General features: G+C 41.6%; 7 protein-coding genes across 12 annotated transcripts in view; 3 read left to right on the top strand and 4 right to left on the bottom strand.

The window, feature by feature from the left end:
• Positions 1-4888, bottom strand: part of LOC116254339 (uncharacterized) — an 8441-nt gene extending 3553 nt beyond the window's left edge. Inside the window, exons 1-9 of one of the 3 annotated variants that reach the window (XM_031629702.2) lie at positions 4584-4888; positions 3319-3565; positions 3040-3222; positions 2834-2945; positions 2727-2760; positions 2139-2176; positions 2013-2047; positions 1786-1938; positions 1-668 (exon numbers count right to left, since the gene is read on the bottom strand). The exon at positions 1-668 is cut by the window's left edge and continues 1944 nt beyond it. In XM_031629702.2, the coding sequence (XP_031485562.1) occupies positions 1-668; positions 1786-1938; positions 2013-2047; positions 2139-2176; positions 2727-2760; positions 2834-2945; positions 3040-3222; positions 3319-3389 (1294 nt within the window). In that variant the 5' untranslated portion in view covers positions 3390-3565; positions 4584-4888. The other 2 variants (XM_031629703.2, XM_031629704.2) reach the window with 2 other exon arrangements.
• A 7388-nt stretch (positions 4889-12276) lies between these two features.
• LOC116255178 (mediator of RNA polymerase II transcription subunit 33A-like) lies at positions 12277-39043 on the bottom strand. 4 transcript variants are annotated; one of them, XM_050078015.1, is made up of 13 exons: positions 38187-39043; positions 37990-38100; positions 37323-37655; positions 34737-35041; positions 34493-34584; positions 34022-34409; positions 25839-26049; positions 25582-25696; positions 18191-18352; positions 16577-17240; positions 14842-15048; positions 13306-13757; positions 12277-13227 (listed from the first exon to the last, which is right to left on the bottom strand). In XM_050078015.1, exons 1-13 carry the CDS (start codon positions 38456-38458, stop codon positions 12658-12660), a joined length of 3882 nt encoding a protein of 1293 aa, XP_049933972.1. In that variant the 5' UTR covers positions 38459-39043; the 3' UTR covers positions 12277-12657. The 4 variants fall into 4 exon arrangements, with proteins under 4 accessions (XP_049933972.1, XP_031486817.1, XP_031486819.1 ...); XM_031630957.2 differs by having other exon boundaries at positions 12277-13757; positions 38187-39033; XM_031630959.2 differs by lacking the exon at positions 37323-37655 and having other exon boundaries at positions 12277-13757; positions 38187-39030.
• A 2076-nt stretch (positions 39044-41119) lies between these two features.
• Positions 41120-42301, top strand: LOC116254616 (uncharacterized). The gene has a single exon (XM_031630115.2). It carries the CDS (start codon positions 41254-41256, stop codon positions 41875-41877), a length of 624 nt encoding a protein of 207 aa, XP_031485975.1. The 5' UTR covers positions 41120-41253; the 3' UTR covers positions 41878-42301.
• Positions 42302-45399: 3098 nt separating this feature from the next.
• Positions 45400-48898, top strand: LOC116254955 (uncharacterized). Its single transcript, XM_031630634.2, has 3 exons — positions 45400-45789; positions 46281-46519; positions 48534-48898. The coding sequence occupies exons 1-3, from the start codon at positions 45520-45522 to the stop codon at positions 48715-48717; spliced, it is 693 nt and encodes a 230-aa protein (XP_031486494.1). The 5' UTR covers positions 45400-45519; the 3' UTR covers positions 48718-48898.
• A 3321-nt stretch (positions 48899-52219) lies between these two features.
• On the top strand, positions 52220-57093 carry LOC116254953 (UDP-rhamnose/UDP-galactose transporter 6-like). Its single transcript, XM_031630632.2, has 6 exons — positions 52220-52568; positions 52724-53180; positions 54575-54759; positions 54851-55051; positions 55820-55981; positions 56403-57093. The coding sequence occupies exons 2-6, from the start codon at positions 53051-53053 to the stop codon at positions 56721-56723; spliced, it is 999 nt and encodes a 332-aa protein (XP_031486492.1). The 5' UTR covers positions 52220-52568; positions 52724-53050; the 3' UTR covers positions 56724-57093.
• A 418-nt stretch (positions 57094-57511) lies between these two features.
• On the bottom strand, positions 57512-59466 carry LOC116254954 (uncharacterized). Its single transcript, XM_031630633.2, has one exon. It carries the CDS (start codon positions 58531-58533, stop codon positions 57757-57759), a length of 777 nt encoding a protein of 258 aa, XP_031486493.1. The 5' UTR covers positions 58534-59466; the 3' UTR covers positions 57512-57756.
• A 992-nt stretch (positions 59467-60458) lies between these two features.
• On the bottom strand, positions 60459-61548 carry LOC116254956 (probable calcium-binding protein CML43). The gene has a single exon (XM_031630635.2). The coding sequence runs from the start codon at positions 61406-61408 to the stop codon at positions 60827-60829; it is 582 nt and encodes a 193-aa protein (XP_031486495.1). The 5' UTR covers positions 61409-61548; the 3' UTR covers positions 60459-60826.
• Between the last annotated feature and the right edge of the window lie 8906 nt (positions 61549-70454).

The following is a 70454-nucleotide window of genomic DNA, read 5'->3' as shown; positions in this document are numbered from 1 at the left end:
CATCGTCCATACCTGCACTCCATCTCCTCAGGACCGACTTCCTTGTGTTGATAAAAGAAGCACTCGTCTCAGCAGAAGCCCTTCTTTTTTGGAAGTCAGAACTCAAGTCTCTCTGTTTGCTTTCAAAGAGGTTTATTGCATCCTGAACACTGAAGCTTCTGACAGAATTTTCAGGCTTCTTAGGCCTATCTGTTGGTTCTTCGTCCTCACTGTCACTTTCCTTATTATTATTTGGTAGCTTTTCCCTTGCAGGATAGAAACCAAGATTTTTAATAGTGAGTGCTGTTGATCTTCGTGAACCAGATCTACCGATTTGGATCCTTCGCATTGGGGATGCTGACCTCCTTGGTGATGCAGATCTTATCATCGGTCGACTTCTTTCAGCAGGTGTCCGACTCTCATCACTTGAATCAGATGATTCCTCACTGTCAGTTAGCATCTTCCTTTCAGCTTGAGCAATTTTTGAAGGAGAGATGGTATTTCTAGAATACAGTTCTTTGTCAGTGCTACTAGATGCTGAAAGAGAAGCAGCTGCAAAGTCCATCAAGCTGGTTCCATTACCAGCTCCAGAGATTTGATCCATGTGCAGAGAGGTTGAGTGCTTCCTGTCTAGCGCATCAAGCACTTGACTATGCTGGCTTAGAGCAAAGTACTTCAAAAACAAGTTCCTGGATATTCCACATAGAAAGTTTTGATCAATGAACGGACTTCTTATTAGTCCTGATGACTTAAACATGCAGACATTCTAAAGAAAACATTTAAAAAAGTTGAAAATTGAAGTACCAACTTCTGCACTTTTTTTGCCTTAGTAGCAAGATTAAAGAAGATGCAGAAACTTGCTCATGCATGCAAATATAGACAATTTCCTTGAGTTTGTTTGTTTTGCCAATAAGACCATGTACATGTGTGCATGCAATATTTCTATTTGTCTGTATGAGATACAAAAAAGGTAGACAAAGGATGAATATTGATAATGATAATTGAGAGGAGGAAAAAAGAAAAGGGCATTTATAGCAATAAAAGAAAAAAAAGGAGTATTTACAGTTTTCACTGAGTTTACTGTCTAAGTTGCCAAAATCAGAAATAGAACACAAGTCATTCTAAAAAATGTATCAGGATTTGTCAAGACTAGTTGGGGCTAGTCAGTCCAATTAAATTGATATAGATAAAAGGATATATATATTTATATGGGAATAAACACAGATTGTATACAAAGAATGGACATATATATTTATTGGTCAAGAATTAGTCAGCTGAACAACTACTAGCTTGACCATGACTAGTCTGACCAACTAGTCACTGGCTTGAAACACAGGTCAGTAAATAACCGACTAGTTGAGATTTTCACAACTAGGGCTACTAGATATCATATTGCAAAATAGATGAGGCAGGCGTCTCAAAGCCTCATAGAAAAGTAAGTGCTCCCTGCTGTTCCAGGATGAACCATGCCTACCTCACCCAATGCATGGAGGAAAGCAATATTGTTTGGTTGCCATCAAACAAGGACAAAACCTTGGCATCGCATACGATTAGAAAAATAACATGCAAGTTGTAATATATGTGTGACAATCAGAATAAATGATACAGATTTAATTTTCACATTCTACTCTAGAATTTTTGTTACCATGAGCAAATCAACACATGGATACATATAATATAACTATTGGCCTTTACATGGTCATGCACATAGGTCCATAAGAGAGAAAACCTGCCATGCATGAACTAGATAAACTGATAAAGACAAAAGATAGATAGAGGAAAAAGCAAAGAGTTCAAGATAGTTACTTTAAATCTGTTGATGCAAAATTCTGTGTAAACTCCAGTAAATCAGTGAGCTCTTGAAATGAGCAAGGGCCATCTGCAGCTTGATCGAGCGTGCTAGTTAACTCCTCTCTCAGTGCTGCTAATCTTACATCCATTGCACGCAACAGTTCATTCCTAGCATATTTTTATTTTATGTAAGCAGAGGAGACAAGAGAACATTTTGATACACTTCAGTCGAAAACACTTACTTTGATGCATCACAGGAGGCCGCCAGGACATTTAACTGAAAAAACGTCATGCAAATGTCAGTTATTCAGGTAATCCCAAAGGCCAACTGAATGAAGACATTATGTGAATAAGATAATGAAATCTACCTTCTCTGTTTCTTTCATTCCTTCCATGTAGTTTCTATCTGACAGTACAAGGAAAGAGTATTAAAATTTAGTCTAAATAAAAGGTGCTCAGCAAAACAAAGGCAAACAGGAGAGACTGTACTAATTGCTTGTAAGACACAGCTTACAAAACAACTATAGGAAACTAGCTCCCAACCATATGAATCACAGAACATGAGCTAGCAAGTTTAGCCATGTTGGCTGATATACGAAACGGTTTGGTGCCATAAACTTTGTTTGTAGCCACTTCCTTGCATGTAACAAAAGATTACTTTTCCATTAACTAGAGGAGGGACACATAACTGAACTAGCAATAAGACCGTGAAAAGGCTTGAGATGGTCTGTGAGTCTATACAGTATAGACTCTATCCGTACATTATGGAAAACAAAGCAGCAACATTTAACTAAAGTTTTCCTCTCAATCAAATGAAATGGATCAAAGCAGAAGAAAGGTGCTTCTATACTTCCAAGTAATTTCTCACATTGTTAACTCCAGAATTTCGCATTACCCTCATGAAACGGATTATACAAACAAAAAAGGAAGCTGTAGTAGCAAGAAAAGAAAAGTACCTGCAGATCCTGTCAAGGCATGGTCCCCATCACCCTAACACAGTAAATTCTCTGATCATCAAAAATGTCTTAGACAGGAAATCCAAAACTATATAAGCAACTCTTACCTCGGAGTATAGGGCAAGATGAAACCTCCTAGCTTGCTCCAACTGGGACATCTCATGCTCAAGCTCGACTGCACGTTTTAATGATTCAGATGCACCAACAATATGAAAAAACCTACAGAAATGTAATTTAGTTGGTCAAAGAGGTAATGAAGGCCGTATTGGTCAACAGGTTTAAATAAGTTTCCAATTAAGAGAATCACTCGAACCTGTCCAAAGTTCGTTTAGTAAACCAGCGGGCTCTGCTAGGGCTTTCAGCTGGTTGCAGTTTAAAAGTCCCATTTGACTGATCAAAATATTCCTTCGCAGATGGTATATATGAAATAATCTGCTCCAGATACCCTAAATCCACTCTCTCGTCTTTTCCTTGGTAAGAAATGAATAACTCATACCTGCCAATTCAAGAACATGGAGGGAGAGCATTTTACAGCCAGACTAAAATTTGATATTTGACGCTTAGAAAGAAAGCAAATGATAAAGATACAAACCCCTTTTTATCTGGCGAAAGCTTAAATTCAGCATAATCCAACGGCCCATCAACAAAGCTCAATCCTTCCATTGTAAAACTGTTTAACCAAACAGTTATCTCGAGTTCCGAGAGTAACTCGTCTCACGGTCTCAACTCACAAAAACATGATATCTTCCTTTATCAGGCAACCAACATCAGAGACGTGCTCTTCATACAAGATAGTGAATATCACCACTGCAGCAAACTGGCTGATGGGCACCAAAGTCCTAGAACATGTTAAAGTGAATTTCAGATTAAAACACCAGAGGCCATTGCAAAAGTGAAAAACAGTTACACAAAGATCTATATCCTAAATCCTCATCTCATTGAGCGCCATAATGTTTTTGCTTTCAGAGAACACAGTAAGATTTTGACTTTTTAACCCTAATCGTTGCTTAGGACAAGAGAAGGAAATTTCTCTGTCTGGACCACTAGAAAATCGATTCCACACTGCCATACAGAAGACCACTTAGCAAAAAAAAAATCGAAATGATTTCCCAGCTAAGGGAATTATTTTGTGTCAAGCTGATAACGCCTAGACAGAAAAAAGTGCGTGCTGGCAACAGTCTCGCTTCTGCGTCAGTCAACACGCGCAAGGAATCCCAAAACTGAACACAAATGTTCAGAAAGCCAAGGGACAGGTGTATCCCAACTAAGTGACAAAGAATAATTCCCTCCTGCAGCTCAAATCAAAGAGATTAGATGCTTGAAATTCATCGTGTTTGAAGGAAAAAAGAGGATACATTTACAAATTCCACAAGAAGAAGGAAAAGACATGGCGAGGTTGAAGCAGTGTCCGGAACCCCCAATGTGACGAAGTGAGCACAACATCCTTCTGAATAAATATTTTCGATAGTCCCGCTGGAAGATTATAGAAGAAGGTAAAGAAGAAGGAGGATGGCGCTCACATTGCTCTCTAAACTTTCAACCCAAAAGAGAGCTCCTACTCAGAGCACGGGTTCAAGGCCCAAATAGCAAATCTTTAGCTAAAAAACAGCAGAAACCGACACCGTCCCAAGAATCAGGAAAAAAGAGGTTGGTAATCTTCTAAAAAAATTTCCTGCAGAAAGCTTTAAGAAAATACCCAAGAACGCATCACCACATTTGTCCGATCGACCAAACAAGCAGCGAGGTTACAGTTAAACGAGGGAAACCACAAGTGCGTCATCATCAAAATCCCACCCGAAGCCCCAGAAACGCCCGCATTTCGCACGCAAAGGCTAGCAGAGAAGAAGGACAAGATACCTCAGCACGAAAGATTCCCCATTTTATCCTTTGCCCAAATCTCCCTCATCTTTCCCCTCCAATGAGATGGCTGCACACACGCACGCAGAATGACGGAGAGAGATAAAGAGTATAGAAGCAGTAGAGGAAGCGGAAGCGGATGAAGAGGTGCGGAGAGAGGGAAGGTGGGTGTGGTGGACCAAAGGAAAAAGAAAGGAACTGATGGTAAAAATGAAAAGCAAAGATCATACAATAAAAAGAGGAAAGAAAAACGAAAGCTGCAAAGCAGAGAGAGAGAGAGAGAGAGTGAGAGAGAGACCCTCAGACACACTCGCCTTCGCTACTACTAGTGCTCAATTTATCCGGAGTTCCCAACCAGCCCCTACCTTTCCTCCTGATATTACAATGATGCTCTCCCTTCTCCCATGTGCATGTTCCTCCCATGGAAATATCGACTCTGCCCTGACTGGAAACCAATGGTCCAGCTCACCGCCGGATCCCGGCGTGGGCATTTCGGTCCATCGGCTTGAAGCACACCAGGCAAAAGGTGGGCAGAGTCTCCGGGGAAGGGGAAGAAGTGTGACTGGTGGGCCACTGGTGACGGTAAAAGACTGGAAAAAAGTAAAAGGAGAGAGAGGGAAAGACGAACAGCTGGGGGCTGAAGCTTTCGATTTTAAGACAAGAAGAAGAGGCCGCGCGCCAGCGGCATCTGCCGAGAGGGCGGCCTCTCTCTCTCTCTCTCTCTCTCTTTCTTTGGGATAGGACAGACGGGTTGATCTTCTCTACCCACTTCACAGCTCGGCTTCTGAGCTAGAGATGCCTCGTTCAGGCACGCCCTTGTCCTGCTCTCTCCGTGTCCCCGGAATCTCCGCAGATTTCCATTTTCTCTTCGAATACCAAGAAGTCCAGCTCTCTCTCTCCTTGCGTACTTGCTCATAGCATCTGTCCAGTAAAATTTTTCCTTGGCATTTTTTGTTAAGTGTGTCAACCACCATTGCTGCTTCCTTCTTGAAAAAGTCACTGCCGATGAACCTTTTCCGTTCTTCTAGTTTTACCGTCGAGCTTTTAGCTGGTTCGAAACGGCCGACCTTTTACTTATCAACCACCATGGAATTAAAATTTAACTTGCGTAATCTTAGCACTTATGGCATGCTATCATCAAGGTACGTGAAGTAGGGACATCCCCAATCATGCATCTGCCTTCTTTTTCCTTTCTCTCTTGCTTTTCTCCCCTGTGCTTTTGAGTTGTAGGAGGCGGGAATGTTTGGTGGGAGATCAATCTCTCTAAGTTGAAGGCCAAAGAGATGCGCTCAGACTCGGACCACTTTTCGTCATCATCATCAGCAGCTTATGTTAACAAATGAATGCGGTTCCTTCCATTAGTGGAATAAAATATTTTCACGAATCTCCATTTGTGTGATGGATTGATGATTGTCTGTGGACCTGCGTCTCTAAAAATGACAAAAACGCAAGACCTGTTCTGATCCATAGCTCCCAAAGAGTAAAGTGGCCTTGAATTCAAAGCCAGACTGGGAAGAACAAATTGATATGGGATCATGGATGTTTCAGTTGCTTCTAAAAAAAATGGGATTTTTTCCTCTCTTTTTTAGCTTTTATAATCTGTAAATCGTATTGGAGTTATGTAGACTCGCAGGAATGACACCAATTTAGCTGGCCGGACCTTTGGTGTGAGGTTTCCTCCAGGTGCCTTGCTTTCTGGTTTTACGCCAGAAAAGCTTAAAGGCCATCACCATCCTGGGGTCAATATTTGGAGATTTACTGACAGAACTATTTATTGGTACAGCCAGATCTCCAGTAATGCCCACCTTTACCCAAATTTCTGATGCTGGCCAGCCTTCTCCTTGTCATGCTCAGATCTCAGAATGACCTTCAAAAATGAATTCAGTTCTTTCCTTTTTTTTTTTTTTATCTGATAACAACTTCTTTAAGAGGTTTGAAATTTGGAACATGTATTTACAGCGTGGCAGGTTCCATTTGCTAATCTGACTCTGCGGTCCAACCAGAGAATTAATTGGACGCGCCCTTCATTCATGGCGTCCGAAAGAGTCGGTGAGGGACACCCGTTCCCGGACAAGGATTAGGTTCATGTCAAGAAATTTCTCCAAAAGTTCTTGCCTTGCCTTATAAATATTATGCGTCTGAGCAGTTTCGTGTGACGGATCTGAACCGAGTTGTACACATGCTACCCATTACGAAAATTATGTGTCGGGTTGTCTTGGTTTATCCTTTTCAATTTGTCCTCAATATTTTAATCCTCCCCCGAGAAGAAAGAAAAACTGACAGTAAACAAAAAAAAAAAAAGGGACAGTAAGAACCGCACTAGGCCTAGCATTCGTTTCTAACATTGGATCCGTAGAAACCCTAAGACTTTGGTTCTAAAACTCAAAGGGCCGGCGGGTTTAGTCATGATGATGTCCCAAATCTGCGCTAAGATATGAGAATCCATGGTATCTGAGACATCATCCCCAAGATTCATAACATGGGTATTTTGTCAGAAAAAATCTTTGTCTTTGTCTGCGCAGAAAGGTTTGGAGAAAGAAGAAAGAGAATGCGCGACATGCATGTGCAGGGAGAAGATCGGGTCGTTATCGGAATAAATTTACCCCTCCCTTGGTTTTCCGGCAGCCCCTAGTCCCTCTCTCTATCCCCCCAAACGGATACGTTCTTCAGCCTCCGTCAATTTTCTACCACGTATCTTGCCAACGTCCAAGAACTCTGCTACGGACGAAGATATTTCCTTTCACTCCCTCACAATGTCAAAATCAATGTGACGTGATAGCAAACCAAAAACCCAAAAGCCGTCGGTTCCTCTCTCTCTCTATCTCTTTCTCGGTGATAGACTTACATCATCCCTTATTTCTCAGTCCTCTTTCTACTGCCCTCCTTTTTAACGGGACCTTCTTTCTTCGCAGGAGGAAAAAGTGGGCAGCAACAGGTAAACAAAAAAAAAAAAAAAAAAAAAACAGCTCAATCCACTAGTTCTTCAGTTTGGGACTGCACCAAGTAAACCTGTCCACTTCAGTTGCTCTCCTGGACTGGCCCCTTTTTTTGTGGGCAACAAGCTAAAAGGCGCTATATAAAGCTTGGACGAGAAGGGAATGGAGGATTAAATAGCTAATACCATTCCCTTGATCCCTCCCTTGCGTTAACGACACCTGGAGCCCCTGGCTTCACTTCTTAATTGATTAGCTCGGTCTTCGCTTCGCTTTGCGCAAATCATGCCGCAAATGAGCATTTCCTTTCACCTTTCTTTGCAAGTTCAGCAAATGCCATTCATTTGAAAGACCTCCGCAAATTTGTCTGCTACTTGTATAATTACTGCAATATGATATATATTTATGTATAGTGGTTTGGCAGTAACAGGCTCAGCTGCTGCCTGACAAGAATTAAATGGTTTCACAAGCTGAATTGGAAAATGAAGTCCACATTTCCCTCGTGGAGGAATTTGCCTTGGCGGAGCTACAGAGTAGCCATTGTTGACATGGAAGAACGCAAAAGAGTTGGCCCTGAGCCACTGGTGAAGCGAGCACGGCTTTCGAGGATTTCCTGGATGGGTCTTCCTACTGTTGACCTGTTTACAGTATTCTTCCAGGTCGTACTTGGGAGTTGATGGAGATGAAGTTGCTCTAAAGTTCATGAACTAGGCTTCGTTGGCAGATCAGCATATAGCTTTTTATTTTCGTCCATGTTACTCCATACCAAAATCCTGAGCTTAGCAAACCGAGGGTTTTAGCCTGATTTCTAGCAAAAAAAAAAAAAACTCTTCAATTTCAATTTTGTGAGGACAAAATCGAATCTATGGTAAGGGAAAAGGGGATTTATGTATGTATCGTTTATGTTGATCTTGGATCATTAGGATCTAAAACCTACGGATTTAAGTTCGTACCATTTTTGCTGTGCATCTAAAATTGGAGCTTTAACCAGCCTATAAGAGAGTAGATTGAAGATCTCATGTATGGATCTTGGGCTAGGGTACTTAAGGTTCTTAGATTAATAAGCTATAATTAGTTTGTGCCGATTTCTTGATCCATGCATTTAACATCACAGGCGATCAAAAGCTTCATGATATGTGAATCTCATAATCAAATTAATGCCCTGGCAAGACGATTATATTTCGTTTTTAAATTTGATTAAAGAAGACATCTCTTTCCGTATATACAAATCAGGCTAAAAGATAAAAACGTAGCCAACCTTCTAGCCTACGCATAGAGGAAAAGATGTACGACCCCGTAAAGGGCACGTCCAAGGAGAAGGTGCTTTTCTATTTTCCCATTTTATCTGTATGAGCGGACTCATTTACATTTACTGACACTCTCTTTTGGTGTTATATAGGGAAATATTTTAGGGTGTTTTCGTCTCTTTGGACATCTAAATGCTCTGGGCCCGAACACAAATGACCTGCTTCACCATGTGAAGGGGTTGTAGTGGAGAAGACCGGTCCTGTTCATGTGCACACCATAATAAATGCCAGTGCTGGGAGAAAACAAAAAGGGATGCAACAACTAATCCTCATATATATATATATATATATATATATATATAAACCCATTACGCCAAGCAAAAATGCTAAGTGGGAACGGGGAAAAGGGTTGGGAAGTGGACTTTTGGCGACCCACATGGTCTGGTAGAGAGACCCCACATGAGCAGGTAGCATCTCACCCCCTTGCATTTCTAGAAAAAGCATATGTTACACCTAAAATTGTTAAAAATTGGAATCAGTTAACGCAGGAGTTCATTGGCCGTCCTGCTGCTAATCAGTTGAAGTCGATATTTTTTATCCCCGATCTCTAGAACATGGGCTACTGGTTGTCTAGAGGAGAATGTTGCAGGTGAGCTAAGGACATGGCAGTGAAGTGACTTTATAATGCTCATTAAAGGTATACACCTGCTTCCCTTTAACCCCAAGGCCACAGATCACATGGTTTGTTTGACCAGCGGCGAGCTGGACCATGTTCCACGGCAGGACCCCTAGCTGGAGCTCTTTGTCTTCGCCATTAATGGGTCAACCTCCGACCTTGATCCCACAAAGTAAGTTCTAGCTCAGCTTGAGAGAGCATAATCAGTACCATTGTCTCCCTTACTGAGGAAGAGGTTAGATGTTTTATCTTTTACCGGACAAAATGATCATACCCACGTTCTGCTTTGTGAGGGTGAGTCACGGATTTGGTCTGTTTAAATTGATGGTATCCTAGAAAGAGATAACGAACGGACGAAACTTTTCATGATCGATATTTTATATGTTATGATCTTGATTCACCTCGTACTGTTAGTGAAGGGGGAAAACTTTGTGGTTTTGCTTCAAGGGGTCATGGCCAACCTGCTGCGGTTCGGACTGCCATGATACGGCACTGATCACATACTGTGGTAAACGAAGGCATCTGCACTGCCGCTTCCGTTTTAAATTGCTTCTGCAGAAAGCTGACAAACTACGAAAGCTTTCTCTCCCTAATAATACAAATGACGGACAGGAACTGGTAAGATTATATATGCTCTATAACCTTTTTGCAGAGTAACGTAAAAGTTCCTTTATGTGTCTGTTTTTAATAATGTATATTTAGATGAAAGGGAAAGAGTCATATGTAGTAATGATGGGAAGTGGTGTCCAAGCTAAGGTTGGAACCACCGGTGGTTGTTGCTTGGGAAAGCGTAGCTTTACCCTCAAGTCTAAGTTGCCAGCAGATTCTCTTGCAGAATTTTCATATGGTCACTGACACATCAAGTGTAAGGTTGCAGTTACAGGTGGCAAATGGAACCAACATGGGGTGCAGCAGTGGATCAAGATCTGTGCTCTTAATCAGGGAATCCATGCATGCCCCCCTCCACCTTCCTCACCTAAAATGTGCAACTGAGAGAATATTCTAATATAGAAAAATATATATAGCAAAAGAACAGGAAGGAGGAGAAGAAGCGAAGCAATCTAGTTCCTGGGATAGCTAAAGTAGGAGTAATTCGATGACCCCATGTGCAATGTTAGTGAAACGGTCAATGGAGCCAGACAAGTTCAGCTTCTGTGTAAGCAACTTCGTCTCTCCCTCCTGAAGTTTAATCATAAAGGTTCTCTCTCCCTCTCTCTGCTCTTGGGTTCTGCAAAATGACACGAATTGGCGACATCCACAAGTCGGTTTGCAGCAGTAAATTACTGATTGGTAAGAGGGACCTCTATTTAAGCGGTCCCTCCTAATGTGGTAGACTCGCCACAGGTAGTCCAGTTTATAATTGCATCATGCCAAACACTGTGATTGCTCGGCGGCCCTGTGCTGCCACGCTTGCCGTTACTCTTTCTAAGAGGAGAACAGAAAAGCCGAGAAAACGTTCTGCAAATAATCAACATGTTTGCTGTCGAGGTGGCGGTATTAAATATATCAGGGGCTTAATGTCCGTTTGCTACCGTTTGTTGCATATCGGCTCTAGAGAACCCACACATCGAGATTATCTGAACGCATTCCTAACTTGGCTATCACAGCATAAGCAAAAACAACGTGAAAGGACCATCACTGGAACATTAGGAATAGCAAAGTGAAGTAATGAGAATAATAAGAGCTGAAGGTCATAAAGAGGAATCATATGTTCTCAAGAGGACAGAGATGCATCAGAAATTTTCTTGGTGGTGTATGCGTGTGATTATTTGCTATTTACACGATCATATGTTATATACGTGCATCGGCTTTAACAAATAAGGGAACTTAAATGAGAAGAAAGAGAAAATGTAAAGAGTTCAGACAAAAAGTTCAAGCTGTCAAAGTAGTAATTTTCTTTTGTTTCATAGTTCGATCCATATTCACATCAATTAATCCCCGAATAAACCCGAGAAAGTTTGGAGAGGAAAGCATGCATTTCTGTTTAAACACCCCCCACAACCCCCAAATTCCTATATATGAGAAATTGGTAAGTACCAAACCCTTAAGGTAAGAAGCAAAGACCAGACCTCTTAATTTTGTGTCAAGAAATTGTAAATAAAATGCGAATATCCTAATATGTTCATAAATAATAATTCAATATAAATCGTGCTTTAATTCAAGTTATTTTTGTAAAAAAAAAAAAGATTTTTCTACCATCAAAAGCTTAATGTTGTGAGAACTGTTCATGTTCTGATTATTAAGAAAACACGAATAAAGTCAAGAAATGATTACCTCAGTTATGCTTTTCATAAAAATACATTTTAATAATTATTTTTAATAGGTCTGATTTTTGTCCCTTACCTAAGTGGTTTGACATTACACACACACACAAAACACACACCTTTGAGGATTGGACGACAAAAAGTTATACTGTTTGCTAAGACCTTAAATTAAGCAAATATGCGTCACTTAACTGCATATACAACCGCACATAGTATAAACATTCATATAACCAATTTCCTGAAGGGATTGAGCATTTGGATCACGTTTAACATGTAAGAATTATTACTTTCAAGTGTCAAGTCGCCTCCAATATCATATTCAAGTTATACCTGGTGTCACGAAGCAACGGAAAAAACATTGAACAATTTGTGCTTATCCACCCACAAATATCCCGCCAAAGTCATGCATGAAGCCAAGGGGCTGCTACTACTTTGATGCCTATTAGTAGTCGTGATGAACTCACTAAATTGGTTTCATCGAAAAATAAGGCGCTTAGAAAACTAGTTAGGAACTTGTGTCATACTCAAGGAGGTCATGGCCAACCGGCCTAGGCGTGCAGAGCTCTGTGCATATTCAATAGAACAATGTGTATTCATTCTAATTTTCGTAACTCATTTGTTTACCTAACCTATTAGTGTTTTTGACAGCAAGACATTGAACCTAAGGAAGAATATACAAATCGCGTGCCCAGCACCAGGTACTAGGGTTCTGTCTCATATTTCTTCACATTGGATTTATCAGTATGATCATGAACTGTACACAATCTGTTAACTCGATTTTCTATGCCCAAAGCAATTTTCCCTTGAAAAATACCAACATGTCCCTAACATTATTATCTCCTCTTCAATGACCTACAGTAACGCCTCAAAGCTGCAGAATGTCTTCTCCAGATTAGTCTCCCTGGTTTCGCAAAAATGGGCAAGTTCTGCTAACAAACTAGTTCCAACAGCTACTTACATAAATAGGTTTGCTGCACATCCCATGGTCGCAGGTCCCCCTCTTTCAAGCAGTGAGAGTGCTAGCTCAGATTCATGCCACCCCCTCAACCCAATGGCCAGTTTCTTGAGTGTGTTCGGTTTAACTTCAGCTACCCAAGTTGGCACTAAGGTAACCACCAAGCCAACAAAGCACGATACATAAGCCTTCCATGTAGCAATATCACAGCCCAGCGAGATTTTGCCTTCAATTGCATCCCCCAGGAAGTCCACATGTCGCCCAAATGCCTGAGACATCTTTGGACAGAGAGACTTTGCAATCCCTACCCCCCAAATGAATGAACCAGATAGGATTACCAAGTATGCCATTACATATCCTTCCAAAATTGAAGAAACTGGACCAATGCTCTTGGTTTTCTTCTCATTGGCAGACAGCAGCCATGTAGGCAAAGTTTCCTGATACAATACTTTCACGAGATGGCCTCCTCCAGAAACGCACAATAGGCTTGCACCAAGCGTTGCTATTTCTTTAACTTTTGCTGCTGCAGCTGCCAGAGACACCCTACTGCACTTAAGCCTCCTGGCCATCTGGGTACATGAACTGCTCGTTATGGTCCATCCAACAGCCAACTCGCGGGAGAATTCAATCACTAGCCTGAGTATTACCTCAGACAGAAACACTTTATCATGGATGGCCGTGCAAGTCCGGAGATAAAAGAAACCTGGAGCCACTGCTCGGCCAGAATCAACAGCTTGTGCACCAATACAGTTACCAAGCAATGCACTGACACCTCCAAAGGCAGTTAGTTTCGATTGGCAACTGGATCCAAGGAAAGCTGAAAAGCAGCTCCTTAAAAGCTGAGTGACAGCCTCTTTATCCTGCCCAAAAATAGAACGGCAACAAGAGAAGACAATAAAGTCATGCCAACGACGAACCTTTTGTGCCCATAGTGCTCCAACTATATGCATGCTAGGCCAAGGACATCCAGAGGCAGCACTGTCCATAGCAGATCCAGCCACACCATGGACAAATTCCAAACTTTTGTCAAGCTTAAATGTTATCGTCAAACTGACCAGAGCTGCCATGGGTAATGGAAGCATAGCTTGTATGGTCCCATCTAGCAAAAACCATTTGGACATGAAAGAAATAAACAACAATTAATGCCTTAAATAGCACAAAAGTAGAAAAAGTATGCTTTGAATTTTGAAATAAATGGTACTGTGTGCATCTAGTTCTGTTTGTGTGTGTGCACTATCCAAAGAGAGAGAAAGAGAGAGAGAGAAGCTCCACAACAGTGACAAATTATATCAGCAATTTCCTATAATCTCAAGCTTTGAAAAGTTCAACAGTCAAAAATTAGCTCCCAAAATGAACCCTGTAGCACTACTTCAAACAGAAGATCAAACCTGACGGCACTAATCTATTTATTGAAGGGATTGTAACAGAAGTTGGCCTTGTGTGAAGCATGGATCAAAAATCAAGAGGATGCCTATCAAAGGACCAATATATTCAATCTCGGGACCAATATATTCAACCTCCTTTATCAAATAAAATCCGTCTACTCAGTTTTATGTCGATCACGGCAGCCATTATGGGCTTCAATTTAAAAGAGGAAGAAAAGAAATTATTGCTGCAGCAAAGAACATATGCTCAATATGACACATCTTTTGCTCTAATCAGCAGAAACGGATGAGTAGGATGACTTTACCACATTACCAGTAAAGCACATGATAAATTTCAACAAAGAAATTGATCGCCTCTAGGGCTATCAAGGAGCTGGCGACAGGGAGAAAGGGGCGAAAGAGAGCGAGAGAGAGAGAGATTAGGAGGGAGAACAAAACACCATAATCATGCATTAGGAATAATCCCGCCCAAATAAGAGCTTACACCATAAAACTAAGCAGGTCCGTACTACGGTCCCGATCCAACCCAATAAAACGTAAAACTCAAACATAATGAAAACAATGCTTAATAAAGAACTAAAACAGAGCATAACTAAAACAGAGCATAACAGAAATAAACAGAGGAAAAAAGCGAAGTACAAGAATGTCACATCTAGTGGAAGCCCTATATCTTTATTTCTTGAAGATATAATACCCTGGTAGTGAATAACCACCTTAAAACACTTTCCCACCGATCACCAATTACTTCAGGCACAAGACGACAAAGTAAAAATTATAAAATAAGAACCATCAGAAAACCTGTGTAAGGGCTGGGGACGTTGACACCAGTTGGAGCAAGAATCTCCTTCATTTCAGCCTCAATAGAAGGAAGGTTTGCTGCAGGACTAGGCCAATCTGTTCCATTCATCAAAACAGGCTTCCAGATACCACGAGTTATTTCTGCAGAAAAATAGCTGATTATGGTGGCCAGACTAGCAGGGAGAAAGTCGATAAGGTCCTTCAGGCCTGAAAAAAAAAAAAAAAGAATTATAGAACACCAAGCAATAGCTTTTTTAAGTGGCACTATATAGATGTGTAACTAATGGAACGAGTGTTGTACGTATCGTACGATACGGGGCTGTATCGTACGATACGTACCATATTGTTTTAAATTTACGATACAATACACCACCTGTATCGCAAACATGTGGTGTACCGTATGTGTATTGCATGTATTGTGCGATACACAACCTGTATCATACGATACATGGCAATACACCTCTTATCGCACATACATGTCTATTTTGAAAAATATGGGGTTAAAACCACCCTTTTTCAAACTAATTTTTAAAACTTACTTCCCTCTTCATTTCTGAACATATGTAATAGTTGAAGGGGGAGAGTGGCAATTTTCAAAAGGAATAATCAGTTTCACCATAAAATCGTCAATTTGAGGGCAGATTTACGCATGGATGATTGATTCTTGTTTAGATAAAGAGGATTTATATCTTCTACGAAAGATGAAAATGAGAATGAGATGATAAAGATTATGAATGAAGCTGTTTTCATTTGTTATTTGCATTAACATTGAACAATTTTGTCTTGTGATGTGATATATAGTGTACGTAAAACTTGGCTTTTGATGTGTTACGGATCTTATGACTTACTTATGAGTTATTATGTAGATCTTACGTTTCTTGATGTCTTAGTTCATGTTGTGTTGCTATATGATATTATGACCACTTATTAATGTTTGTGAAGTAACTTCATACCTATAATAAGCCTGTCATTATGTATAACATGTTTTTTCCTTAAAAAAACATAATTTTTATTTTTCTTGATTTATCTGTTTTTTCTCTTTTTTTTTTTAAATGAATTAAAAAAATAAATTTGTGATACACATACAATACATTACAATGCTTTACGATATGGCGTATCTATTGGCCTGATCGATACGGCTTACGATACACTTTTTACAACATTGAATGGAACTGTCCAATAGGAAAATAAAGCAGAAGATGCCTTCAGGAGCATGGGAGTCCAGACATTATGTCTACCTGAGATTCATACATGATAATCTGTATTCATTGTTATGACCAGGTAATGATAAGTAGAGCAGATAGAGTAATGCCATCACATTTTCTAGAACAAACATAATCTGCTAAAAATAATAAAAAGGAAAAGAGAATTTTGCAAGTGGAATAACAAGATCTTGAGAAAAGGTTACTCTAAAAAAGCCCAAAAATCCACCATCGCTTTCAAGTTTCAACAAAGGACTGTACAATATCCAACCACCAACTTACACTACTTTAAGAAATTTATCCCTCTTCATATTTGAGGTTCCATTTAAAAACGAAAATTGAATCAATAATGCATCTAGATTAAGGAAACAAGCCAGTCAATGCATGTGAATGGCTTAGAGAGAAACTTGCACGTACACAATTTTTGTTGTCGCACATGAACAACTGCCAGAACATGCTGAAATAAATTATAGTTTACCTATATATGCCTAGAGGCAACAGAAGATGGTAGTCCAGCAAATTTTAAAACTAACCTGTTGTCATGTCTCGAGAAGAAAGCCTTCCATGAGCACATGCAGTTAAAATGGCATCAAGAACAAGAGGAATGGCTTCTAGCATGTCCCAAGCAGGAATCACGGGTCTCTGGTTGACATCATCACTCGTATTCCCTGATGAGCTACTCAGGCTCCCGCTTGAAGGAGTGCCGGGAACAGAAGTTGATGTTCCACTTTTGTTCATTTTTCGAAAAATCATATTCAGAATCTTGTTAGCAACCTGATGAACTGGGTTTCTATTAGAGAGTCCAGAAAGTGTGGAAGCTATGCAGGCCTGATTCTGGCAGTACCAAGATTTTAGCTTGGGAAACAAGTCAACGTAAATTGGTCGAGCCAAACCTGATGAATTCTGTTTACTCACAAATGTATTACCTCTAGATGTGCATGAAGTGAGACGACTATGGTGTAACAACAACAAGTATTCCAAAGTCATTTCTGAAACAAGGGGAGAACCATGCCCCATTGCATAGTGTTCGTGAGGAGGCCTATAGAACTTCCACAAACGAAGTAGAAAAAGAAACGCACACGAGAAAATGGCATATGATGATGTTTCATCTCCACTACTTAACTTATAATGTGAAGAGGGCACCAGAGAACCAAACACTTCACAGATTGGCAATAAAGAAGCAGCAACTTCTGGTAACTGCAAAAAGGCACCAAGCACTTATCAGTGAAAAAATGAAGCAGCAATATGGTAGCTCTAGGACGAATTTTTTGATATTTAAAGTTAGCTGCATAGGACACTCTGTGAAGGTTATAGAGCTCATTCTGGTATAGATATATCACAAATAGCGTGCCCTAGCATGTGCACTATATGTCGATGCAAGATGCTACAGAAGGCAATCCTTAATTGACACAGTCCAAATTGTGTTGGGCTGTTATTTGCACAATTTAAACCTTTTCTATTTCTTACTTTCCACAATATCACTCTTCAAATTGTTTCCCTTTATGTGCTTTTCCTTTTAAAAGTTAAAACTAGACTTTGTTATTTAATGAACAATAATTAGGAACAGTTCTTTAAGAATTGCTTTCACAAAACCCCTAGTTGCTCAGATTGAAATGTTACACATTTACACACACACACGCATGCCTCAAGAACAGATACACACACAAAAAGACTAAATAGAAACGAAGAACGAAGAAGAATGTCTAGAAGCTATTAAGTAATGTAAAAGGTGGTACAGAATTATACACAAAAAGATATTTGCAATGCTTTTGCCCTCAGCAGCACCAAGAAGGCCGAAATTTATATACGCACTTGATAAAATGCACATGCAACCATTTGGAAGAAAACAAACAAACAAGCAAAGAAGATAAGAGGAGAAGAGAACGAAATGACTAGAGGGACAAGTACAGAATCCTGACATTCAAAATACAGTGTTGAGATGCTTATTTTACCATTCTACGTTTGTGTAAAACTCAAATTCACAAAAAAATAACCATAACAAAAGAAGATGAAATTGAGTCTGTTGGCATCCATCGTAACAGTAAAAATTGAAATAGGAAAACAGCCCTACAAGAGATTAACCTTTTAAAGGAAAAGAAAACAACAAAACCATAAAATATAAAGTTATACTGTTATGGAAATCTTACCATGCCATATAATGAAAGAATATGAACTGTATCTATAGATGACAATCCAAAAAGAACAGCACTAAGCACAGAAGAATAAGCAACCAAGTGGCTGCCAGATCCAGAAAAGTTTGGTGGTTCAGGAGGTGACAAAAGTTTCACAATGATTTGTACAGTGTGTTCCTGCAGAGAAGTATAAACTGTAAGAAAGCAAACAAAATAAATTATGACATGTGAAACTAACACATCAGGCAAGTCAAAAAGTTTGGCTCAGCTATTGCATAGAATGTAAACTAGGATATACATCTATAACCAGCAAATACTCTGGCAAACATGTCTGAAGTCTAAAATGTTCAAGGATGCAAGAAAAGAAAGCATGTAATAATATACACGTCCAAATAACTTTAAAACAATCAGGTGCAGACTTAGGAACAACGACAATGCAGTTTGAACTCGTATTTCATGCAAAATCAGTGGTCAATATTCTGCTGGTTCAGCTGATTTTCCAGGTCCAGCTGGTCTTCAAACTAGTGCAACTATCAAGAAGATGGAAGGACCAATTGAAGATATCAAAATTGTTTGTTAATCACAAGATGAGCTTTTTATGCTGCCCACCTTCTAGAAAAACAAGACCTCTGAAAATAATATGATAGCCATTCTCTGATTGAAAACCAGCCTCCTCTTCTTCAATGTCAGAGAACATTCAGGATGGAATACTCCTTCATTCTACAAATAAAGAAGCCAAATCCATATATGTTCACTTTCATAGGAATCATATGGTAAATACACCCAAAATTTAGATTATGTGATGGACTCTAAGAATGATTATTGCGTTGCACACCTGTTTTAGAGGTTTACTGTAATTAAGAGGTTCTACTAGCCCAAAATCATGTGATGACATATGATCCCTGACAGGGAGCTTATCTAATCCAAGTCATGATGTACATATGACAAATTTAGATTCTGAAATGGAATTTAAAAGTGACTTTCTTATGTAGGACAAACTGGTTTAGAGTTGTTACTGCAATTAAGAGGTTCAGGCAACCCATTGTCATGCACTGAAATTTACGCTGTGAATGGGAGTTGTATCCAGTCCATCGGCTGATTTAGTGATGGATGTCTTTGAAGATGATAATGTATGGGTACTAGGGCTGCACACGAGCCGAGTCGAGCTCGAGTTCAGCCAGCTCGAGCTCGGCTCGACTTATATTTAGTCAGCTTGAGCTCGACTCGAGCTCGTGTCGAGCTGGATGACTTTAACTCGAACTCGACTCAATAAATTGTTTTTAAGCTCGAGCTCGACTCGGCTCGACTCATTTATTCTTTTCTCCGCACGCGGCTCCTTCAACACCTGCCACACGCAGGGCAGGGCAGTGTTAATGGCAATGCATTAAATGCGGTGGGAGAAGGGAGAAAGCACGTGCGAGAGAAAAGAGAAAAAGGGAATGAAATAATGGCATTGGCATTAAATGCGGAGGAAGAAAAAGGTGTGCGGCGGGAGAAGAGAAAAGGTATGGGAGGGAAAACAAAAAGAGGAGGGAAGAAAAATGAGAGGGAAAAAAACACAAAAAACGAGACAAAATGAAATAATGAAGAAAACTTAAAAAAATTAAAATCGAGTCGAGTCGAGCTTGATTAACTCGAACTCGACTCGTTAACATATTCGAGTTTAACTTTAAGCTCGAACTCGACTCGTTTATAAACGAGTCGAGTTTTTTCAAGCGAGTTCGAGTCGAGCCCGAGTTGGCTCGACTCGTTGTGCAGCCCTAATGGGTACTGTAGAAACACACACCAAGATGGAGAGAAAGAGAAGGAACACACAATATACGTGGAAAACCTCAAAGAGAGGTGAAAAACCACGGAGAAGCTCTAACCTAGGTGCACAACCGCAACCCTAGGAGAGAGAAAATGTTATTCCACTTAATCAACAATTACACTATAAGTGGGATTAAATAAGAGGGAAAAACGCCTAGGGTACCGAGCCACTCTCGGTACCCGTGCCCACGGGACCGGGTCTGGATCCAGACCCGGTTCCCTACACATGATATGTTAACACTCCCCCTCAAGCTTGGCATACATGTCAAACATGCCTAGCTTGCTTACATTTTTCTCGAATTGAGATGTACATAAGGCTTTGGTTAGAACATCTGCAATTTGATCTTCAGACTTCATATAAGGTAGGATCAACTCCTTTGAATCTATGCATTCCCGTATGAAGTGGCGATCAATCTCCACATGTTTAGTTCTGTCATGCAAAACGGGATTATTCGCAAGATTAATTGCAGACTTGTTGTCGCAGTACATCCTCATCTTCTCTTCTGTTTCAACACCAATATCTGCTAGGAGAATCTTTAACCATAACATTTCTGTAACTCCCATAGCCACAGTATTCAGCCTCAGCACTGGATCTAGAGCAAACTTCCTGCCTCTTACTTCTCCATACAACCAGGTTACCTCCCAGAAAGATGCAGTACCCTGTGGTAGACCTCCTAGTATCAGTACATCCGGCCCAATCTGCGTCAGAGTATCCTTCAATATTAAGTTGGTCTTGCTGAGTATAGAGTAATCCTTTTCCTGGGTTATTCTTTAGGTACCCCAACACTCTTTCTGCACTCTTCCAGTGACAATCAGTAGGAGCATGCATAAACTGACTCAACACATTCACAGCATAAGTAATATCAGGGCGAGTAAGAGTAAGATAGATGAGCTTACCAACCAGCCTCTGATACCGCCCTTTTCCTTCTTCATCTAGGATGTTGCCAGTTTTGATGCTTATCTTTGTACCAGACTCCATTGGAGTTTGAAAGGGTCTGCATCCAAGTTTGCCTGTCTCCTTTAGAAGATCCAGAGTGTATTTCCTTTGGCTCATAACCAGCCCTGTCTCTGACCGAGCAATCTCTATCCCCAAAAAGTACCTTAGTTTACCCAAATCTTTAAGATCAAATTCAGCAGCTAACCTCTCCTTCATCTTCTTTTTCTCTTCTTCATCGTCACCTGTGACTATCATATCATCAACATACACAAGAAGAAGACTCACCAGGCCATCTCTCTGCTTAATGAATAGGGTGTGATCACCATTTCCCTGTTTGTATCCATTTGTCTTCATCACTATCCTCAGTCTTTCAAACCATGCTCTAGGAAACTGCTTTAATCCATACAAGGCTTTCTTAAGATGACAGCATTTTCCGCTTTGAACATATCCAGGAGGCATACTCATATAGACCTCTTCTTCTAGATTGCCATTCAAGAATGCGTTCTTAACATCAAGTTGATCCATGCTCCACCCCTTTTTCACGGCAAGTGCTAATATGACCCTCACAGTTTTCAGTTTGGCAACAGGGGCAAAGGTTTCAAGATAATCAATACCATATTTCTGGCTGAACCCCTTTGCAACAAGCCGAGCCTTATACCTTTCCACAGTACCATCTGGTTTGTACTTCACATTGAACACCCACTTTGAACCAACTAAATGAGTCCCTTTGGGAATATCCACAACTTCCCAAGTGTCATTCTTTGCCAAGGCATTCATCTCCTCTGTCATGGCCTGTAGCCATTTAGGATCCTCTCTAGCATCTTCCACACACTTGGGAATAACAGACTTAGACATGGATGTTATAAAGCATTTGTAATCCTTACTCAATTTCGCATAAGAGACAAATCTCTGAATAGGATGAGAAGTGCAAGACCTGGTGCCCTTGCGCAGGGCTATAGGAAGCTCTTCATTGATTAGACTTGGGTCATCCGGGGAGCTCACAGGATTGGGATTGGTTACATCAACATTTTCAATCACATCTGTCTTCTTCCTTCTGTACACCTGGCCAAACAAATGATCACGGGCTGTAGGCTGATTATCAACAAGACCCTCGTCCATGTGACGGTCTCTATCATCTCTGACTGTGTCTGCCACACTGTCACTGGCCTTGTAATCCAAGAAATCCGTAAACTGAATCAACTGATTTGAGGAATACTCTTCACTACTGTGTCCTAGATACTCCCCCTGAAGAGGATTCACATGAAAGTATGCCTCATGTTCATGGAAGGTGACGTCCCGGAAAACATAGACTTTAGAGGTGGTAGGATCAACACATTTGTATCCCTTCTGAGTGGAGGAATACCCCAGGAAGACAGCCTTGACAGACCGAGGATCAAGTTTCTTGAGGGTGGGACTATGGTCATGAACAAAACAGACACACCCGAACACCCGAGGAGTAAGAGGCCAGGGATTCTGAGAAGGCCAAAGCATAGAGTACGGGGAATGGCCCTGCAACACACGGGTAGGCATACGGTTGATAAGGTGGGCACTAGTGAGAAGCGCATCACCCCAGTAGCGCTTGGGAACCTGTCGATGGAACAGAAGAGCCCGGGTAACATCAAGCAAATGGCGATTCTTTCGTTCAGCCACGCCATTTTGGGGAGGTGTGTAACTACATGACGTTTCATGGACAATAACCTTGCTCTTCAAGAAATCATCTAGGGATTGAGAGACATACTCTCTAGCATTATCGGTGCGAAAAGCTTGGACAGACGTCTGAAACTGAGTCTCAACAAAGGCCACAAAATTTTTGACAATAACGGGAACTTCACTACGTTCTTTCAACAGATACACGAACGTACAACGGGAGTAATCATCAATAAGGGTCATAAAGTAATGAAAACCACGACAAGTGGGTACTCCCGAAGGACCCCAAACATCAGAATGAACCAAAGCAAATGGACGAGTGGTTTTATTGAATGAAATAGGGTACGAGGCCCTAACATGTTTAGCTAACTGACACACTTCACAGGTGAAGGAGTCCATGGAAACAGAATGAAACAAACTAGGAAACAACTTAATCAATGGAAACGGAAGATGACCAAGCCGCTCGTGCCATCGCATAATAGTAGATCTGTCTTCCATACCTGACAACTGTCCACTAGTGGCTGAAATAAGAGCGGACGCAACCTGCACAGGCAGTCTGTAGAGTCCATCAATAGCCGAACCAATCCCAATCTTCTGCCCCGTCACCAAGTCCTGCAGAAAACACCGATCAGCAGAAAAGATCAGATTACAGTTGAGCTCTTTAGTAATACTGCTGACAGATAACAAATTCACAGGAATATTGGGAACATGAAGAGCATTATGAAGACAGTATTTATTTAACAAGGACAAACTCCCTTTTCCAGCCACAGAGATAGAAGAACCATCAGCCATAGATACACGTTGCTGTCCCGAAGACAATTTGTATTCTTGGAACATCTTAGGGTCCCCTGTCATATGATGCGTAGCACCACTGTCAACAATCCAATCACCATGTGAGGAATTACCTTGGTCACTAGTGGCCACGAGAGCTTGGGCTAACTTAGCCCCCTCAGACGTGGAAGTATCCTCCTGAGTAGTAGACAGTCGGCTGATATACGCTTGCAGTTCTTTGATTTGATCGGAGGAAAGCTTAGATTTGGCAACATTTGAAGGACTACTCTGACTAGGCTCAGGCACAGAAGGACTCCGGCGGCTAGAAGGAGGACGACCCCGGACAAGCCGCCTCTCAGGATGAAGATCCCAACAAAAATCAACAGAATGTCCTGATTTGTTGCAATGGCTACACCGCCGAACAGGACGTTGTCCAATCCCAGAAGCACGACTAACAAAGGCTGAAGGAGAACTCCCCTGACTGGTGTCAATATGCATCACCTGTCGACGCTGTTCCTCAGATTCCACACGGGCATACACCTCTTCAATTCCGGGGACCTCGTCACAATTGAGAATTTGGCTCCTAATGGATTCAAATTCATCGCGTAAGCCTCCGAGGAAAAGAAACGTCCGATCCATCCACTCTTTGTCCCAGTACAAGGCATGATCAGACCCACAGTGCCAGTCATCATTCACATGGTAGTCAAGTTCCTCCCACTTAGTCTTTAGGGCTGCATAGAAAGCGGCTACAGACAAGTCACCCTGTTTAAGAGAGTATATGCTACGTTTGATTTGGTACGTACGCAATACTCTCTTCTTACGGCCATACATCCGTGCAAGCACAGTCCACATGTCGTAGGCAGTCGATTTACGCAAGATCAAAGGCTGAATATCTGCAGAAACAGAACTAATAATCCATACTTTAACCTGACTATCTTCCAACGTCCAAGTAGCCCATCGCGGATCGGTTTTTGAAGGTGCAGGCTTCTCCCCAGTGATGTAGGGCAGGCGACCACGACTGGTTATCCCAATTTCTAGGGCAGCCGACCAAGAGAGATAGTTATCCTTGTTCAGCCGGATGGAGGTGACTTGAACAGGCAAGATCTCGCTCTTGGTATTGCTGCCCGAGTCTAGGGCATCATCGATCTTGAGGGACATCTCCTCGGCCATCACAATCACCAAGGAGAAAGAATACCCAGCACCAGAGACGACAAACAAGAGGCAGCGGCGCTGGACGGCGGCGGTGCGGGAGAGAGCGACGGCGGTGGGCAGCGGTGGCGCGGGACGGCGGCGGCGCTGAAGTGGGCGACGGCGGCGCTGGACAGCGGCAACGCAGCAGAGAACAACCGCGCTGGACGATGGCGGCGCAGCTGGCAGCGCTGGACGGTGGCGGCGCAGCTGGCAGCGCTGGACGGCGGCGGCGCAGCAGCGGCAGAGAAAAAAACGGCGGAAACAGCAGCGGCAAAAAACGGCGGAAACACGACTATCACACCAACGATCTCTCACGCGTTGGCTCTGATACCATGTAGAAACACACACCAAGATGGAGAGAAAGAGAAGGAACACACAATATACGTGGAAAACCTCAAAGAGAGGTGAAAAACCACGGAGAAGCTCTAACCTAGGTGCACAACCGCAACCCTAGGAGAGAGAAAATGTTATTCCACTTAATCAACAATTACACTATAAGTGGGATTAAATAAGAGGGAAAAACGCCTAAGGTACCGAGCCACTCTCGGTACCCGTGCCCATGGGACCGGGTCTGGATCCAGACCCGGTTCCCTACACATGATATGTTAACAGGTACCATTGACCTTCAAGACAAATTTGTCCTCAAATGTACAGAAAAACACACTATACATTACCAAAGTCCAGAATCCTCACCAACATTAGGACCTTGCAATGGAATAGCAACACAAAAAAACAAAGAATCAAGTGTAAACAAAATCTTTTACCAAAGTCTTTAAGATTACAGAGGAAACAAATTGAAACCTAATGAAAAGGTAAAGCAATTTGTAGCAGAATTTCAAGAGGAAGACAAGACACAAGCTAACAGAAGAAAGAACGTAGCTGTCATTATATCAATAATTCACATGGTACTCAAGAATATTAGAGTGTGCGTTTCTAGGTTCTATAAAAAAAAGACAACAGCAGCAATTGTTATGGTCAATGACCAAGTAACAATATTAAGTGTTTCATATGAAATGTATATTGCTGAATAAACTGGTTCTGTTTTGATTACCTGGATATTCCATCCACGTATCAAAGATGCACCACATAAAATTTTAGCTGCAGCATATTTCTCATCTTCTACTCCATTCAAAGCAATATGATACAGTTTTTCAAGCTCTGATACACTTCATTTGAAAAGGAAAAAGTTAGAGTGTTGGACAACTTTAAATGGCCTCCATGCTTGAAAAGGGAGATAAGAAATTTGGTACAATTGCTAAAGCTTTCAATTGGTACCAATGCTTAAAATTTTTCAGTTATCTTTTATACCTTGAAGCAGGAGTTGAGCTGAGTGCCTGTCTAAGTGGAATGGTCAATGGAGCCCCTTCCATGAAGTTTAACCAAGGAGATCCTTGTGTTGCCATCGAGTCTTTTGAAGCATTTGGTGACATACTCACATAACCAGGCCAAAAGTAGGAAGATGTATCAATGAGCTTTCGTGCAATACATGCTTCAACTATGAGGTGCCGCATATTCCCAACTGTAAAGAAACAATCCATGTTATAGCAATACTATCAACACAAGGAATTTGACTCTTTCTCTCTCTCTCTCTCTCTCTCTCTCTCTCTATATATATATATATATATATATATATATATATATATATATATATATATATATATATATATATATATATATATATATATATATATACACACACACTCATAAGACTTACATACATAATAGATACACACACAAATATGCATATACTTCGTGAAGCTGTTAAATATTCTGATGCCTTTGTAACCACCTGATCTAGAAGATACTAGTAAGTGCAAATAGGCAATAATCAATGGTATTTTGAAGCTAAAACAAATAAAGCCTGTAAAGCTGCACATACACATTTGAACGTGTCCAGATGTGTGCACACACATGCATATGCACATGTTTATGCCCACCGGAATGCATCACACCCTTGATTACTATTTCATGGCACCATCTAGCATCATCTTGTCGCAACTGCCCACTCTACCAGTACAAATATTAGAACAGCAGAAGGTTTTAGTCAAAACAGAAAATTTTGGTAGGTCAAAATTTGTTTGTGGAATGGAACTATTTTTTCAGCCAGGAAAATGATCAAAAGCACATACAAGAAAAGGGTTTCAAAAACAGTTCCTAGAACAGCAAGGCAAAACTATTTCCATGAGCGGAAACCCAGAAAAATCATGCCAAATCCACCAACTTCCAACATCATGATTTCCGGAAATCATCAGTGCAAGAGCTATTTTAAACCCAAGCACCTCAATACAAGGCAAAGATGTGTTCTAATTCAAATTCAACCTCAGATTGATGGAGGTGATTAAGAATACCCATTACTATACTGACATTTTGGAAAATAAGAGGTTAATATTATCACACAATTTGAATACAATAACATTAGTTTTTCGTGTGCCACTCATCCCTCTAACACTTCCTACCTCATCTTCTTCATGTCACTTTCTTGAATTCTGTCTCTTTTTCTACTAACTCTTGGTTTCTGGCACTCAAGAAGTTGATTTTAGTCAGGAACATCATGCTTATCAAGATGGTCATTAAGCTTCAAAAAGAACCAGCCGAAAATAGGTGATTGCAATGGGTCACACTTGTCCATGAACCCATACAAACCCAAAAAGCCCATGATGACTGGGTTAAAGCCCGCCCCCTAGCCCATTTGTAGATGGGTAGAGCCAGGACCAGGTTTGGATTGCAGGCTGGGGCTTTTGTCCGGTACCTGTGTGGATATCCAATATGTACAAATTTTGATTAAAATTTAGATGGATGAAATCTGGATTACATCCATGTTTTAGATCCAAACTGTTATTAACTTTAACAAGATTTCATTTTCATAAAACACAAAGATGCTACAGATCCAGCACACATTTGTACCTGTCCACATTGTTCCGTCCACAAGAATAAACAGTCGGGTCGCATGCAGTTCATATTTACAAATACCATTCAAGAAAATATCATGTAGCATAAACAACACAGAGAACTGCTTAGCCATACACAAGCAGAATCTTGCTTGAACATATAATGCCATGAAACTACGACCTAATTATTTTGACCCTAACTGGGATCTGCAGGGCTTGCAAAGGCCTGGGAGCTGCCTCAGCCTGTTCCGTCCTATGATTGAACCAGGTCAGGCCCACATTTAGGATTTTTGTTGAATTTGAAACCCAAACCACACAATCCATTAAGGCACCGGCCCCCGAAAGCCTGACATGGACCCAATCCAGTGCCAGAGCTTAGTCTGAAGTTGAACACTTTAGACACTACTATAAACATTGATAAAGTTAAGAGAACTAATCTTTGATTAACTTCGAAAGAATCCCTAACTCCTCTTTATATAGACTAGAGGAGAGGGATAAGTTACAAGAAAGTCATTAAAAGAAACATTATTACACAAGTGCCCTTTCAAGCCTAATACTGAGTATAAACACGTCTTAACACTCCCCCTCAAGTTGGAGCGTATATGTCAAACAAGCTCAACTTGGAACAACAACTTTGGAATGGTCCTCTTGCAAGAGCTTTAGTAAAAATATCAGCAGTTTGCCCTGTAGTTGAAATATGGGAGGTGCTTACAAACCCCTTTTGAATCATGTCTCTGGTATAGTGACAATCTACTTCAACATGCTTGGTTCTCTCATGGAAAGCAGGATTATTAGCAATAAACAGAGCAGCTTTGTTATCACCTAACAATTGCATAGGAAGAGGCACTTCCACAGTAAGATCCAACATCAGAGATCTAACCCACATAACTTCAGCAGTAGCCTGAGCCATAGCTCTATACTCAGATTCTGCACTTGATCTGGCAACCACTGTCTGCTTCTTACTCTTCCATGTAACCAAGTTGGATCCAATAAACACACAAAACCCAGTAGTGGATTTTCTGTCAAGGTGACATCCCGCATAATCAGCATCAACATACACAGATATAGTGAGAGATGTACCATTTTGAAAGAAGAGTCCCATTCCTGGTGAATTTTTCAGATACCTGAGAATCATCATGGCAGCATCCCAATGGACTTTCTTGGGCTTATCCATAAATTGACTCACTCTGCTGACAGCATAGGCAATATCAGGTCGAGTAACAGTGATATATAGGAGCTTCCCAACAATCCCTCTATATTGTCTAGCATCAACATCTTCAGTATCATCATCATACAAGCGAGTATTGATGTCCATGGGTGTAGAGGCAGGTCGACATCCTAGCATACCTGTCTCTTGCAAGACATCAGTAACGTATTTCCTTTGGCACATGATAAGACCCTTCTGATTTCTGGCAAACTCAATACCTAGGAAATAGCGTAGCTCACCAAGATCCTTGGTGACAAAGTGTCGTCCAAGGACGCCCTTGATGTTGGAAATCCCCTGAATATCATCCCCTGTAACAATGATATCATCAACATAGACAAGAACTATCACTGTACCTGTAGAAGTTTTCTTGACAAAAAGGGAATGATCAGCCGAAGAACGTCTGAAGCCCTCATACTCAATATTCTCTGATAATTTTTGAAACCAAGCTCGAGGACTTTGTTTCAGACCATAAATTGCCTTTCTCAATCTACACACTTTCTGACACTCCCCCTCAGCAACAAACCCTGGTGGTTGCTGCATATACACTTCTTCATGTAGGTCACCATACAGAAAGGCATTTTTGACATCAAGCTGTGATAGAGACCAATTCTTGCTGACGGCAACAGCGAGAAGAACCCGTAAAGAAGCATGTCGTGCCACAGGAGAGAAGGTATCATAATAATCAACCCCATAAGTCTGAGTATAGCCTTTTGCAACCAAGCGAGCCTTATATCTCTCAATGCTGCCATCTGCTCTGTATTTAACAGTAAATACCCATCGACAACCAACAATAGCTGCATCAGATGAAGGAGTAACTAGTGTCCAGGTGCCTCTAGACTGAAGGGCATCCATCTCTTCTTGCATAGCTGCGGCCCATTTGGGATCAGAAAGAGCGTCCATAGGAGTCTGTGGAAGAGCTACAGCCGACAGTCCCTTGACAAACTGGCGGTAAGGAGGAGTGAGTCGAGCCATGGACAAATGACCAGAGAGAGGATGCATAGTGCAACTGCGTTTGCCTTTCCTTTGAGCAATAGGCATATCAAGTTCATTAATATGAGGACCAGTAGCATGCTCTGGAGAGTCCCCTGTGGCATCATCACATAAAGAATGGTCAGCAGGATTTGTGTGTTCAGGAAGTACCTTGGGCATGCTGGGTGAAGGCACAGGAGCACAGGGGGCAGGTTGAACAGGTTTAGTGCGACGTTGGTAGATAGCCCCAAAACGCGAAGCAACGGGTTGTGGATAACTCATGAGAGGTAAAGGAAGGTGGACTTCATCACTAAATTCAGGCACCCTTAATTGAGTTCCATTGGGAGAGAAATAAGAGGAGAGGTGGACTCAAAAAATGTAACATCAGCACTCACATAATATCGACGAGTAGAAGGATCATAACAACGATATCCCTTTTGAGTGCGGGAATAACCAACAAAGATCGTTTTGATAGCCCGAGGGGATAACTTATCTCGCCCAGGACCAAGTAACTGAACAAAGGCAACACATCCAAAAATACGAGGTGCAACAGAAAACAATTCTCTGTCAGGAAAAAGAACAGAGAAAGGAATAAGATCTCCCAACACGGATGACGGCATGCGATTAATAAGATAGCATGCTGTAAGAACAGCATCTCCCCAATAAGAATGGGGAACATGGCTGTGTATGATAATGGTTCTGGCGACATCAAGAATATGGCGGTGTTTTCTTTCAGCAACCCCGTTTTGTTGAGAGGTATAGGCACAAGAAGTTTGGTGAATGATACCCTTATCCCTGAAAAATTGTTCTAAAGAGGAAGCACAGAACTCAAGAGCATTGTCAGAGCGCACAATCTTGACACAAGTATCAAACTGAGTCAGAATTTCATTGATAAAATTTTTGATTACATGACCCGCTTCAGATTTGTGTTTCATAAGAAAAACCCAACTAACACGACTGTAATCATCAACAGCAACAAGATAATACCGATGACCCTGAAGGTCAGGAGTACGACTCGGGCCCCAAACATCAAAATGAAGTAACTCAAACACAGAGTGGCTACTTCTACTAGACCGCGGAGGAAAGGATGACCGATGGTGTTTGCCTAACTGACAAGACTCACATTGAAAAGACGACTTATGAGACAGCTGAGGGAGAACATGCAGCAGTTTCTGAAACGGGAGATGTCCAAAACGTAAATGCCAAGTATAAGCCGAGGATGAGGACGACCCCGACGAGGTAGATCCAGCAAAGGGAAAGGAGTGCACTAGCCTGTAGAGACCTCCCTGTTCACGGCCACTGCCAATCACCCTGCCCGTCAGTATATCTTGAAACACAAGAGAGGAAGAGTCAAATATAGCACGACAATTTAATTCTCTGGTAATCTGACTGATAGAAAGTAGGCTATGGGGGAATTCTGGTGCATGAAGAACGTGCTGCAGCGGCAATGATGAAGTAAGTTGGACCTCTCCATGTCCAACAACTGGTGAATCTTTTCCATCTGCTAGAATAACCGAACGACCCGGTGGAGTAGGGACGTAAGAGGTGAATTGCATCTTATCCCCACAGAGATGTGTCGATGCACCAGAATCAATAAGCCAATCTGTAGTGTCAGGAGGAGAGCAGACTGTACAAGCAGAATACATACCAGATGAAGAAGCACTCGCAGCGGTAGGAACAGTAGAAGTGGTCGGACCAGGGGATGGATGGGCGCTGTCGCCAATCAAGTGCCTCAACTGAGAGAGAATGTCATCTACATGCAACTCACTGGAGGATACCATGTGCTGAGGCTTAGGCTGCTCAGGAGAATCAGTAGATACAGTCTGATTTGCAAAAGCTGGACGACCATGTTTCTGCCAACACTTATCCACAGTATGACCAATGCGGTGACAAAACTGACATACAGGGCGCGAAGGGGTATTGCCACGGCCACGGCCCCCTCTTCCTCTGGCAAAAAAGGGTCCTCCTCTGCCACGAGTAGCAAGCATAGCAGAAGTGGTATCAGGAACAGTCGATGCAGAGATCGGAATTCTGCTGAGCCTACTGTAAGCCTCATCAATAGGAGGAATCGAGGGACTAGTAAGCATTTGATTCTTTGCGGATTCATAAACAGAGTCTAAACCAGAAAGAAAGACCCCTACCATAAGCATATCTCTGTATGCCTTTTGTTGTTCACACTTGCATGCGGGAAAGTAGCTATTCAGTCTCTCAAACATGGACTTGAGACTAGAATAATAAGTGTGAAGAGGTCTGCCATCTTGGCGCATCTGATGGATATCATGATGAAGCTGCATAATGCGCGTTTCATTTCTTGCCTGTGAATAAGTGGCAGCAAGGGAATCCCACATATCCTTTGCACTGTCCTTGTGCAAGACTTCATTTGCAATTTCTTGTGAGAGAGTACCAACAATCCATACCATAACCAATGAATTATCTTTAAACCAAGTAGTATATTTTCCTACCTTCTGTACGGGCTCGGGCTCCAATATGAGATGTTCCTTCTCATGGGCGATCAAAGTTCTTTTTACTTGCATGGCCCACATCTCGTAATTACCCCCATCCATTTTGGTGATAATGCTGGAAAATGGGGAACTCTTCATCTCTCCCGACGATACAAAGGAAGAGGTATTAGCGCCACTACTAATTTCAGACATCTTTCAACACAAAGGAGGAAACCGAGCCACGGAATAGGAAGTGCAGGCAAAAGAATACAATCACATATCAAAAGACAACATGCTGATCATGAAGCAATATGTAGTTAACGCAGGTAGCAATCCAGAAGTCCGATCGGCGAGAAGAGGCAACAGCAGAGCTGAACGAAGAGAGATACCAGAGACGACGGTGAGAAGAAAATCAGCGTGCAGAACCACGGGCAGAGCAACGGCGGAACAGCGGCGGAGCAGCGTGCAGCGGAGGAGCAGCGTGCAGAGCAGCGGCGGAGCAGCATGCAGCGGAAAGACGCAGAGAGGAAAAAATCAGCGTTGAGGCGGCGGCGAAGGCAGACGGGCGGCGGCGGCGCAGGCGGACGGGCGCAGGAGGACGGGCGCAGGGAGACGGGCGCAGGCAGACGGGCGCAAGAGGCACAGGCGGAGGCGGCGGCGCAGGCAGACGGGCGCAGGCGGACGGGCGCAGGAGGCACAGGCGGAGGCGGCGCAGGCAGACAATGGGTAGGGCGACGAGGGGCAGCAGGGATGGATCAGGCGGCAATGGACAGGCGGCAATGGACAGGGCGGCAATGGACAGGGCGGCAAAGGGCGAGGCGGCAATGGACAGGGCGGCAAAGGGCGGCGGCGGCGACTGACGCCGATGAGGCGGCGGCGGCGCCGCTCAGTCGGCGACAACTCGCTGAGGAGGAGACGGCTGGAGCTCTGATACCATGATAAAGTTAAGAGAACTAATCTTTGATTAACTTCGAAAGAATCCCTAACTCCTCTTTATATAGACTAGAGGAGAGGGATAAGTTACAAGAAAGTCATTAAAAGAAACATTATTACACAAGTGCCCTTTCAAGCCTAATACTGAGTATAAACACGTCTTAACAAACATGAATCATCCAACACTTTAGATACTGACACTACCTTGAGATTTTCAATTGTCTGCATCCTTTTTTTTTCTTTTTTGCTCCTTGTTTGATGGAAAATGAGATTCTTCCATTCCTATCAATGTAGAATAAAGAGAAGGCAAGATTGAGCAGACAAAGTGTTAACCCTAAGTCACGTGGGTACTTCAATAAGTCCACGTACACGTGTCGTCGTACTCTTACTCGAAGTGGGTACGTGGACACATTTAGGTACTCTTTAAATCGAAATTGATCCAAACTGCTTAATTGTACTTGATTTAGTCTTTTCCAACTTAGTTTTCATTTTGTTTTTAGAGTCATTTTTCATTAATATGCAGTGCTTTTATTTATATCACTTGTTTATTTAAATGTTGCTTTCATTTTTATTTTTGAAATGTTATTTTGCATATATATATATATATATATATATATATATATATATATATACTACTGTACCCCGATACCCACATTTTCTAAAGTTGTCATGTTTGTACCCATACCCCAAACCGTACTACCCATGTGACTTAGGTTAACCCCAATTCACTCATTGGGGAGATAATAAATGGAAGAAGGAAAAGTATGCATACCAGTTCCTTTCTTGTGTGTGTGTGTGTGTGTGTGTGTGTGTGTGTGTGTGTGTGTGTGTGTGTGCATATATATAGCAAGTAAAATGTGCCTAAGCATCTACATTTTAGTCTTTGCATGACAAGCAAATGAAAAATTTTTAGATGACTATATGCAGGAAAAAGTAACGGCATATAAAGGTGTTTTCCAGAAAGAAATCAGCATAGCATATCAAACTTTTAACCCAAATAAAACAAATATCCATTATATCCCTCACTTTTGCATGCAGGCTAAGAAAGGTCACCTGGCCTAATAGAAGTATCGACATGCTTAACGCTACTAAAGTTGTCATTCCCACCCTTCAAATTGGTAATAAAGTTCGAAGCTTTTGCGGCAGCATTATTAGCAGCAATGACCACAGACGGAGGAGGGGACAGAAGTGCTGAGAATTGTCCTAGTATCTGAAGAGCAGAAACTAGACCATGTCTAATTGAACTGTCTGTGTCCCTTTCCATGCCAATGATGCCATGCTGATGCGGAGACCCCAAACTACTCCTTGAATCATCATTGACATGCATATTTGATTCTGTTCCTTGTCCAACAACACGTGCAATGGCAAGAGGTGTGATGGACAGCAGAATACACAGTCTTGCATCAAGATGTGGCACTGGTCCTTCAAGAGGTTCACGCTCCTGAACAATAAAAACAAATCAGAATCACTAAACAGATCAAGAAGGCATCAAGTTTATATAAGGAAATGTATGTTTATCTCAACTCGCTGCACTAGACGAAGAGCTGAGATCCAGAGTGCTTGAAAGGTCTCTTGCCAGCTAGCATAATTCATCACTTTCAGCGTTCGAATAAGTTCTGCATTTTGTTTCCCATGAAAAAGAAACAAAAGTATACATATAGAAGACATCATGCATACAAGTAATAGAAATATATGAAATTGGAAAAGTAACTTAGCCTCTCAAGAAGACAAAGAAGCATTATATATTCACAAGGACATTGCTGCGCACCTGCAAGTACATCAATCGCTGATGTAGCGTGAAGTTTTTTCCCATCCATCACATTTTCCATATAAATGTCAAAAGCAATCCAGCATGCACCACGACCGACTCCAAAGCTGTGGCAAGACTTGTAACCGCAGGAGCCAACATCTATCAATACACCAATGGCCTGGCACCTGTTTAATTGATGCTCCTGAGCCAAAATTTTCTTTATGCTTGTATTTATTCTTGAAAGTTGCTGGCTTGCTGATGAAGTTAACTTATGAGATTCAGCAATATCTAACCTCTGCAGCAGTTCATTAAATTTCTCGGGCCTATTAATTGAGGGGAGAAAGACAAAGGAAACTTCAGTACCGCAAGATATGATGAAGAATGTCAGTCTTCAATTCAAATTAGATATGATAAACTCAAAATTTGCAGTTTGCCCTTGCCTTTTAAGCATATCCTGAACTCGCTTAAAATGTATATAATACCATCAGGTTGGATTCTACCCACATTAAGAAATGAGGGCTTTGTGCATATTCTATAAGTTCCAATGCATGGCCACCATAGGGAAAAGTATAAAAGGGATTAAGGTGCCAAGTCATGTGTTTCAGTGCCCGGAATGGAAATTTTGTTGTAACATGTAAGACCCCCAATTGATTTGCTCTTTAATCATAACTTTGATAAAAGATCAGTTGATTATCAAGATAAAATACTTCCTATGGGTTCTCCCCTAGGTTTGTTAAGCATCCATAACCTGATTGACCACAAACAGACAAAAAAATTGGGAACAGCAACATGATTGTGAAGGTTGATACTATTTTCTCAAGTTAATGACTGCACATGACATCTGAATTGCAAGTAGTTAATGTACTGTATGTTGCACATAGGTTTTCATAACACCAACAGCATTTGCCTTTTGACCAGAGTAATGTGTACCATATCTTAGAACCAAATATTTTCCATCCATTATGTTCTCTTATAGGGAGAGGTACATATTCCAATCCACGGATATTATGATAATGTTACATGACGGGTAAAATATGAACAGTTTTCAAGTTGATTGTTCTAAATATATTTATTATTCTAAATATGTTTGTTGTTCTAAAAATATTCAGAATAAACTCCCTTTATCTTAAGTTTCCCATGCTTGCTTTACCATGCCAACCTCCTACAAATTACAGCCCTTTCCCTCATGGAAACATAGGCCCATGGATGGCCATTCTTGCTATAATTTAAATAGTTGACTACATATGAGATTAAGCTGGAATGAAAATGCTATGCTTGCATTACCATGCCTGCCCTGTAGAAGGCTAAAAGCAGTAAATTAATCGGAAATGAAGGGAATCAAGAGATTAACTATGAAGAATGAATATTTCTAAGTAGATCTCTATCTTCTTTGCACAAACAGAAGGAATCCACTACAGCTTTCATCTCTTATCACTCCGTCCAATGTTCGCCTATTATCCATATCTTAATATGAAGATTCAAGAAAAGCCACTGTCAGCCATAAGAGCCATAATTGAAGAGGTGAATATCTTAGAGATGAAAGGAACATGTGTAGATGTATATGATTACAATTGTGTCAGATAAAACTCCAGGGAGTTATACAACTAAGGTATTGCCAGTTATGGACTAAGGTGCTGCATACATTTTTCAATAAGCTATATGCTAGTTAGAAAGTTAAAATTCACCTTGGATCCCTTTGTTCCTCCCTAATATAAGCTTTACAATGCATCTCAAATATGTGCAAATGTCAATTCCATACATCGCTTTGTAGTAGAAATGATATTTCACATTGCAGAATGTGGAAAAGAAGCAAATGAACGATAAGAAATGTAATTCATTCTTTATTGCATATGCACTATAGAATGGAAATGATTCTCCTTTATGAAGTTGTGGAAGAGATAGAAATGACTTACTTGATATGTAAAAGTTTCTTATAAGTTTTACATCTCAGCTAAACCTAGTCACTATAAAAATGTGGATTTTATTATTTTTTGTTAACATGACACCCTCCTTGGAAAAAATGGACAGATCACACAGGATTCTTGTAAATACCGCAAGCATAAGTTGAAAGGTTAAAAATTAGGAATCCACAGCACTTACAGAGGAAAAAAACAACAAATTTCAACTGAAGCTCTCCAAAAACATAAGCTAGTGTAAGACGGTCCAGAAATCTTGGTTTTAACAATTGACCTAAACATTCCATACCGATTATTATCAATCAAGTATAAGTATGTTTCCGTGTGCACTTTGCTCGTATTCATATATGCAATGATACTCCTAGTCTCCTAGGACACGAGTTCTGTAGGAAAACTAATCCCTGAAATCCATAGTCTGCATGGGAAAATCTGAGAAGATTATACAGATTAGAGGCACAAAACATTATTTAAATGGAACAATAGGAAATGCATGGATAGACACAGATAAGCATAGTAGGATGAAGTGTGCAGGATACAGGCAACTAGAAAGAGCACAAGGAAAGTATTGACAAGAAAGTATTGTCAAAACCCAGTAAGCACTTGGAATTGTTCGATATGGTTCTGGAAACTAGAAGTTAGACAACATAGGATAACAGCAACAGGTAACATAAATAGGAAAGGGTACAACATGTTCCAATGCACAAGACGGAAGATAATTGTGGCTTTCTTATTCTCCACTAGCTTTTCGACCACCTCCAACGCAGTAAAAGCATTAGTTTTCCGTAGATGATTACGGTGTTCATGGCTTCCATCATCCAGCTTTTCTTGGATGTCAACATCCATATACATGCTGCCCTGTTTGTCGATATGTGCTGAATGCAATCCCCAATCCTCCAATGAGCAATTGACCAAGTTAGTAATAACATGGAAAAGAAACAGAACGGTTGCTTGTCCAAGATCCACGATATGAAGACCAAATGTGCTGGACAGGTGCAGGCTCTCATCGACAGATTTTAACATCCTAAGAAAGAGAAACACGGTTCAATAGGAACCCAAAGATCACAAAACAACAAAGACAGAAATAACGCAATTGAGCTTCCATAGACGACCAAGTACGATTTTACAGTCTAATGTCACTCCTACGTTACGTTTCAACGATCAAAAGTGCCGCTTTCTTCGTTTTATGTAGTAACAATGGATTCCACAAAATCCTGGCTACAGTCAATTTTTCTCTTGAGATTGAGTCGAGACACAATATCACATTCGAAGAATTCACAAATGATGGGTCCGTGAAAAAGCTCGTCAAACATAAGCGCGAAGACAATCAGAGAAGAAGGTGACAAAGAGCAACATACTTTTCTTTGCAATGAGCAACGTCCTTGGCGGTATGGGAGAACGCATGCCTGCTTAGGAGCTCCAGATAAAGTCGATAGGCCTCCGGTTGGTTCCATCTCTGAGAAATCATCCTGGAATTCATGCCATCTATCATCAAGCAACAAAACAGAGATTTCCAGGGACGTGGAAACTGAGATAGCGGCACGGAAAAGGGAACCTGGAGGATAGGAGAGCGAGGATGTGGAGAGAGGAGACGAGGTGGGAGTTCATAGCCTGGTCAATGAACTTCCAGACCAGAGGGGTGTTGTTGTCCCAGCAGAGGTGGGAGACGAGGGCGTCGCCCAACTCCAGGGAGGGGAAACCGCCTCCTGTCTGCTGAAGTAGCTTGCTCACCTCGACAGCCCAGTTCAAGGGCGCGTCCTTCTTCTCCTGCGAGGACTTCACCAGCTCTGCCATGAGGCACCGCCGCTGCTGGGCTTCGTCGTTCATCACGCCCCTCCCCTCCCCTCCCCAGTCCCACCTTTTACCGTCTTCCGGCGGCGCCACGCTCCCTCGCTCGCCCGCACTCCGCCTCCAGAACCCAAGAAGGAGACACCGGAACAGCAACTACAAGCCCACGAATAGAATTCTATTCTAGGATACTGCAAAATTCTCTTCTATCATCTATCCCAGTGGTAAATGGAGCTGGGTGTCCGGGGCAGCGTGTCCAAGGACGAGGGACTACGTGAGACTGTGAGAGGTAAGGACCAACAGAAGAATTTTCACCTTGCCCCCATTTTCTTCCCGTTCTGTATGAGCATGGGCCTCGGCCCCACGATCGGAAACGTTGACTGGTAGAAGCCTGCTCGCCTCTTGTTTCCAAATGGAGAAGGAAACACAAGGGTCGATGCCCATGTCTTTTGATGCCTCTCCCGTTTCACTCGACTTCCTCGATCACATTTTCTTCTCCACGACGGAAAAATCTCGTGCCCAGATTTTGGCCGAAGGCCTCGTGCCATCTTCGTTTCGGTAAAGACCCACGGTTCAAGTTTGAGCTCATGATCAAAAGGGCTTGGCAACCATGGGAGTCGTCTCAGGATCTATTAACCAGACTGGCAAACCAATCAAATTCGATAGCGTAAAGTGCATTGAATGTCGGATCAAAAACAAGTTCGACATAGGGAAAATGGAGAAAATATTCATCCAAATCGGGGCTACGTTCGACCCTACCATCTTTTTAGTCTTCTGCAAGGAAGTAATCTTTGTACAAGATACCATCTTTAAAAGGGGTTTTACAGGTGGTAGGTGTCACGCAGTTGGGTAACGTTGTTGTCATGCGCTTCATGTTGTTTCTTTAATTAGCCAAATTGATCGGCAATTCTAAGGCCAGGACCATATGAATCTGCTTTAAAGACCCTAGTTCTTTGATCAACTTGAAGTTCGTTTACCTATCAATTTTTCTACGACATTCGAGCAGGATATCAAAATGGGTCAAGTCCAACTAGAATGAACCATATATTTCTCAAGACACGAAGCCTGATTTTGTATTGTCGTTGCATGTATTTGGACTATGACTATGACTTCTTGCTCCCCATTTTTGACATGGTCTGATTTGAGGAAAAGAATATTGGAATACGTTGGCGTGCAGTGATCAGACTTCTCTTCAGCTTTCAGATTCAAGTGATTGATGGTATTTTCTCTTTTTCTCCCATGGCACAGCCCGACACGAATGAACCAAGTTCCACGCGTTTTAAGTGGTTATCTTTAAAGCACTTGAAGCTAGGGTTGCGTGCCTTCCACAGATTGTCGAACAATACCAGAGCTAGCCTATGCAAGATACTGCAATTTCTTGATTGCCCAGGGAAGGAGACAGCTTCCGATCTCAAAATTGAACTAGATCTGTCCCCTGTTGTTTTTCATGTAGAAATGGGAGAAGGGGATGAGGCTTTCCACGGTGAATGAAACTATACCTTGTTTGAAAAGGAAAGGAAAGGATGGTGTGTAGAGCAGATTTTTCAAATCCTGACTCATGGAAACGGAAACAGAAATGCTGAGTTCTCAATGTAAATCCGTTTGTGCTTTTCCGATGACATCTCCAGTGTCTTCTCCCTTGGGCGGCAAATCTAACGTCCCATTTCTTGAATCTTGATGCCGTGTTCCGACCGCGGACGGCAGCGTGATGTCGTAGTCGTCAAAGTGTTGATTATTGTCACTCTTTGACAACAGAACTTGGAGAATGTCACAAGAACCTGCTCTACCTGAAGTCTGTGCCAATATGATACAAGGACGACGCTTGATTGAACAGTGTACCTTCACTATAGCATATTTTGAACTCCTCAAAAAAAGATGAACGAACAAGTTGGACTCTGTTTCATCTCTAGAACATCCGGCGGAAAGCACGATGAAATGGAGAATCCAAGTTCCGGTTCATGGAAGAAGAAGAAGAAAAAAAAAAGGAAAGTTAGATATTGCAAAAAAATTAACGTATGATTAAGAAATCAGATGGATTCAGATTTTAAGAAATGACATCGAATCAAGTTGTGATCAGGATTCAGTTTCAGATAAATGTCCGATTGGCTTCGTATTTGGTTTTGGATTTTTTTTTTAAAACCGAATATTCTAGCTTGCTACCCTTACATTTTAAAGTAGATTCTTAACATACCCCCACTCCGATTTCATAGGAAAGTAGGCTCTCTCTAGCATATCATAATGTAACATGGATTTGGTTGTGTATTTAAAAGTCAAATCGATTTGTTCTTATGAATTTAAACATCAGATTCATTCTTTATTTGTATTTGGAAAGAAACTGAATCCAAATATGTGAACATTTATCTGCAATTAGAATACCATCTACCATCTTTTGACATCTCTAATCCTCCGATTCATTTGCCAGTCGTATGGATTAAATTAAATGAGATAATATCTTAACACGACCCCACTCCTCACAGTGGGCTTCAAGTTTGATTATAGAAATCAAAAACGTTATCAATCAACATAGAAATTAAGAACGTTTCCGATCAACATCACTGTTTGTTGTCGTTCACGAGTCTCTTGAACAATGAATGCTAACAACCTTCAGCTCGCAACTCCCAACTACACGGTTCGTGTAGACAGACAGGTCATATTAAAACTCACTGCTATGTCCAGAGTCAGCATTAGACCCACCACAGCGACAGCGAGCCCAGGGCTCATCCCGGAAAACCACATTTAGCAGAGCTAGGACGAGACGGCGATACTTCTTCCCTCGTAACTCTTCACCCATAAAAGGCGAAGAGAGCTTCAGAGCAACGGTGGGGAGGAGAGAGATGATGACCGAAGTCGGGCAGACAGGGGGGAAGGCTCCGCCGGACGACAGGCGGAAGAAACGGCGAAGGTGCTACTGCTGCAGCTGCGTGGCCGCCGTCCTGTTGCTCCTCGCCCTCATCATCCTCATCCTCGCGCTCACCGTCTTCAAGGTGAAGGACCCGACCACCAAGGTGGTGTCCTCCTCCGTGGAGGGCTTCGCCACCACCATCAGCTTTCCGCAGCTCCGCTTGCAGCTCAACATCACCCTCTATACCCAGCTGCTAGTCCACAACCCCAACCGCGCCAGCTTCAGGCACGACGAGGGCTCCAGCCTCCTCTTTTTCCACGGCATCCAGATCGGAGATGTGGACATCATGCCGGGACTTATCCCCGCCGATGGCTCCGAGACTTTCGGCACCAGGGTCACGATCGACGCTGACAGAGTGATCACCAACTTGGCCTTCATCGGCGAGGTATTCTCCGGCGTGATGAACATCGAGAGCCGGTCGACCATTCCCGGCAGGGTCACCATCCTCGGCGTCTTTCGCCGCCACGTCGTCTCCTCCGCCATCTGCCAAATCGCCATAAACACGCGCAACATGACAATCGAGAGCCAGAAGTGCATCTTCGACACGAAACTCTAGCTACACACCTTCTCACGACACCTGTGCTCTCTGTCAGTTATTTATTTGAGTTAGAATTGGTCGCTCCATCCTACCAACACATTAGAACAGGGGAAGAAAAGAAAATGAGAAACAGGGACGAAATTATTCTAGAGTTGGCAGCTTTTGATTTTATTTTTCTTCCCCTTCTTCTTTGCTGCAAAAAACATGGGTTTAAGGCCCTCACTTTTGGTGTCACATGTTACAGCATCTAAACTTGGCAGCTAGTTTGGTTTTTCATTGTAATTCCTGGTTTGTGATCTTTTTCTCCTTCTTTACTGCAAATACCATGTATTAAAGGTTATTACTTGTTACTTTTGATGTCACTCTATCTCATAGATACTTTACGTGATCATTCTGTTATACTGTTACACCATCTAAACTTGGCAGAAGTTTTTTTCTGTAATTCCTGGTCTAAATCTTTCCCTTCTAATTCTCTTAAGATTCTCTTTTAATTCTTTTTTTGATCTTCCACCTAGGGGATAAGTTAGATGTCCAACTGAGCAATATTACTCTATGCCGCGTTGGCGTTTCGTTTGCGTGTGTTGGTTGGTTGATGTCTGCGTTTCAGGTCAACACTGCCATTAGTACGAGTCTTAATAGTAGGGAAATTGAATTAAACAATGGGACGGAGACGCCGGTGACAGTGGCGAATGCGAGCAACTTACTCGTTGCCCACAGCCATTTCGCATTAATGGAGGGAAGGGGGCAGCGAGTCTCCAGATGAAAAGCAATCGTGACGTTGTGGGCCTTTTACTTTTTCGCTTTGTTTTCTCCGACCTTTAAGGCTCATTTGCAGACCTGAAGTTTTCTACCAAAGTAGATACGCAGATTGCAGATACGAGGCGATTGGATGTATAATCTCTCTTTATCCTGCTTCTCGGACGAGCTCTTGTTGCCAAGTTTTAGTTTTTTTATTTCCTTTTCCGTCGGCGATGACTTTGGCAATGGAAAATACTGTAATCGTCTTTAATGGCAGATCACGAGCGATGGAAAATACATTGCCGTCTTTACTGATGGATCGTTGATATCATCTTGCGTAGATTCGCACTTTATGAGATGAGTTGGAGATGGAAGAAGAAGTGAATGAAATCTTCAAAACAACAAATTAGTGAAGGCACATGTGGGTTTGGACTAGGCAGCTCTACATGGAGTCAACTTGCATGCCGGAATTCAATGCTCGATCCGACTTTGGAATCATTTATTTTTGGGATGGACTAAATTGTGTACATTGGAGTCGATTTGGACGAGAGAAAGAATGGAACTAGAGAGAGCCTCCTCTACCAAGTTCTGTTTCTCACTTAAAAAGCAGAAGAAGATTGTTCTCTTTTAGAGAGGGAGTAGATTCTCAAGTGCTGAGAGTTTATTAGCTTGAAACCCCAGAGCAAATTGCACAGTGATGATTGAAAAAAGAGAAATTTGGAGTTTCATTAGGGGAGGAGGATGAGAGATCTAGAAAGAGAGGTGAAAGCAACTCATGAACTCATAGGATTTTTTGCTGTTTTACTTCTCTATCAATCGATTGTTGGGAATAGAAAATACACTGGCGCCTTTAATGGCGAATCATCGCTACGCAGATTCGTACGCACTTCATCAAGTTCTACCTTTTCTTTCTTTGGGAATAAGCAAGAGGGGAAGAATAGTTCGTAGTTAAGATTGCATTCAATGAAATCTCGAAATACCAAACAACTTCATTGCACAATTTATGGCATCTTACTAGGATGGCGGAATTAGGCTTTCATATAAGTAGATAGGATAGATAAAAGACAAAGACAGTGTATTTGTAAAACTATGTTGCTCTCTCTCTCTCTCTCTCTCTCTATATATATATATATATATATATATATAGCAATTCCAGCATTTACACAAAAGGGTAATTTGCATTTATATCTCATTCTTCAGATCTATATCAAATTCAAAAAGCTTTCCCGTGACACATTAATTTGTATTTGGATCAGAATGTTATAGTAATTAGATGCAATGTCTAATAGACATAAACATTTTGATTGTAATGCAGTCTTAATCCATTCCATATCATTGAGACTCATATTCGGAAATGGATTTGATATGTGGCTGACGAATTCATTTTTTCCGGGACAATCCCGAACTGAATTTAACACGTATTCAAACAATTTCATGCCAAACCTGGATGCAAAAGTAAGACAATGAGAGTTGCTCCTTTTTCTTATCAAACTTTTCTAAGCACACGCTCAGATCATAAACTCTTGATAAATACGGCATAATGGGGATTAAATTGAATAGGAAAATTAGTTCTCCGTTATATTTTGTTTGTTAATATTTCTTTTATTATGAGCCAAACTTCTTATTTTTTGAAGTAATTAAAAATTAAATTTCCGTTACAATTTGTTTGTCAATATTTTTTTTTTAATTATTTGCCACAAAGCTTACGCTTTGATCAAACAACTATTTTTTTGCATCATATACCAAAAAGCTATCTATGTCTTCCAGAGCAGATCTCATAAGAACTTTAACACGTTGTCATATTTACTCTCTCATTTTTTACGAACGCAAGGTCCCGTCATTTTGTGGAAGCCACATTTCTCCTTTACTTGGTAGCAGTTAAAGCTCTAAAAAAAAAAAAAAAAAAAAAAAAAAAAAAAGCCGCCGGCCGTCGATTTCTCATTTTCTCTTTGGTTTTTGTTGCTCATAAAGACAACGATCTAATTTTATTAATTCATTTAAATGACGGTATCCTGTTTTAATAGGTAGTTTGTCCTTGTTTCATTCCTCTCCGGCCAACGTGCCGGAAAAAAGTCACATCTTCCCCCCCCCCATTCTTTCGCCGGGGTTTAGGCCGATTAGAGGTTCTCTGCCTGTGGATAAGGTTTCAGCTTCTCTGTTCTTCGATCATCCCAAACTGGACGCCCTCTCGAGAAATGATTACATAAATGCCACCGTCCACCTCCCACTTGCTACTGCTTTTTATTTAGGTCGAGAGATGGATCGCAGATTAAGTTTGGTTTGGGCAGCGTCTTACCTCCTCTGAATCTACTTCAATTTAGGGGTTGCACGGCCCAATTCAAGCCCAGCTCAACTCATACTAACCCGACTAAAACCCAACACCTTGTTGGCCTGACCTGGACTCCGACTCATTAGCCTCAAGTAGAGCCTAAAGTTAGTGATTGAGTTCGGTTCCTTAATTGAACTCGTGCGGAGTTGACTGGAGCCGAGCTCGACACCCAGCCTGGGCCCAACCCTGGATTGGCACAACCTTACCGAATAAAATAAAATTCACTTGATCTTTCTTTTTAATCTTAAAGCGCCTGCGACGAACTATTTTAAGACCTGGCCGGTGCTAACACATATGCCAATAAAAAAGGGACCAAATTTTGGTTCATTTTTAAAATTGAGACCCGAATCAAGCTGATGACGAAGGCCCCTCGGCCCGAAGTTGTAGGGATGGCAATTGCGTGATTTCTTCCACAATAGATGGCAACGAGTTAGAGTTCAGATTGCCTGGGAAACGATAAGCCGCTGAGGTGCCTGCTTGCTTGCCAACAGTTTTAGAAAAAATAAATCCGCGTCTCCCATCTCCTCGGACCGTCTGAGAACAGAGAGCGAGGGAGGGAGCACGTTGGCGAAGGTGCTTTCCGAGTTCTGACAATGGCGACGCCGTTCCATTTTGGTTCCTGCTCGGCCATGGCGATGGCTCAAACGCGGGGCCAGGCCGCCGAATCCTTCAGACCCGACCGCCTGGCTGGTCCGCCCTCCGCCCGTCGCTTCTCATCCGCCGGCATGGCTTGCCCGCAGCATCGCTCTGCCTCCCTGGCGACAAGGACGCAGGCCCTGTCTCGGGTACTTTTATCCAAAACCAGGGCCGTTGCCGTGGAATCTAACCAGGTGGAGTCCCCTCAACAGCCGCCTGAGGAGGAGGTGAGCCCCCACCTCTCTCTCTCCCCCTCATTATTTAAGTTTGTGAAGTACCCATTTGTATAGTAAAAGCAGGACAAGGTGGGAAAACGTTTCTCTTACCATCAGTTTATCGCCCCTGGTTTTCTGTTTCTTTGAACAATTGGCATATACAAGTCATAGAAGTCCACTTATGGATGGTCTCAAGAGGCTGCAACTACAATAATAGCCAAATCTACACTTAATTCTGTAGTTCGGATGCTATTAGATCCACTCGTTTTTTAGCAAATAGATTGCTGAAATTTGTATTAACTATCATGCTACACTCCTTGAAGCTTAGCATTGCAACCAGTTTTAGATTAAGAAGTTTGTAACCGGACTAACCTAGTCATGAGTACGAGCTTTATGAAATTGTATACATCTGTCAGAACCTACGAAGTAGTCCAGCGATACGTTGGTCATTCATGAAGACTAATCATGGTATTCTTTTTTCTCTTTCCAAATCTCAATTATAGGGAAAGAGTGGCGCTGGAAAGTATTACTTTGTGGTCGCTAACGCCAAGTTCATGTTGGACGAGGAAGAGCACTTCAAGGAGCTCATGTTTGAGAGGCTCAGGAATTTTGGAGAGCGCAACAGAGAGCAGGATTTCTGGTTGGTTATCGAACCTAAGTTCTTGGACAAGTTTCCTTCGATTACGAGTCGACTGAGGAGGCCGGCCGTCGCTCTAATATCCACTGATGGTCCCTGGATGACGTACGCTTCCTCACTCTTCTTTTTCCCTCCTTCCTTTTAAACCACTTAAAAGTGTCTATGTTGAATTTCCAAGAAGAAGATGAGCTACAAATTGTTGTTTTCTTCATGTGGATTGCTTATTGCTTGTCCAAAGTATGAAGGTGGCTCCCCAACTAGCTTATGAGTGTGTCTTCATCCTTGATAGGCTAGATTTATGTCTAGACCATCCAGGAAACAAGGGCGAGCCGTTTTCGGCATTGTGATTTTTATGTGATCTTTGAAGTTTAATATTATCGAATGGTGATAATGGAAGGTCACTAATAGAAGTTAACAGTGATGCTGTTGTCTGAAACGGCCATGTTTCAAGTTTTGGCTAAAAAATCAGTTTTGTCCATTTTTACTGTAAGACACAAAAGGTGAAATTTCTTTGCAGATACAATTTTGCCTTGATAAGAGCATGGATAAGACCAGGAAACGCCCTTGATTATGCTATTAGTTGATCCACGTGGATAGGAGTAGCACATATGTTTAGGTATGTTGCTGAAGGGCAGTGAGGAGATGCAGTAGATGTCTGAATTTGACTCTGTAGGTGACTTTGGGGCATAAAACTAGTTGTCGCTCCAAGCATGATCTAATAAGTTGTGGCATCTTAATCGAAGGATCTTGCTCGCAACCATCTTTAAACATGATAATAGAGCAAAAAAAGAGAACTGATGAACTTTTTTTGCAAAGATTAATTGGTAGGAAGTGGGAACCAATTTCACTTTTCTTTGTTTCTTGAAAAGTTCAAAGGGATCCCGAAACCAATTTGGCAGGTGACAGTAACATTCGTCAGTTTAGCTGAGTGGGTTTTTCTTTGTAAAATTGTTCAAGGACTATGCTTTTTTGAGTCCAATCATAGATTTGAAGCCATTATCAAGCTCATGTTTTCGATTTCCTTCTAAAACCTTTTTTTCCTATATATGACACCTGCTAATTTGTTATTTCTCTCTTATTCTTGAATACATGCCTGCAGTACCATACATTCACTGGGATGATCAAGAAAGAGGAAACCTGACTTCTTTCTCATCTTTGGGAAGCATCTAGTCCTAAAAAAGAGTGTGCTAGGACTTGACGCATTTTTTTATATTGGGTTTATCATTTCATTTTTCTCGTTTGTTGTCTATGATTGAATGTTTATGATTCTTTTTACCGTGTATCGTCACGACACAAACCACCAACCCTTGCTTGCTTCTGACTAAGAGGGGACTTCTACACTATTTCAGGACAATAGTTATTGGAAAATTTAATGAACTCTCCCAGATTTGAACGCGGAACTCGGTCAGTCCTCCAATCTTCTATGTCATGATATCCGCATATTCTCTTAACCAGGGAACTGATTACCGTGTTATCCTTTCAATGTAACTAAAGGAACTAAGCAGCAAAGTGCATGGAGATAATTTTGGAGTTCCATCATGTGCTTTAGACTTGTTATTGCTAGAATAGTACCAGGGGATCTACCTTGTCTTCATTTTGTGGCAAGCGCTGTAGTATAGGTATTTCTTCACCCAGTACCTTCTGCTGTTTGGGGGCAATGGGTTGCGGTTTCTCCACGTCCTCTGTCATTAATGAAGCACCCATGTTGTCTTCACTTTGTGACGAAGTATGTGTTCTAGACCTTTCTTCACCCAATACCCTCTACTTTTCGGGAGCAGCGGGTTGCAGTTTCTGCGCGAACTATGTATTAGGCTTTTCTTCACCCAACACTCATTACTTTAAGCGCTTTTGCAATAGGCTTGTACCTTGTTACTTTATTGGATCTTGAAGATTAGTGATGCCAAATTTAAAAGATAGAACAGCTAAGAATTGCTATTGGGTTTTATCCTCTGCGTCAGAACAGCTGACCAAACGATGCATTTATCTTATTATAACTTGGTTTAAGAAGAGATGGTAATGTTATGCTAAGACTGCTATCATTTATGTTTATAAGGATGGTTTGAGTGATGTCTATTTTATTGCATGCATCCAGTTGACTGTTCTCGTTATTTTCCTGTAGGTTCATGAAGCTGAGATTAGACCGAGTTTTATATGCAGAGTTTGAAGCCGAAAGTCTAGAGGAAGCATTGGCTTGTAACCCGGTAGACATCAAGTTCTCAACTCCAGAGCAGTGGGTGGCTCCTTATCCCAAGTATGATTATGGATGGTGGGAACGCTTTTTACCACCAACCAACCAACAGTAATCATCATGCGTAAATAGTGTAATCCTCGTGATTCCTCCTGTATTTTCTGATTTTTATTGTTGGGCTTTTGTTACCTTATTTTTCTTTTCCTTTTGGTCGTGGAGTGTATTTTAAAGAGTTCGGTGAGTTACATATAAACTTTAGAGATGTTTGAAGTAATTGGTTTCTTAATTGCTGCAAATCATCTTCCGGTTCCTGGTCATTCCATTTGCTTGCAGGCTTGCAGCAAAGATCATGTATGTGCATGTGTGGAGGCACACACACATAAGACGGGGAGTTTCAGAAAAGTTTGCTACTCTGTTGCTGTGCAGATAAAACACACACAACATACACACACAGAGTGCTAGATAAGTTTTGTAACTCGGTTACTGTATAGATCAAGTACAACGATCTTACGCGGGTGTTTGATAGCAGGAAAAATGTCTCGTGCCATACCTTTTCCATGGTGTGCCGGGTTCATCTCAAAAGAGAGTTCGGAATCCTCCAAGGCCGACTTCCTTATTTTGAACTTTAAAGTGTCATCGTTGTAGAGCAGGTGAAATCGTATTGAACGGTGATGAAACTTTTCACTTGAAGCAGCAGTCCAAAGAATTCCCATCCTTCTGTCAGAGGCCCTCTAAGGAAGATTTTTGGTCAGAGGGGGGATTAAGGGGTCTTCTGCTTGTTCAAATCATAAAACAATGTATTATGTCTCCTCGCAGACCTTCCCGAGAAGTACTTTACTCAACATTTCATCGTTGCCTCGTTAACTGTGGACTTCTCCAATCATTGGGGAGAGGGCAAAGAACGCGGGTCGGCCATAAAAATGAAAAACGAAGAAGCTCCAAACCATGGCGAGGAGATCGAAGGAGGCAATCTTGAAACATGTGGCACAGCTGTAGTGTCAAAGCAAGCCCTGGTCGTTGGCGGTGATCACGGGAAAACTTGTCTAAATCCTATGTTCTTTTCAACGACAGAAGGCTATATGAATTGAAGGGCGACTCCGCCACAAAACATGGCTGCAGTTGGTCCCCTTCTCCGTTTCATATGATCTCGACCCATTTTGGCGGGACCTGTTAGTATGTTTTGTTTTTTGACATTTAAGCTGGTTTGGGCACGCTTCCACTAGTTCACGTAAAAAAACTACAACCCAAGAATTAAATTACGAAAGCCAAGTTTCTGAACAGACACAACCACACATTAGACTCCTCCAATTTTCTCTTAAAAAAACTTCAAAATCTAAGCCCAACCCTCCTAGCTAGGTAGACGGAGCTTTTGCTTCAAGAACCTAATCAACCATCAACCAATGAGCCCGTTTGACATCAAATCGGATTGGTATTGAGTGCGGTGCACCAGCCCACGACACTTCCCGAAATCTCATCAAAACCTTCCGTTGCTCATCTCTTATTGAAACCTGAGAAAAAGAAATTGAGCTTGTTTTTGCTCTTTCTCTTTTTCCTCCTCCATTGGATATGCAGTTAAGCAAGCTGATGCACAAGCCTCATGGACTTCTTCGAACTGGAGACCCAACTGGTTGCGGTAGTGCTACCCAATCTCAGTCGGATGATCTGCTTGCCTGATCTCTAGTTATGAAACCACAAGTTCAAGTTTTCAACGCCGATGGCCTTTCGATAATTGTCATTCGCATCCCATCCACAGGATTGGAGGGCTCAAACGCGATGGCCGGAAAATTTAGAGTCGCTCAGTTTTTACCAAGGTTCTTGAGATGGGATTTCCATGGAGGCTACCGCTCATTCTTGGCTGCGTCGAGAAAGCGACCAGGCATTAGTAAATGACATATGTTTGGCTGTCGAGATTGGCAGCATGATGGTGATCCGAGAGGTTCAGTAGCCTAATTCAGAGTCCTGTTACTTTTCTTGTGTCCTGTTACTTTTCTTGTGGTGGACGTGATTTATAGGAAGGCGACGTTTAGGTTGGAGGAAGAGTCTCCAAAGCACGAGTTGAGACACTTCGTCTCCACCATAATTGATGGGTGCAAACAAGACAAAAAAATTGTGAGATGGGCTGTAAGGCTCCCCGGCATGCCCCATGCCTAAAGGAGTTGTTTGGCAACAGGAACACAGTTTTCATTGTCAAATCGACTCGCACCAACTTAAGTGAAGTGACGTTGCGAATTCGCATTTTAGGGTGTTTGATCCTTGCTGCAAGATTGAAGGTAGGTACACTCCTTTGGTAAGAAACCTTTGCCAAACTCTTTGCACAAGCCAAAGGTATACATCTTTCACCTGAATGCAGGTTTCATGTGCAACAAATTTTTGTAAAATAGAAATCCAAAATCAGATTTTAACATGGAAAATAATACGAACAATTTGGCATTTTGATGCTGCTTTACTTAACATCATCCAAGCGGCAGGTGAAGCTTCTTGTTTTTTAGGTTTGCATGTTGATCATACTCATGAAAGCCTCTCACCTCCCCACAAGAAGGGAGTGAGAGGGCACAAACATGCAAGTTTTTGAGTGAAAGGAGCAGAAGATTTTTCTAAATGTTGATGCTGAGTCTGGCAAGCGAAGCCTAACCTTGACTCATTTGCAGCTCGGCCACCCACTCAACTCTTGTTAGTCAATTTGCGAGCCAAGCCCAGGGGCTGCAAATGGGTCAGATATGATACATTATGGCTTGTCCCATTTTTAATTGCATCGTGTTTGAATCAGCTCTAACTCTTAATCCTTCCAGCTGATCCCATAAAAGCTTCATCCCAAGCGCTTGATTTCCAGTTCATGGCGCCCAAGTGATCTTTTCGTTTATCCATATATATTTTTGTCACTATTTTCCAACACAAATTTGAAAAGGTCAGCGTTTCGGTGCATCATACTTCTATGCTACAAATGACGGCAATGCTTGAGTTAAAAGGGCATTCATTCAAACCCCGAAACAAGCAATAACCTTACAATACTTTAAATAAGAAGAAAAGGTGTTTGGACTCTCATAGATCCACAAGATGGGATGAAATGCTCCTCCTCCTTAACTAGCTAAACTTCTTTTCAAATTTTCATTTGTATGATCAGTTCACTGCCAATTGCACATTCCTTGGTAAACAAGGGCAAGCCATTTGGGACCATTTTTAATGTTTGTTCGAGTTTTGTTTTGTGGAAAAAAAGAAAAGAAACAATTATGCGTTTGTGGATATTGGAGCCAGAAATTTTTTATGAAATGGACGGAATTAAAGTTTTTAAATTTTAACTAAAATAAAAATATCATTATTTATTTATTTATTTTTTTTGTATAATACAAGTGGTGGATATAAATATGAGAGCAAAAACTCTAAACAAATGAAGACAGAAGAGAATAAAAATAAAATTGGTGTGTTCCAGCCCAGGGATGGACATGGTTGATTTATGCGGGGAGGGGCATTTGGGTCATTAAATCTGCAGCCAAACTGATCGGAAAAATTAACGGGATCCAGCGGGTCTGAGAGGCTCGCCTCCTCGCATCTGAGCGCCACGTGGAAAATCTGATTGCCGGTTTCGTATAAATGCGCAAAATAAAACGGTTGTTTCCTCCTGCTCCTGCTCCTCCATGCCTCCGCTTTTGTGCGTGACTCCCTCGCCCTCAATCAGGTGGTAGGTATCTCGGAATTTTTTGTATTCGCTCTGGTTTTTCTAGGCGGGAGATCTTCCCCCTTTGCCGGTACCAGCTCCCGTTTCCGGCCGGCGGACACCTCGTTCGTCTTGGCGGGTGGATCCGTCGCTGCGGGGATTGCAAATCTGAGTCGCCCGGTCCCTGGCCGACCGGCGAACTCATCGGGCTCAGTAGGAAGTAGTCCCCGCAATCTCTGGTCTCGAAGATGTCCGTCGGAAGTAGATCGGAAGCTGGCCTTGTGAGATCGCAGTGCTGAAGATCCACGAGAAAGGTACTGACCGGTAGTTCTCATTTGTTGCGGATCTTTTCTCCATTTTCAGCCGATGCATTCTTTTTACATTTGAGTTCATGTATCGTCGGATGTTGCGAATCCGGCCAGTTGTGGAATTCATGTTTCTGGAAATACTGAATCTTTTCCGTCAGCAGAACAGGGCGCGGGAGTCCCGAGGTTCAGATCGCTAGAAGTGATTCAGAGATCTCTGGAGTTCTTCCCTCTGGTTCATCTTCTGTTCTTAAGGAGATCGGTCGGGAAGAAATTGCAGGGGGACTGGAACTACTCCGTATGCCAAAGTCCTCAGTTGGAGAACCTTTATAGATCGTTCTTCTAGTAAAACGCAGCAGTGAGTGGAAACTGTCCGAAGGTGAACAATTTGCTCTTTCGTATTAGCTTAGTTCTGAGCGTTGGGGAAGAATGGAGTCGTGAGGGAGAACACCCAAAGAGTATTTCCTTTTCCCTTTTCTTTTGGCGAAGGAATGGCGCCGTCTAGCAAGGCAGAAAAGAAGGCTGCAGTGGATATCGCATCATGGATGTTCAATGTTGTTACGTCAGTCGGAATCATCTTAGTCAACAAGGCTCTGATGGCCACCTATGGCTTTAGTTTTGGTAATTTCTCAGCTTTTCATTTGCTTCTCCTCTTCCGATTATCTTGTTAGCTCGATTTGCTAGAATGGAAAAGATAATGGGAAGAAAATAATAGATTGTATTGATTAAATCGGTTAGCAGTTCTGTATTCTATTAATTCAAAACAAAGAAAGCTTGTGTCTGACAGTCTGCAGCCTTTTAGTCCTACTTGCTGACCTAGACAGTGTCTCTAGTTGATCCTCCAGTGTTCCGCCTTCCGGAAAGTGTGGATCTGCTAAATCTTGATTTCCATCTTTGTGTTCTGGAAGCTTCATCCTTGGAAGCTCTATAAACACAAAAAATGCAAAATGCCAGTTTGCTTAGCTGATCGGGAGCACCTAAATCGATTCGATTAGCAACAGTTTATGATATTCCAGTCTTTCCCCTTTTTCTCTTATAGTCTTTTGAATGCTTATGGCTTTGAGGGACTCTCCTATATCGACTCCTAGGGCTATTTATAATGAATAACAACCTTTTTTGGTCTTATCCTATTGTTTTAGTTTTAATGACTCGATGATTGACAAATGTGTAAAGGAATCACGCTAGATGGACTTCAGTTACATGTATATTCTGTGGTTATCAATGATAAATGAAATCCTTGATAGTTACATGGGAGATTCGATAATTAATTTTGTTCTTGACTAGTGACAAGTGCTACCACCATGTCTTTAGTAGTTTCTTTTCCATTTCAATCAAAGGATCAATTGATTTCTCTCGTGTGCCTTTTGGATTGCCAGATAAGGCTACTTTTTCTAACGAAAACTTTAGTTCCGTTTCTCAAGTTTCTGTTAAAAGCTCCCTAAGTTATTGCGCTACTGTTGTATTGGATCTTTAGTATGCCCATGGATCCCTCTTCCAGTTCTTTGCCTTGGATAATTTTTCTCTTTTATTTATGTTACTACTGAGAACTCAATTGTTGAGCTTTTCAAAGGATATCTAAAGCAAACGAAGGGAAACTTTGTTCCTAAAATTTCTTCAGTTAATTGCTTAGTTTCTTGGCCGAAGCTTGCATTCTTATTCACAGGGTTCCATAACTTCTACTGTCAATTCCTGCAGAAGTTTTAGTTGCTCATTCGTGTTTTATTGGTGGTGTATGTCAGAGTTGTACTTTACCTGATCTGAACATGACATGTGCAAGGGTGTCTGAGCGAGTGATTTATGTGTGTATGTGTGTCATGCAATTGTGTTCCCTTTATTACCACTGAGGGTGGTGGGGTTATTTGGCAGTAGCCGGGTATGTCATAATATCTGGCGATGTTTGAAAATTTCTGGACATTGTGTCCTACCTTAGTTAATATCTGCTGTATCCTTGTTATTTTAAAGGTTTCTCTAATCCTTTTTCTTGTCTTCTTTTGCATGGAATTGAATTTCTACAGCAACAACATTAACTGGCTTACATTTTGCGACCACAACCCTTATGACTATGGTTCTTAGATGGATGGGTTACATACAGGCCTCTCATCTACCAGTGTCAGAGCTTCTCAAATTTGTTGTATTTGCAAACTTTTCCATTGTTGGCATGAATGTGAGTCTCATGTGGAACTCTGTGGGGTTTTATCAGGTAATCACTTTCAGTTCTGACCAGTTCTGGTGATCTATGATAACAGATTACTTACCTCTGTTAATAATTCAAACTGTCGTTTGATTGGCAGATTGCAAAGCTCAGCATGATTCCAGTTTCTTGTTTATTGGAAGTTGTCCTGGATCATATTCGATATTCAAGAGACACAAAGCTTAGTATACTTGTTGTTCTCATAGGTGTTGGTGTTTGCACAGTGACTGATGTCAGTGTTAACACAAAGGGCTTTCTTGCAGCTGTTATTGCTGTTTGGAGCACTTCCTTGCAACAATATGTAAGTAAATTGTGGATCTCAACCCCACCATTTTTATAGTGCTGACACTGGGTCATCACATTTAGTTTATTTCGGTTACCGCGAATTTCTTTCCCTTCCTTCAGGACCTGTATTGAAAATTTGAAACAGCTCAACTCCTGACAGCTGAACAGGGATTGGGCCTGGATCGATTTGATGGGAACGTTACTTCAGATGATTTCAGTCCTCAGGAGAACTGCTTTGACCCACTACTTATTTTTAACTAATTAATCAACTATATGTTTGTTGATTCCATTGATGGCCTTGTTGTGTACTTGAGTGCTCTGAAGCTGAGGGTTGGAAGCAATTCCTTTAGCATACAAAGTACAAAGTCTACATGGCCTCTTCTTAGCAAATACTTTTCTAACTTTAGTGGCATTTGTCTCATTATTACTTGTATAAAGCTAGGTGTACCAATTATTAGCAAATGGTTTCTATCTTTCCTGATGTTCCAGGGCTATTGTTCAAGTTGCAGCTCTGTTATTGTGAAACTTAATCTTGGAAAATGGATATAGCCACACAAAGTATTACGAAGCATGTTTTCTTATATCATGGAATGACTGGTTCAATACTTTTAGGACAGAAAATTAGCTTAAATTTTGGAATGTATACGATAAGCCTCTGTTGTGGAAGTCTTCGCCACCTATTGTCTGTGAATTGGGTCTGCTATCCCTTCCCCTGAATGTGATGGCTAGTACACTAGAAATAATGATGGTAAAAATTGACTTGCATGTTTTTTCTTCGTTGCAGTATGTACACTTTTTGCAACGGAAGTACTCTCTCGGATCATTCAACCTCTTGGGCCATACTGCCCCAGTTCAGGCTGCGACGCTGCTGATCATTGGGCCCTTCTTGGATTTCTGGTTGACAAATAAAAGAATTGATATGTATGATTTCAACGTGGTATCTGTGGTAAGTAAGCAATTTATATATATATTAATTTTCTTATTATCCCTTGTAGAAATAAGTTGTACTGGTGGTATGTGCCTTAGGGAAGGAAGAGAGGAGAAATAAAAGGGTATGACAAATTATTATAACCTGCATTGTCGAGCATAGCTATATTGCCTTTCTATTGAAAGATCCAATTTTCAGTTTTCTGGAGCTTATAGTGTCATCATCTGTGTGGTTCATGTAAATTAATATCCATTCTACTGGTATCAATATTCAATTTGAGTTTTGTATGTGTGAAGATCCTCTGTCCCTGCAGGGTCAACTTGTCAGACGTCTTTGAGCTAAATGCCAATTATCAACCTTTTGTGTTTTTTTAAGTTTCCTATATGTTTTTTGTTATTGTTTCTATTTCTTTGCTGATTATTTTGTTTTCCTGTTCCAGTTATTCATTGCACTGTCCTGCACAATAGCAGTGGGCACCAACCTAAGTCAGTTCATCTGTATTGGAAGATTCACTGCTGTTTCCTTCCAAGTCCTCGGCCACATGAAAACGATCCTTGTTTTGTTCCTGGGTTTCTTGTTCTTTGGCAGAGAAGGTCTGAACTTACAAGTTGTTCTAGGCATGGTTTTAGCAGTGGTCGGAATGATCTGGTATGGCAACGCTTCATCCAAACCTGGAGGCAAAGAGCGTCGGAATTACTCACTTACTGTGGACAAGTCTCAGAAACATGCTGGTTCAGAACACGGTGATGAGAAGGTTTAGGTTTAGCTACGGAGAGGATGAGTTTATTTTTTGAAACCCGCGGAAGGGCCTGCTGATCTCAGTAACATTCTAACTTCACAGTCCGTCGGTACGTTTGCATTCCTTTTTTTGTAGGATATACTCTGCTCTCTTTTACTGTCTGCGGCTTGATGGAGGGATTCCAGGTTAATCAGTCAGATTCCTGGAAAAATTGCGATGTTTTCATCCACATAGTAAATTGTTGTCATTTTGTTACGAAGAAACAAACAAGTTCCAAACTTGTAGCCGATCTAGATCCTTCTTGGTGAATATATTTTCGTTAGATGTGGATGCTGAAACTCTTATGTATCCTCCTATTAATTTATTGCAATACAGCTCATTACTTCTGTTATGTTTTGCACAAGGGTAGCCTTGTTCTGGTATTGATTTATGTTTCCTACTGGTTTATGGCTTAAGAATGGGAGACTTAGGATGGAAATCCCTCTTTCAGCTATTGTCTTGCTGGGTGCATGATTTTCAAAGGTCCACTTCTTGAATTTCCTTTGCGAGGTGAATTAAGCACAACGACCATGAACTGTGCAAAATTTTTCTGAACGAATTTAGTTGTTCCATAAAATGGTTTCAAGTACTGTTCGAGGAGTGCCTGGAGTACACTGGTATTAAACTTGTCCCCTCAAAAAATCCCCACACGTTGGAAAAAAATGAGTTTCTATGATTTCCCGCCCCTATTCTTCGATCTTTTTAGAGAAAAGGATTGGAGAATACGAGACCAACGCATATCAACCAGTCGAAGAAAGGTAGGAAGCAAATAATTCCAAGAGGCCGAAGAATTAGATTCAGATACAATCAGAACTAGCAGTGGAAGGGATAATTTACAAGAGCTGGCATACAAACTGAAAAGAAGAATTTAGCACCATGGAAACACAAAACTAGAATACAGCTTTTCACGAAGCCCTTGCCCCTGTTTCGCCCGAAAGGAGAAGACCCAAACTGCTGCATCCTCCAAGTCTTGCGTTGACGACTGGTTTACGTAGAAAAGAGCAAAGCTGCCGGTTCAGAACTCAAGCTTCCGACACAGGGAGCCAAATGTAGCCGACGCTACAGCTCTTTGGTTTCTTGGCTTGATCGGAGCGTTAGGACACGTATCCTCCAGACCATTGATCCAGGCGTTCAAGCATCTTGGAGTTTTGGGGCTAGCAATGTCGCCGTTCTTCACGATGCAGTCATCGGCTTGATTCGAGAGTATGGCCCTTAAGAGATCTTCGTAAACAAACTGTAGAAACTCCACTTCCTCCCGTCTTCCGGCCGTCGCCTTCTCACGGCCATTGTCGCTGTCGTTGTCGTTGCCGTCAACATCATCATCGACGTCGTCGTCATCATTATCATCATCAAAATGCAAGACCCTGAAAACCCTCGACTTTCCCAGGGATCCCCAAATGTCCGCGGTACTCAAGGCACGGAAGGCCTTCCCGGATCTGGAATTCCGTTTCGGCGCCATGTTTAGGTCGTCCGGCCCGGGCGCAAACGAGTCAAAGACCACGCTGGAGGGAGTTCGACACCCATCCGGCAGCTGGTCCGCGGACGGTGGAGAAGAAGGCGAAGATAGACCTTCATCTCCGCCGGAAGGAACTACTGACAATGGCGTCGGGGGAGTCTCCCTGACTTTGAGAGCACCCGCAGCGGCATCTGGAGTCACCGGCCGGAAGCCGTAGGCTTGCTGCTGGCTCATCTCGGAAGAGGTGTCTCTGAACGGGGCAACCGGAACCCTAGATCTGGGGGCGCAGAGCGTTGTTCGCGTCTCTTCTTCCTCGCGACGGTCGGACGTCCCCATACAAGAAACCGAGCATCGACCGATGCCGCCTTTTAACAACGCCCCGCGGAGATCAACAGAGTGCAGGGGGAAGGTGGTGGATTCAGAAGCCCTACAAGTTACGCCGCACCTTCCTCCCGCAAGGTTCTCTGCTTCTCGCTCTCTCTCTTTGGGAGCCCGCGGGGGAGTGCCGATACTGCGTCCGACTGGGAGGTGTTTACCGCGTAAGCGCACGGAAAACGGAGCGCGAGCAAAGGAACCGCGGCTTTTGGTGCTAGTCGACTCGCGGGCTCCGAGCTTTTCTCGACGCGCCAGTACCAGCGGCAGCGGTGGAATCTGAGCAATCGTCGGTCTGTGCCTCTATTTTAAGGTCAAACGCTACGGTCACGCAACAAGACTATGAGCTTGTTTAGGAAACTTAACCGGCTCATAGTGACATCAACAAGGTCAGTTTTCTTGTTTGTTTGCTCAGTTGTGATCTTTTAAGACAATACATGTCTCAAACCTTGAAACCTTCGGCTTGATCACAAGGGCCTATCAGGTCTCGCAATGTCAAGAGAAGGCATTCATTCTTGATCACAATTAGGACTTCGAGGATTTTTTTTTTCTTTTTTTTTTTTTTTGGTGTGAGAAATGAAAAGGCATATGACTTTTTTTTTCGCATTGTGGAAGAACGCAAGGACGTAGTCTAATTTAGCAAGTCCAACACATTAAGCTAACTCAACGATGTCTCCCCATTTAAAAAGACTGATGGATCGAATGAGTGCTTTGAGTATGACCAAGGAAATCGCCGGAAAATTCTCACTGCCTTCGTCGAAAATGAGTCCTCAAAGGGTTCGCCGACACATTGAACTCATCATCACCGTGCAATCCATCCCTCATTATACCTGATGTCCAAGTACGTTGCCCTCAAACTCATGGAAGAGGTTGCAGGCATTTGTCCTCCGCAACTTCAAGCTTCACGGTGAGGAAAAGGAAGAACAAGAAGATGGTGGTAGTAGTGGAATGGGTCTCCTCAATTGTGGGCAGGGTCTGCAGAAGGAGACAGGTTTTGGGGAAGAGAGGAAGCCGATGGGAAAGAGTCAAAAAGTTTTGGGGTGTTTTTAAGAGAGGGGAAAGTGGAGATGACGCTTCCCGTTCAATCAAACAAGGGAAAAAATTTTCTGGAGTTAATGTCCCATTCCATCACACACGATGGAAAAATGGAATGTGGAGCAAATTTCCCATTCCACCGATTTCCGGAATGAATTTTCTCCAATTCCATATTTCCATACCTTGCCTCATTGTTGATCCTGTATCAAAATGAAAGTTCGCATGTATCGAAGAGTTAAGCAAAAAGAGATGCACGGGTGGGACATTGTGAAGGAATAAACCATGTGTCGATGTCCGAGCTTGTGCTGTTGGCATCATAAATCTGTCAGTGCCATAGCCGGTTTTCTTCGTCGCTCTTTTCTTTCATTTTTCCACAGGATGGAGATTTTTTCATGCCTAACGCCTAAAAGCCCTTCCTCGGAGGCGAATCGATTATTTCAGATTCATTTGGATGAGTGGTTGATGTTTAAAAAACTGGCACATGGGCCTTGTTTTGGAACGAAAAGAACGGAAAAATTCGGAAAATGGAAAAAGAAACAGATGTCCCTTTCTACCAAAAAAAAGAAAAACATTCTAAGTTTCTCACGTGAAAAGCTCCCATCATTGGGATTTCATTTTTCCGATTTTTTCTTACCTTGAATTCACGATGGTAGGGCAACAACCTCCCCATTCTGAGTTCTCGGAAACTTTGTAACCATGTAATAAAAGAACTGGGGAGTTGGTGGTATCGAAAAGGCAGGCATAACCTACACCATCATCACCATGACGGCGAAAGCAAGCAGCTTATGAGGAAGAAGAAGGGCACATGAGCAACACATACATTCGGAACGAGTATAATTAACAACACGCAGGTGGAACAAGAAAAGGGTCTAAGCAGTTTGCATACCTCGTCAACATTATGTCATACACTAATTTCGCCTGTAATGATGTAACATTTGAGCAGCTATAAGCTACATAAGTTGACAAAACATGGAAAGAGAGGCAGAAGAAACGAATTCAATTGGGGAGGAAGAGAGTCAAAGTTACACGAAATCATAAACTGGAATGGTTCAATTTCAACAGCCGACGGTTAAGCCGATCCAGAACAAGATCAGATCGCAGTTTCTTGGCAAAAACAGGGGAAGAAAGGAAGAAGGCAAGATGAAAAGGGATTATTAATCCAAGAGTTAAAGGAAACGGGCGAAGGAAGGAACTCGTTCCGGTTGGGAGATTTCCGGAGTGATCAGTTGCTCTTAGCGACGACGTTGCGCATCATGATCTTGAACTCCTGGAAATCGACGTGTCCGTCGTGGTTACGGTCCACGCTCTTTATCATCTGGCGCACCCCCTCGATCTCGTAGCCGTCGCCCAGACCCAGCTTCCCCAGCACCGACTGCAGCTCCGGCGCCGATATCACCCCGTCCCCATCCTCGTCGAACACCTTGAACGCTTCCGACAGGTCCGACTCGTCCGTCTCGCACTCCCCCTCGCCGTCTCCCCCGCTTCCGAAGAACCCGTCGCCTATCGAGCGGTGTAATGCCACGAACCCGTCGAAATCGAGGCTGCACAGCGGCGACCCGTTGGCCTCCATCCCCATGATTGAGCAGACCACCTCCTTGAGCTCCGAACGGTCGGTCTCCAGCCCGAGCCGGCCGAAGGCCCGGCGGAGCTCGTCCACAGAAATCTCCCCGTCGCCGTTCTCGTCGAAGGAGTCGAAGATCCGGCGAAGCCGGAGGGTGTTGAGGCTGGGATTGCGGAGGCGGAAGGAGGGAGGAGGACGCTTCGCCAGACTGGGCGTCCGTTGTACCGCAGTCCCCGTCGACATCGATGCACCACCCACAAAGCGCAACGCTCTCTCTCTCTCTCTCTGTCAGAGATGACGACGCTGTATCTCTCTCTCTTTCCGGTTGGAGGAGTGCGAAGACCAAGACAGGAAGACGAAGATACCTGCCTTTATATTCTCCACTCGTACGCGGTCTCTTCCCCGTTTCCCGTTTGAAGACTTTTACCTCGAACCGTCCATCCCCTTTCTTTTTCACAAATGCGACACAAATTTTTAAGACTATTTATAAGGTTAGGTCCACCCGGTGGGTGCCGTGTACTTGATGTAATTCGATATTCAATTCCTGTTCCAATCCCATTAGCCGAACTTAAGCAACAAAATCCAGATGCGGTAAGCAATCAGATGCCAATTTAATTTGATAAAGGTTCTTATGATTAATTTTTTTAGTCTTTTTACCAACTTTGTTGAATACCCGGTCAGTGTCAAAAAAAAAAAAAACAAAAAAACGAGTAGGAGACATTTTAGCATGCTTTTTTATAATTTTTTTTTTTATCTTTTTCAAAAAGTTTTCTTATTCTGTGTTCCGCTTTTGAGTACCTAACTGCTAGCGGTTGGGACAACGCGTCACCGTTCAGTTTCAACAGGCACGGAAATTTAGGAGGGGTCTTAGGAAACGCGGCCCTCTCTTCATGAACTGGAGTCCGCAGGATGCCACATCTGCAGGAAACAATTAGGCATTAATAAATGGGGGTTGAGTTGTTTTTCCAATTCTTTAATAAAAAGAAGTGGGCATATATATTTTCATTTTGCTTTTGATTTTTTTTTTCAAAAGTTAGAATATTTTGGTCATCTGCACCAATTTTTTATACACACTCATATTCCAATTATACTACGTCCCATCTTCTTCATCCTTAATTGCTATATAATGACAGTACCATTTTTTAGGAAAAGTCAATGTTGCCGTGCGTTGGATGACTAAATGTAAAAATTTGTTGTCACTAAAACCCCCTTAAACCATCTCTACACCGTAAACATACTCATTTAATGGTTGTTTTTCAAAGATAAATTTTGATTATTTTAGCAAACACACAACATCCAATATACAACAACATGAGTTAGTCTTCGATGTTAACTAAAACTGCTTTTATCTTTCACTTACATGCATCGCATACGTATCTTAGAGAAAGAAAGGAAAAAAAAAAAGACTTGGTAGTAGAATAACCACATAAAGTTAGTATTTTTTGTGAGTATCATGAACCCATTTGGCTTTGATTGCCTACTACAAGCCAAGATAGTTCTGCGGAAGAAGGTCTGGAATTAAAAAGTGGCTTTCTAGAATGTTTGATTTTTTGACTTTGACCAGACTTTTCTCTTCTAGCCTTTGTTCAACCCTTGAAGGGAGGACCAACCTCCACCAAACCAAGTTTTTCCTCAAAGGACTTAAACATCACAAGTACTTAAGAGGACTCGATTCTCTACGTGATTAATTCATTTGAACTTGCTTTCTTAAAATCTATCTTGTGCCCTTGGAATTATATCGGCATTGATGAACTCCAGATTATAACTTAGATTTGGCCAGGCAGTGAGTCCATCTGGATCCATATTGTAAACATTAGATCGCTGGAGATTTTCACTTGGTCCTCTCTGTTAAAGAGGCGTCCAGCTAAAGATTAATATAGAGAAGAATCACTACTCCCAACCATCATGATTGATGTAATTCACCAATCTACATTAATAAACCCCTCACCTACTAGTAATTAATCATATATGGAACGATCCTAATCACGATATAAATAGTTTTAGAGCTTTCACATTTGGGCAGTGGAGTCCTCTTCTCCTCATTGTAAGCACCTCCTCCTTGTAACCTCTTTCTTCACTAATTAAATTGTTCTTTCTTCCCTTCTTCTTTCACATCGCCATCAAATATCAACATTTATTTACTGCCAATTGATTTCTTAACATTAACGGTGGAATTGATCATACACCTAATTGGATATTCAACCAAACTGAACTTCTCCTTAAACGACCACCCTATGTAATTAATGAAACGATGGTAGGTTTCAATTTTACCTTCCTAACTACAATAGAAAAAGTGGAAAACTCCTAAGATTTTTGTTCTTCTGATTAAATTGATCGGTTTAGTTTTCATAGTAATAGGCTCTTTATGAACTCCCAAAACAAGGGATCTGTATTCTTGTTCAGGCAGTTTTAGCTGTATATTCAGTGGCAATAAATCCTAAACTTTTGGGCTGTCAGGCACCGTATACAACGTGAAGCACAAGAAGGAGCGATTGAATCGCTTATCTAATGGTATCGCTGTAGCATTTTCATTTCTCATGGCCACAACTACCTTGTTTATAAGCAAAAACCAGTTGGGGAGAAAGAGAGAGAGAGAGGAAAAATTAAGAAGATGATCTTCTATATTAGAAGAACAGTGTTTTCTTCAGTGTTTTAGTTAATGAAAAAGCAGCTACCATCGTATTCGTAAGCAGGAGAGGAGAAGAGCACTCTGGTTGACGGGCTACGAGTTGATGGAATTTGAGCGGGGCAAGACCAAAGAGGCAGCCGCAGACGTGCGTGACAATATTGACGAGAAGTCTGACTGGCTCACCCTGTATCGCCATTAATCTGGTGGCCTGGGTAGAAGGAAAGGAACCACAGGACAAAAGAATCGCCACAATTAAGGGACGTCCAGCCTGAACCCTTCCGGCGGTCAATCGGCGATCTCCGGCAACCTTTCTTTGAAGAGAAAGTTTCGGGGACGAGAGAGAATCGGTTAACTGGTAGAAGCATTCCGTTGACCTGAATTACCGCTCAATTATGCTTCCAACTCACCGAAAACTCAGACAGCAAATGCATCTGAGCACCTTAATTTGTTCACCACCCTTTTATATGTTTCGGATAGTGAAGCATTCGTGGGCACGTATTGAAATACTGTCAATGCATCGTATTCGAATCGGACGTTCCACCTAATCGCTTAAAAAGAACAGCACAGACAGGAACTTGAAATTAGATGAAATGACGTCTAGTCAGATTCAGATGTCTTTTTAAATAAATATGCATTCGGATTCGATTTCAAATAAATATCCTATCCTATATCTATACTTTTTAGAGGCCTATCCTTAACATATCATAATGCCGTTCAGATTCCGTGTTTTTTTTTTGTTAGATTCCAAAATTGAATGCATAAGAAAAAAAAAAGTTTGATCAGGTTCACATTCATATTCCGAAATTAAAAATCATATTCAAATATGGTATAGACTTTCCTTTTATTGGTATTCAAATCCAAACATGTAAACATCTGATAAATTAGATACGGTAAAGAGTGCATCCAATTTGCATTGGTTCAACAATCTAAGTCAGAAGGAGCACCAGGCTGTAATTTTTCATTTGAGAGGCTGCTGAAAAGATAATTTTATATGTAGTTGTACTAGTTTCTCGCAAGGAAGGGGGCCCTCTGCCTCTCTCCACCTACATGTGATGTGGCCCTGGTCCTGTGTTGCCACTATTTTTCACTCTACTGAGTTGCTCAGCTGTGAGAGTTCTTCATCTAGTGCCAAGTGTGTTGTCACCAATATACTCATGATTCACACAAGATTGACGTGAGATGCATGTGGTCTTCTGGTGACTTGAACAGAGAGTCACCTGAGCTCAATTCTATGGAGGCTGCAACTGACATGTAATGAAGCCAGCCATATGTACACAGATTTGTTTGAACAAAATTCCTAGATGAGCCAAGCACAGTGTACGAGGACATGCACTTAAATTTCTTAGATGCAGCGAATTCCTGCTTAACACGTTCCATGTATCTCTTCAATAAGTTTGCTTTGGTCATGGTGCCAACCAACGACGTTTAACAAGAAGCTCCTAGAGACAAGTCAGAAGAGTCTCGAAACTTTGTGGTACGGAAGACACCAACACATCCACGATAGTTAAGCAGTGGCAACATTTTGAGCACTAGTATTCATAGATCAGTGGAACAGGAGACTTGTCTGCAACATCATCTTTCAGAATATCCTTAATTTAGAAGGGCAGTAATGCTGCTTTAGGATGCTGAAACATCTGTTTTACGTTTCCTTCATCTTAATTATTATGATTTCATGTGGTCTTACTCGCTTAGTACCCTTATCGCTCATCTCTTCATACTTCTTGAGTTTGTAATTTTTTTTTTATTTTGTTTCATTCTTTTTGGGTGATCCTATCGATATAATAAACGCAGCCTTTCTAGAGAAAAAGAAGAGCGTTTGAATGACGTAAATGCAGAACTTCTCGTACTGAGAAACTCACTGAATTTTCACCAATTTCTTCAACCTCTCCACCACCATTTGGAAACACTTTCTTCGTAACTTGTTTTCTTCCTTTATGATAACATCGATTTGACAATTGACAGTTACAAAACATTTCCGAAGAAAAAGTTGCAGGTGTGAGACTCAGCTTCTTTTTTTCATGAAAAATCGCAGTCTTTCTAGAGAAAAAGAAGACCGTTTGAATGACGTAAATGCAGACCTTCGAAACTCGCTGAATTTTCACCAATTTCTTCCACCATTTCGAAACACTTTCTTCGTAACTTGTTTTCTTCCTTTATGTTACCATCGATTTGACGGTTGACAGTTACAAAACATTTCAGAAGAAAAAGTTGCAGGTGTGAGACTCAGCTTCTTTTTTCCTGAAAAATCGCAGTCTTTCTAGAGAAAAAGAAGAGCGTTTGAATGACGTAAATGCAGAACTTCTCATACTGCGAAACTCCCTGAATTTTCACCAATTTCTTCAACCTCTCCACCACCATTTCGAAATTCTTTCTTCGTAACTTGTTTTCTTCCTTTATGTTACCATCGATTTGACGATTGACAGTCACAAAACATTTCAGAAGAAAAAGTTGCAGGTCTGAGACTCAGCTTCTTTTTTCCTGAAAATCTCAGATATTGAATCGTAAAATGAGTTGTTTTTTTTTTTTTTTCAGATAAAATTTGGCAATGTTCTGTGAAGCAAAGCGTGCGTGGGCGCTGGCTTGGAAAAACTTCTCGCCTCCTTTAAGCGGTGTTCAAAGGTATGAACTGCAAAAACAATCAGCAACAAGAAATCAGCCAAGTCAGCAGATTCAGAATAAAAGAGGAATTGGTGGCATCAACTAAGTATAGTCAATGAGCAGCCATTTGCTGTAGATATGTTGATCGGTGCGTTGTGTACAATAGCTTGGCATGCTACGCACTAAACATATCTTAGCTAAGACTCAAAGGCAAATCATTGATGGACTATGGTCAATTCATTGTACTAATTGAACCCGTAAGTCCAACAAAAGGATACTAAATTTGATAAAAAATATTTCCATTCATTGAAGGCCATTGACTCTTCTTATGTCAGTCTGGCTCAACCAATGGCGTCCCTCATCTGTCATAGCCAGTTACCAAATATTCAATCATGGAACTGCCAAATGGCAGGGTAAGTTGTCCGGACTCTTCTGTGGCAAGATAAGATGAGTTTGCCATGAAATTTTGAAATATTTAACCGTACTTGGCATACCTTCGTCTTCCTCACTTCTTGCATTTGCACGGCCTTGGGATTCGAGACAGACAAATGCATCCCTTGCTGCCCTACTTTGCATGCAGACAATCGGCAACATTCAACATGAAAGTATTTTCCTACTTTTTAAAAGTGTGTTTCTCCTGAAATTCGGTGAATCATTTTCCTTATTGCAAGGTCTGTCGTCCAGAAAAAAAAAAAACAAAAAGGGTTGAGAAGCACTTTCATTAGAAAGGAAGGCTCACAGCCATCTTTTTCAAACATTAAATTTCTTGCTGAGAAGGGATTTTTTTTTTTCTTTCCGGTGGATTGGGAGAGAACCTGATAGTGTTGGTGAAAGTGCACACTCATTATGTGTGTAATTGTTTCATTCTACAAGAACCACAATTAACAATTTAATGAAATCTTCTCTGTATCCGGTTCTTAATTAATTTGGCTGTTTTAGGCAAGTGTGGCTCGAGTGAGGAAAATCCTCCTGAGACCTGTTGAAGAGAGGATGACAGATCGACAATGTAATGGTAGATCTCGATGAAGAAAGATAGCAGAACCGAAAGGTTGCAGCAGTATAATGTCATGGCAGCCAAGTGAACTTTCTCCGTTCGGACATGTTGAGCTTGCGCTTGACGCTGTTGAAACACATGCAGAAACGATTTTTTCCGAATGTTTCGGTTGTTCTTTTCCATCCCTAACTAGACGCAACCTCTCCACAGAATTCTCCAGCGCATTGGAAGCCTGCCATCGAATCAATGGCAGTGAACATTACAGCAATGCTTCGATCTACTTCCAGAACCAAATCATTTTATGTATTTTGGCTTCTGGTAGAAAGTCAACTTGGTTTGGTCGGGATGATCAACTAGGAGCCAGATGATGCCAGGTGGACTGGATTTGGAAGAAGAAAAGAAAGTTTAATTTCAGGGGAATCCCTCACGGCCGTCAATGGAACCTGCTAAGTAAGAAGGTGGTCAATCGAAGTGTCACATTACTCAATCAGAGCTCTTGAGTCTCCATCCAAAACTCCCTTGTGGGCACGCATTCAGGTGTGAACTCCATTAAAATTCCTTGAGAATTTGTTCCTTCCCTTTTGAATTCGCGATTCGCTCTGATAAGCATCACCGGGGCCTTCTTTTTTCAGACAAAGTGACAAAGTGGCCACCAACTTATCAAACAGACCATCTTCATTAAACGTTGCACCTTGATCGTGGGCCACTCCTTTCACCCCGTCAATGGAAGAGACAAGTATTAGAGCTGCCAACGATATCCCCACATCAGGATTGTTGCAGATCAACTGCAAAGATGATAGCCTTCGAGCCATAATCACACACGACAAATTTCTTTTTGAAAAATAGCAGGTTGGCGTTTCATGTTGTTCTATGTGCCCTTTCCATCAAAATTCCAATGAAAATTATTTCCGAGATCTTATGTGAACACAGGTGGTCTAATTACGGTTAAGATTGAAGTTCTTTGCCTGGCCTTGTAAATTCAGAGTTCAAAGCGACTGCCTCGCCAGAGTCCAAGAGCTCAAGTGGGGTTAGGCTGGATGCTGGAATTCAGAACTTGGGTGGTCTTTTCTACATATCGTTTCTGTTCAGCACTACAAGAATCGATGCGTAAATTTAATAACGTATGTCCGAAAATTGATTTAACATTGGAGAAAAAGAAAAGATAAGTAAAAACAAACAGAAAAAGAAGATGCCATTGTTGTTATTTTGATCCGGCTGTGTTCGAATTATTTTGAATTCACTGGATCTTGTACGAATATATGCAGTTGAATTATGAAAAGGACACCTCTAAATATTTTTTTTTTCTTCAGTCCTTTTTTGAAACGATTAGGTAATAAGTTTGAATACGCAAGCAACACGAATGAATAAGTAGTCTCAATCCTTTTTAAATTGAGCAAGATTATGAAATTGAAAGGTCAGTTATAGTTTTAATTACAATAGGATAACGATGGGTTCAGCTAAGTTGAATAACGCATAATCTATCGTAATTAAGTGGCCAAGTAGGTAGCATTTGGCTTGGACAAGCAAAATGTACTACGCTATCTGATTACAATTAAGAGGCAAATCCAACATGATTCGTGCAGGCATGGGCCGAATTCGAATCCATCGAGGGTGTTTGGTAACTGGAACACTGCATTCATTCTTTAAAACGTAGTGTTCCAAAGAACGCAAGCGATTCTGTTTCGTACTGTGAAATGTGAACAATGTTCCATGGCCTTATCTAGATGTAAATGTGTGACATATATCCCATTACTGATCGGATTTCCAATTCAGGTTATTGAATTCATTAACAAAATTCATTTAGTAGGTCCAACGCTAATTTGTTTCGAATTTCATATATATATATATATATATATATATATATATATATCACCGTCTGCAAATGGGTGACTCGTGAGGTTTGACATGAGGGGATGAGATGAGAAAAATTTATAAATGGAATAAAAGATGAGATGATCATGAGAGCGACCAGAAACGAATTGTTTTATTTTTGGAAAACCTCCGATATGTTCCACCGCCTCTTTCATTTGAATGCTTGCTTCATAATATACAGTTGACTGCTTCTTCTTCATCGTTCAATTAAGTATGACCATATCAAGGGTCGAAAGTTAAAGTTCACTACCATATCGATGTTTCTTAATACTATCTGTATTTGCTCACCGTCACGGTGTATCGGTCATGAGCTTATACTAACATGTTTCATCTTTTTTCTGTTTTTTTTTTAAATAAATAAACTAATTAAAGTTAAATTTACAAAAGCATAAGCTTCTATGTACCTTTTTTAATGTTTATTGAGGAGAAATCTGGTGTTTACCACCATTAAAAATAATGCACCAAAAGGAAAAAAAAATGAAGGGTACCACAGGATTTGAAGCACTAACCACCTTACTGCTCTTAAAAAAATGAAGAAGACTAACGGTACATTACATATGTAAGCTTTGGTCGGCCGATCCGCAGAATATGTTTGTATCTGCTTACCTTTTAATAAGATAAAAGACTGCCCTGCCCGTAGCTTCAGACTTTAAAATTTAAATGGGATGTGACGTCGGCCCTTCCCCATTTTCATTTCGTTGGAATCATGAAACTCATTTACAACAACAAGAACTTTTCTGCCATAATTAATTCTATGGCGCCTCGAAATGCGCTTTCTGAGTCAATAGGATCAACACAGTTTTCAGCAACTGGACCACAGTACTGGAGTACAAAAGTCTGCATGTTGAATTCCGAGACGACGTTAGAGGGAAAAAGGAAACAAAGAAAGATTTGAGAATTCACGAATAGCTCATTGGCTTTGCCTCTGCTACATCAGAAGCGTTTGGCCTAATAGTAAATCATCTGCAGACTCTGCTGCTGCAAACGATATTGGTTTAGAGGGAGAGAGCTGAAAAGAAGAAAATATCTGAGGGAAGAGGGCAAACGGCGCATGGCGACGCAGTGTTGAGCGTTTCAACCACGGGCTACGCAGTAGCCATCGCATCACTCGGTGGTCCTCTACAAACGAATCCGCGCCTCTCTCTCTCTCTCAATGAAAATTTCATAAAGAGTTTCAATTCTACCCAGACATATAA

The sequence above is a fragment of the Nymphaea colorata genome, chromosome 5 (assembly GCF_008831285.2).
Source record: "Nymphaea colorata isolate Beijing-Zhang1983 chromosome 5, ASM883128v2, whole genome shotgun sequence".
In the NCBI taxonomy this organism is placed as follows: Eukaryota; Viridiplantae; Streptophyta; class Magnoliopsida; order Nymphaeales; family Nymphaeaceae; genus Nymphaea; species Nymphaea colorata.
The sequence above is the reverse complement of the archived record's forward strand: the minus strand, read 5'-3'. Positions and strand labels throughout refer to the sequence as shown.

Coding starts and splice junctions, on each gene's coding strand:
- LOC116255178 (XM_031630957.2), bottom strand. CDS start 38,458: ATGAACGACGAAGCCCAGCAGCGGCGGTGCCTCATGGCAGAGCTGGTG. Junction 38,101..38,186: donor CTCGCTCTCCTATCCTCCAG/GTTCCCTTTTCC, acceptor CATGAATTCCAG/GATGATTTCTCAGAGATGGA. Junction 25,697..25,838: donor AGCTCAACTCCTGCTTCAAG/GTATAAAAGATA, acceptor TTTCAAATGAAG/TGTATCAGAGCTTGAAAAAC.
- LOC116254616 (XM_031630115.2), top strand. CDS start 41,254: ATGATGACCGAAGTCGGGCAGACAGGGGGGAAGGCTCCGCCGGACGAC.
- LOC116254955 (XM_031630634.2), top strand. CDS start 45,520: ATGGCGACGCCGTTCCATTTTGGTTCCTGCTCGGCCATGGCGATGGCT. Junction 45,790..46,280: donor AACAGCCGCCTGAGGAGGAG/GTGAGCCCCCAC, acceptor TCTCAATTATAG/GGAAAGAGTGGCGCTGGAAA. Junction 46,520..48,533: donor ACTGATGGTCCCTGGATGAC/GTACGCTTCCTC, acceptor ATTTTCCTGTAG/GTTCATGAAGCTGAGATTAG.
- LOC116254953 (XM_031630632.2), top strand. CDS start 53,051: ATGGCGCCGTCTAGCAAGGCAGAAAAGAAGGCTGCAGTGGATATCGCA. Junction 53,181..54,574: donor CACCTATGGCTTTAGTTTTG/GTAATTTCTCAG, acceptor GAATTTCTACAG/CAACAACATTAACTGGCTTA. Junction 55,052..55,819: donor GCACTTCCTTGCAACAATAT/GTAAGTAAATTG, acceptor TCTTCGTTGCAG/TATGTACACTTTTTGCAACG.
- LOC116254954 (XM_031630633.2), bottom strand. CDS start 58,533: ATGGGGACGTCCGACCGTCGCGAGGAAGAAGAGACGCGAACAACGCTC.
- LOC116254956 (XM_031630635.2), bottom strand. CDS start 61,408: ATGTCGACGGGGACTGCGGTACAACGGACGCCCAGTCTGGCGAAGCGT.